Below are 60,948 nucleotides of genomic sequence, written 5' to 3'. Positions count from 1 at the left end.
AACAAGACTAACAGAAGAAATTGTCTAAAATTTACACACTAAGTACATCATATTTTTCTAATGATCACATTGATAGAGCAACTTAGAATCCATGGTTTTGACAAACCAAGAGGGGTGTGTGTGTGTGTGTGTGTGTGTGTGTGTGTGTATTATATGGAATAGCCCCATGGGCACGGGCAGCCCTGGGCCACAGGGTGGCACTGCACTAGCAGCCCGCCAGCACCCCACCTCACCCGCCTACCCTGAGCTGACTTGTCTGCTAAATAAACCTGTCAACCTGTCTGGTTTAACTTAGAAGGGCCTGGACACAACAAGCCTGAGGGCTGTGACTGGGGGAAGAGAGAGCACAGACAGAGCTCCTCCTCCTTCCACCACTGCCCACCAACTGAAAACCACCAACTGAAGTTTGCTTAGATTCTCAGCCTACACATTGTTCTCAGGAAAACTCATGCAATACTTTGGCCCCCACTCCAATCTCTTAAATAAAATATTCTACGAGTCTGCTTTTTGACCTGCAACTTATCTTACTAAATTCCAGGAAGCTCATGTAAGAGAAAATCACCATGTAATACAAGATTTTCAGTGTGACCATCATTGGACTAGAAATTACCCAGTAAATGTACTGTGAACTGCTTTGTGACTATGCTGATTTATTTAGTCTTTCTGATCCTTGGTGTGATTGTCTCAAACATATGAGTATCACCAATTTTATAAAGTTGCTCTTAAAATTAAATGAGAGAAAAATAATCCTCCTTCTCCATATAGTGAACACTTACAAAATTATAGGCATTGTGTCCAGGTTTTTACATACTTACCTGATAGAAGTCTCCTAACAACCCTCTCTATTCAATTACAAGCATTTTGTCATGATTTTTACACATGTACCTTATGGAAGCCTCGTAACAATCACATCTTTTATAGATGAGTAAACTGAGGCTCAGACGAGTTAAAAACACATTCACCGTCAAATCATAATGAGTGATGGAACAGGGATTCAAATCCAGTTCTCTCTGATGCCAGAAATGGTACAATTTAACGAGGACCAAGTTACGCCCAGAATATGGAGGGATCAAAACACGTGGATTCCCTTTCCTACCCCATCATGTGTGAATTTCAATGGCTTTCACTGCCTCGGAGCAATCCTAAACTCCCTCCCAGTTTGCCTTGTAGTGGCCCCCTTATTCATGGGGATGATTAGGAATCTGCATTTTTGGACCACAAGCATCTAGAAAGAGTTGTGTTGATCAAGAAATAAAATTTTCTAGGCCATAAGTTGCTGTGAATTGTCTAGCTTCTCTGCAAAAAAATAAAGGGGCTATTCCATGTAAAAAAATCACAGGATCCACTGAATTTGTGCAGAAAGACTTAGAACTATACTGCAGGAGCATCTTATGACAGTTGCCCGGAAGACCAGCCGAAACACACAAAGCAGGAACACTTCCAGTGGCCAGGTGTGGTAGTTCTTGCCTGTCATCCCTGCAGTGTGGGAGGCCAAGGCAGGTGAGTCACTTGAGGCCAGGGATTTGAGACCAACCTGGGCAACACAGTGAGACTTTGTCTCTACAAAAAATCATTTTTTATTATTAAAATCAAGAAGAGTACCTCTAACTCCCTGCCGTTGCTTTAGGATAGAGAGCTCTGGTCTAGAATTCAAGATACGAAGTTGTGAGCCCCAGTGTGGCTACTTAAGTTTAAATACAAGAGCTGTCAGACATTTCCTCTACAGCAATGAAATCTGTAGCATCCGTTATGTATTTTGAAAACTTTGTTTTCAGTCAGCCTCTGGGAGGAAGAAGAGGGCCCAGAACCGGGCATTGGGGTAGGGAGGGGAAAGAAACCGGCTGGATGCAGCAGAGAAAGAAGAAGGGTGAGGACGTGAGACAGAGCCAATCCTCCTTGGGGAGCCTGGGCCTAGGAAAGCGAACTGGGGGAAGAAGGGAGGCGCCCCAGGCTGTGGATGCCCCTCGGGGAACCCTGGTTCAGCAACGGCCGGAGGAGCTCCTGAGGCCGAGCGGTATCTGTGGCCTCCTACCTTTGGGCTCTTCTGGTCGCCAGGGCGCTGCCAGTCACGGCTCCGGAATCGGACTGGGTGGGCACCAACGCAGTGGAGCCTGGCGCTACTCCCACCTGCACCTCATGGATCTCAGAGCTGCAGGAAGGCTCTGCCCACCGCACCCCAGCTGGCCCCGCTGGGGGCTGACATGGGACCAGCGTGTTCTGGGCGTCTCTGCTCCTCTCTGCTGGGGCCTGTGCCTTTGCTGGCCGCCCACTCACAGATGTCAGAGCCACAGGATGGCCCCGCAGAACCCCCCGCCGGTCCTGCCAGGGGCTGGCTTTGGTGCACATGCGACAGGTCAGCGTGGTCCCCATGGGGCACCTCCGCTCTTCTCGGGCAGCTCGGGCCTTCGCTTGCCCCCACGGCTGCAGAGCTAGCACCTGCCGCCTCTCCCCAGCAACGGCAACCAAATGCCACCACCTTGAGGCACCCACTGAAGGCACTAACTGAAGGCCACCCACTGAAGGCCGGTTGCCAACCAGCTCGCGTCCAGCTTAAGGAAGAACCAGTCAGGCTTTGAGTTCCCTCCGCGCGCTGCCGCTGCGTTTGTGATGTGGGAGTCCAGGCACCGACTCACAAAGCCGCGCCCCCAGCGACCCCGCCCCACCTTTCATTTATTGGTAGCTGGTAGCAACTTTCAGGTTTCCTCACTGAGAATTATGAATATGAATTATGATGAAATTGCTGTATCCTAATGTACCTCATGCACTATCTGACAGTCAAATACCTCCCTTCCCCCATGGCCTCTGAGCTTTTTGGAAACTAGAAAGAAGACACATTTCTGCAGGTGCTTTCAGAAAAAAATATTGCCATGACCTAAGGTTACTCTGTGATGTAAAGTCATATTTCATATGTCAGCACATACTCATATTTATATTCATAATTCAAAATGCACGTATTCGATCAGATTCACAGGACTAATAAAGGAAATTTTCTAAAATTTATACACTCAGTACATTATATTTTTCTAATGATCACTTTGATAGAGCAACTTAGAATCTATGGTTTCAACAAATGAAGAGGCTGATGTAAAAAAAAACCACCACCTAACACAAGATTTTCCATATGATCATCATTGCTACTTTTCACTAGCACTTATCCAGTCAATATATTGTGAACTGCTTTGTGACTATGGTGATTTATTTAAACTTACTGATCGTTTGTTTATCTCAAAAATATGAATAATACCAATTTTATAAACTTGTTCTAAAAATTAAATGAGAGAAAAATAATCTTCCTTCTCCATATATTGATCAATTACAAAATTAATGGCATTGTGTCTAGATTTTTACACACTTACCTTATTGAAGCCTCATCACAATCCCGTCTTTTAAATTACAGGCATTATTCCCAGATTTTTACACACTTACCTTATGCAAGCCTCATAACAACCCCATCTTTTATAGATGAGCAAACTGAGGCTCAGACGAGTTAAAAACACATTTACCATCACGTCATAATGAGTGATGGGACTGGATTCCAATCCAGTTCTCTCTGACACCAAAGGTGGTGCAACGTAATGAAGACCAAGTTATATCCAGCACATGCAGGGATCAAACCATGTGGACTCCCTTTCACTACCCTCTTACAAGTGAATTTCAGTGGTTTCCAGTGCCTCAGAACAATCCTAAACTCGCTCCCAGGTTACCTTGCAATGGATCACTTCTTGGGGATGATTAGGAATCTGCATTTTTGGACCACGAACATCATAAAGAGTTGTGTTCATCAAGAAATAAAATTTCCTAGGCCATAAGTTACTGTGAATTGTCTAGCTTCTCTGCAAAAAATAAAGGGGCTAGTCTCTTTATTTTTTATTATTCCACTATTCACAATAGCCTAGAATCAACCTAAGTGTCCTAGAAGACTGGGTTTAATCTGGGGATTACTGATGTTTTCACTGTGGTCAGTGTGGTAGATTATATTACCATTCTCCCATTATCTGGTCTTCCTGCTGCAGTGGCCCTATCTCCTAGAAGATTATACATTTCTGTCCTATTGAAGGAAGGGTCAGATTTAGACATGTGACCTGTTCGGCCAGTGAAATGTAAGTAGAAGTGGCATGTGTAACTTGTAAGCAGAAAATTTCCCTTTTCAAGGATCTGGGAGCCATCACTTTCCAATGTAATCCTCCAGAAAGATAACACTTTATTTCCCAGTCTCCATGAGAGAGTAAGAGCCTAATCTTGCTCCAAGTTGTAAAAATTACCTTATATCATAAAGATAAAAGGAAGTTTATTTTTCCTTTTAGAAAAGTCAGTTAGCAAAAACAGGTGGCCTATGATTGCCCCCTTACCCTCACTTTCAAAACTACCACTGCCCTTTGTATCAGGGGAGTTGAGTTCAGAATAGGTTCTGGCCTCTCTCCCCTGTTGCAATAGCTTGAGTAATATCTTCCTTACTTGTTTAACTTTTTCCAGTGCAATTTTTTCTTTGACTCTTTCCTCCCTCTCTAAAACTTACATTGAAATTTTAGTAGGATTTTCAAGGCAGCCAAACTTGACCTTGAATATATAAAAGAACCCTTTAGGATTAAAAAACCCATGTTCTCTTCCATAAGTTATTTCTTCAGATTATTGCCTTATTAAAAGTTTCTAGTTCTTATTTTTGCATTGAAAAGGAGAATGATGATTTTTAAATAAGTTCCTACTCACTTTCAATTTCTACTATCACAGTTTTATTGCTTTTCATGGCAATAGATTCCTCTGGTTCAACAAGAAGGCCAGAACAAGGAAATACAGAAACATCTCAATATATCTCAAAAAGTTATTTAACATGGACAGTGCCGTTTAATATTTTTAACATCCCTATCAAATGGATGCTATTATTATCCCCCTTTTACAGGATATTAAAACTTACATACTGTAAGTAACCAGTTGAAAGTCATATAGCATGGAAGATACAATAAGCATACAAAGAAGCAATGGCATTAGAAGTGGAGGAGAGTGAAGGATTAAAAGGCTAAACTTAGTCTGGTTAAGAAAAAAAGAAAACTGGGAGGTGGCAAACTTGTTGGAAAAGGGAAGGATTGGGGCAGAATAAGGTAGTGTAGATCTCTCCAGTTATTATGTCCCTATGAACACATCTGTATGAACAACTATCCACATATGAAATTACCTTTACAAGAGCTAATGAACCCTGAATACATGAGTGAGTCTATGAAGCCCCTTTGGACTGCAAAGATCAGTAAAACCATCCTTGGACAGTAAGGGAACCAATACTCTGTGATTGTGATACTCCTCCCCCAGGACATTATGGTATTATATGCAGAAAGTCCTCCTGAACTCACAGTTTTTACACTGAATAAAGTGCGCAGAAGTTGAATATTTTTTTTCCACCATACTGAGTCCCTTCATAGTAGACTCACTCCTGCAGCGGCCCACAAGCAGCACCATGAGTGTCAACAGAGTTGATCCACCTGAGGCATGCTAGGGACATAGAGAGGGGTTGGGTTAGCGATACCCATTATGTGAAACTTAGCAGTGGCTAGCCATTCCTACCAGAGGAAACATTACACCAGAGAGGTGGTTTATGGGCACCACGCTGTGGGAAACATGATACACACACTGTCCAGATTTGATGGCCTGACTTGTTCTCCCCCACAGCCAAGAGCCTTTCTGTGGCTCACCCATGGGCCCATCCAGTTACATTGAATCAGTGGTGAAGTTCCATTGCAAGACTTATGTCTAACGTTTGCTTTGGGCACCTCCTAATGATAAAATGGAATATAATGGAAATCCATACAGAATTTCTAAACAAACCCATGGAGAAACAGTCAAAAACAAACCCAGACTGAGAAGACTGAAATAAATATTTAATTCATCAATGTGTAGACAGATATACATCTACAAAAAATAAGAATAGCTTAGGAAAAACTACCTCACCAAATGGAGAAAACAAGGTGTCAGCAACTGAACCTAAAGACATGTAAATGAATGCTGTGGCAAGACAAAAAATTTCAAATAGCTGTTTTTAAAAAACATCTGTGGACTTCAACACAGTACAGAGAAACAATAGGGAAATTTATAAGAAATTCAACAAAGAATTTAAAGGGAAAAAATCAAATGGATGCCAGCCTTAGTGAAAGAGTGAGACTCTGTCTCAATAAAAAAGAAGAAGAAAGAAAAGTTCATGACCTGATGGTTTTCACTGACAAATTCTACAAAACATTTTTAAAACATGCACAAATTATTTACAAAAAAATGAAAAAGACCCCAAATAGCCAAATAAATCTTAAGCAACAAGAGCAATGCTAGAAGTATTACACTATCTAATTTCAAAATATATTACAAAGCTATCCTAACTAAAACAGCATGGTATTGGCATAAAAACAGGCATATAGACCAGTGGAACAGAAATAGAGAGCCCAGGCATAAATCCACACATTTACAGGCAACTTATTTTTGACAAAGGTACAAACATACAATAGGGAAAAGACAGTCTTTTCAATAAATGGTGCTGGGAAAAGTGAATAGCCACATACAAAAGAATGAAAGTAGACCCCTATCTCTCATCATATACAAAAATCAACTCAAAATAAATTAAACATTTAAATGTAAGACCCCAAACTATGAAACTAGTAGAAGAAAACATAGGTGAAATGTTATATGTCATTTGTCTGGACAAGGACTTTTTAGAAAAGATATCAAAAGACATGCACAAAAAAAAAGCAAAAATAAACAAATGGGATTACACCAAATAAAAACTTCTGCACTGCACAGGAAACAATCACCAAAGTGAAGAGACAACCTACAAAATGGGAGAAAATATCTGCAAACTATTCACTTGATAAGGGGTTAATATCCCAAATTTATAGAAAACTCAAACAACTCAATAGCAAAAATACAAATAATTGGATTAGAAAATAGTCAAGAGAGCTGAATAGACATTTCTCCAAATAAGACATAAAAATCACCAACAAGTATATGAAAAAATGCTCATCATCACTAATAATCAGAGAAATGCGAGTCAAACCCACAGTGCGATATCATCTCACCCTGCTTAGAATGCCTTTTACGAAAAAGTCAAAAAATAACAAATGCTGGCAAGGATGTGAAAAAAGGGGAATGTTCATACACTGTTGGTGGAAATGTAAATTAGAGCGATTGTTATGGAAAACAATATAACTTTTAAAAACAGTAAAAATAGACTGACCACATAATCCAGCAATCCCACTACTGGGTATATATTCAAAGAAAATTAAATCAGTATGTCAAAGAGATTTCTGCACTCTCATGTTTATTACAGCACTATTCACAATAGCCTAGAATCAACCTAAGTGTCCATCAATGAATGAATGAATACAGAAAATGTGACATATTTGCTGTATTTGGCCATTCTTGCATTGCTATAAAGAAATAACTGAGATTGGGTGATTTATAAGAAAAGAGACTTAATTGGCTCCTGGTTCTGTGGGCTGTACAGGAAGCATAGTGCCAACATCTGCTTCTGGGGAGGCCTCTGGAAGCTTGAGAACTCGTTCACTATCATGAGGACAGCACCAAGCCATAAGGGATCCACCTCCATGACCCAAACACCTCCTGCCAGGCCCCATCTCTAACAGTGGGGATTACAATATAACATGAGATATTGGTGAGGACAAATATCCAAACTATATCATGTGCACATTTGACCATAAAAAAAGGATAAAATTGTGTCACTTGTGACAACATGAATGAGCATAGAGGACATTGTGGTAAGTGAAATAAGCTAACCACAGAAAGACAAATAGCACATGATCTCATTAATATGTGAAATCTAAAAACACTGATCTAATAGAAATAGAGAGCAGAAGAGTGGTTTCCGGACTGGGAAAGATAGGGAGGAGAGGTTTTAACAATGTGCCATGCATCAAAATACCACATTGTACCCCATCAACATGTGAAATTACCATGTGTCTACTTGAAAAAAAAAATAGAAAAAAGAAAATGGAAGAATCAAGATACTGGGGCACTCGAAGAGACAGAAGAGAAAGTGAATTGGCAGTAAGGAAGAGAGTCTGAAAGAGCAGGTCACAGAGTGGAACATTAGAGTTTATAACATTAGAAATCAATTTTTAAGTTATTGAAAAGTTAAGTTTACAGCCATGAAAGTGAGTAGCTCAACTGAAGTGGAAGTAAAAGTCAATGAAAGATTAAATTAGAAAATATATTACTTGGCATTTAGTAGTTACTTCAGAAATATTAATAAATCTTAAGAAAAGTAAGAACACCAAAGCATTCATAGTGGGCCATTATCATTATACAAATTTATGTGGTAATATTTTATTCTTTCTAGTGAAGGAAGTAATTCAACAGTCTTGATTACAGGTTGGAAAATGATTTCTCCAGCTGTTACCCACTGACCACATTCATTGTATTTGAATTGCTTGAGCAACTTGTTTCAGGAGAAAATGGAAATCTCAGCCTTGTCTAGAATAACCTGGGTTATCTGTTTCTATAGGATCTCTGTGACTTTTGTTTTCTTTGTTATTTGTAATTCTGTTAGTTGTAGATTACTGATAGTAATGCAAATACTCTCTATAGATATGCAAATGATTGATTTTGGTGGAAGTATAATTAATTTTCCTTTTTCCACCTTCCATCAAGAAGTCAGTTTTGAACCTATCAAGCAAATTTATTTCAGTGTTCCTTAGTACCTAGGTATGTGTGGCTCTTTTAATTTTCCATAAAACTCATTATAACATCTTACTGACTCCCTCATTAAATAAATGAGTTAAACAAAAATCTTAGACAAGTGTTCATTTTATATTTGTAAGTCATAATTTACCCTATTTTAAGCAATTTTCCTTTAACATTCTTAAAAATACAGATTCCTATGTCCCATGCTAGACGTACTGAATCAAAATCTCAGGCGTAAGGCACAAGAATTTGCATTGTTAGTAAGCTTTTCAAGTGATTTTTAGGTATACTAAATTGTATTAATCATTACCATTCTATTACTCATTCATTTTTTTATTTTTATGTATTTATTTTTTTATTTTTTTGAGACAGAGTCTCGCTTTGTCGCCCAGGCTGGAGTTTAGTGGCCGGATCTCAGCTCACTGCAAGCTCCGCCTCCCGGGTTCCCACCATTCTCCTGCCTCAGTCTCCCGAGTAGCTGGGACTACAAGCACTGCCACCACGCCCGGCTAATTTTTTGTATTTTTAGTAGAGACCGGGTTTCACCGTGTTAGTCAGGGTGGTCTCGATCTCCTGACCTCGTGATCCGCCCACCTTGGCCTCCCAACATAATATTTAATTAAATTGCATAACTACAAGAACAAGAACAAACGGTGTAAATATATTTAGGAATGAACACAGGTTCCTCTTAGAAAATATACAATTTCTGTAACGGAAAGAGAAATGTACAGGCATTAAAAGTAACTCAAAGGCTTTCAGTTTGCAGTGGACATCAGTCAGTAAGTTGTACAGGGGTACCAGAAAGTGCTGACTGCAAATCAATTAAATGGAGGTCAGTTAAGGCAGCATCCCCTGTATCTTAATTTGTAAAGTGAATGTTCTCAAACTGGGTTCACCTTTGCTGTAAAGGACTAGATGATAAATATTTTAGGCTTTGCAAACCATACGGTCTCTACAGTAACCATTCAGCTCTACCATTGTAGCAGGAAAGCACCATAGATCCATGGATGTGCTCCAATAAAACTTTATTTATTAAAACAGGCAGCTGGTCTGAGGGCCATGTATATATCTTGCTGTTTTCATACAGTTTTCTAGGTTGGTAGTTCCCTGCCTTTTTAACCATCAAGGATTACTTTTAATCCTCTCTTCTGATTTTATATTTCAAAAGCCTTAAGAAAAACCCACAAAATATATTTATTTTGTAAATTGGGGGGAATTCTTATTTTGTTAATAATTAATCAATGATATATAAAGGTTACCCATTAGATCAGTATGAAATAATCAACATTACTAACTCTAATGACTTAGTTCTGGATAGAAATAAAAACTGTTCAACTATATATATAACTTAAAACCTGTATAGCTTTTTCTGGTGTAAATATATAACTTTTCGAGATTTTTCAAGTATTAAATACAACTTTTGGGAATCCCCACACCTGGCTCCCCATGATGACATTCAAAAATTCCTCAGGATTCTGGGAATCTTAGAATGAAAGTCACTGCTCTGTAGGAATGAATGAACAAATGAATGAATGAATGAATAAGTGAGAAAGGGAAAGAAGAAGAAACAGTGTGTCTACTAATTGTAAATTAATCATCAATGAAAGTTTATTTTATTAATAAATTTGTCAACTTCGGGTTGCCACATCTAACAAGATCACACCTCTAGTCAAATTTTATTTTAGTTCTTTGACTATACTATTAATATCATCCTGAAATACTCAAAACTTCTGCCTTAATTCTGTGAATAATTCACATATTAATCACCCTATACACTACTTAATGAACAGAATGGTGCTTGGAATAAAGATAATTACAGGGCTAAAAGGTTTTTCTCTGGAGGCAGGGCATAGAATTTTGTTGTTTGACTGGAATAAAACAAAATTAATCAATATTTTCTGCAACCAGTGGCTTTTGACTTAGTTGTCTATTAATATCTCTCAATCACTATAACCTCAGTCCTATTTCCTCCATTCTTCTTTTTGCTATCATAAAAATTTGTCCATTCTTTTCCTGTTAGATCTGTATGTTTCTCCTCTTTTCTTTTCATCCAAACAACCAGGCATCAACTTAGTACAGATAGTGCAATTGATCCGAATCCTACAGAACTCACTGTTTCCATTTACATAACTTACATAACTGTCAAGAGGAAATCACTCTCAAATTTTTTAATTCAAATTTTTAATTTTAATTTAATCATATTTTATTCATTTATTAATTTATTTTGAAAATAATTTTAACTTATGTTTTACATTCAGGGGTACATGTGCCAGTTTCTTACATCTCATAATGCTGAGTTTTGGGGTATGAATGATCCCATCATACAGATGCTGATTTGATACGGTTTGACTCTGTGTCCCCACCTAAATCTCATGTTGAATTGCAATTCCCAATGTAGGGGGAATGACCCGGTGGGAGGTGATTAGCGCATGAGGGCAGATTTCCCCCTTGCTGTTCTCATGATAGTATGTGAGTTCTCGTGAGATATGATGGTTTAAACATATGGCACATCCCCCTGGCTCACTTGCTCTTCTGCCACCGTGGTAGAACGTGCCTTGCTTTCCCCTTCACCTTCTGCCATGATTGTAAGTTTCCTGAAGCCTCCCAGCCATGCTTCCTGTACAGCCTGTGGAACTGTGAGTCAGTTAAACCTCTTTTCTTTATAAATTACCCAATCTCAGGTAGTTCTATATAGCAGTGTGAGCACAGATTAATACATGAGCATAGTACCCAATAGTTTGTCAAACCTTGCCTTCCTCCTTCTCCCCACTAGTAGTCCCAGTGTCTATTCTTTCCATCTTTATGTCCATGAGTACCCAGTGTTTAGCTCCCACTTATAAGTGAGATCATGTGGTATTTCGTTTTATGTTCCTGCATTAATTCACTTAGAATAATAGCCTTTGTCCGCATCCATGTTGCTTCAAAGGACATGATTTTGTTATTTTTATGGCTGCATAGTATTCCATGGTGTATGAAATGGTTTGGAAGGTGGCCCCTATAAATCTCATGGTGAAATGTAATCCTCATTGTTGGAGGTGGAGCCTGGTAGGAGGTGTTTGGGTCATGGGGGTGGATCTCTCATGGCCTGATGCCATCCTTGTGATGGTGAATTCTTTCAAGCTCTGGTTGTGTAAGGGTGTGTGGTACTTACCCCCCCTCCCATTCTCTCTTGCTCCTGCTCTGGCCATGTGATGTGCCTACTCCCTCTTTGCCTTCCATCATGAGTAAAAGCTCCCTGGGGCCTCCACAGGTGCCATGCAGATGCCATCACCATGCTTCCTGTACAGCCTGCAAAGCTGTGAGCCGATTAAATCTCTTTTCCTTATAAATTACCCAGCCTCAGTTATTTCTTCATAGCAATGCAAGAATGGCCTAATAATACAGTGTAGATGTACCACATTTTATTGATCCAATCCACTGTTGATGGGCACCTAGGCTGACTCCATGTCTTTGCTATTGTGAATAGTGCTGTGATGAACATGAAAGTGCATATGTCTTTTTGGTAGAATAACTGATTTTCTTTGGGTTATACACCAGTAATGGAATTGTTGGCTTGAATGGTAATTCTATTTTAAATTCTTTGAGAAATTTCCAAACTGCTTTCGACAGTGGCTGAGCTAATTTACATTCGCACATACTATGTGTAAATGTTCCCTTTTCTCCACAGCCTCCCAAGATCTGTTGTTGTTTGATTTTTTAATAGTAGCTATTCTGACTGGTGTAAGACGGTATGTCGTTTTGGTTTTGATTTGCATTTCTCTGATGATTAGTGATGTTAAGCCTAATCTTTGCTGCCATAAAACTGGAAAAATACAGTGTCACTTGTCAAAATAAATTGTTTTACTTTGCTTTAAAAATAATCAATTGAGTAGTATATTTCTTCCAGCAAAATTAAGAAGTAAACATTTAGAAATGTATAGTACCTTGCTGTTAAGTCTTTGCACAAGTATACCAATCGAACATAAAGGCCACCTTAAACTTTCATTTGAAATGAAAGACAATTTTTAAGAGGTTAAGGGCTAGTAATTTGTTAAAGTCCTGAAGTTAAATTAGCTCAAGTAAATGCAAAGAATTTCCTTTAATTAAAGCCTTTTAAACGAACACTTTAAAGCATAGTTGGTTTCTCCCTCAAATCTTGTCCGAAGCCACTGTTTACAACTCAGTGTATCAAAGGTTTCAGACATGATTATGAAGCTTCCTCAACTTACAATGTGCTATTTGTGACCTTAGATGGCTATCATTCTGGCTTTTCTGCCTTTTGGCAACAATAAGCACATGCCTCCCATTTCTCCCCCACCCTGACTTACCCCTCTTTTCATTTAATACATACTTTTTCTGAGTGTTCTTACACATCTTTAACTGTAAATATGACAAAAGCACACAGTATAGTACATGTGCCACATGTACAAATGTTGTATCTAGTCATACAATTTTCCTTTTAAAAAAGAAATATTTTATTTTCAAAAAGCAAAGACTCTAGGAACCTTTTCTAGGTGCCAGTCATAAAAACATAAATTCCTGGTTAGCTTCCCAAATTTGCCTGACAATAAGAACCACTTGTGATATATGTCAAACACATGTATTCTGAGTCTCATCCATGATCTCCTGAATCAGAATCTCCAGGTGAGAGGCCTGGGACTACACATTTTAAACAAACGTCCACAGTGATTATTATGATTAGTAAAGCCTGAAAAAAATTTCACTAAGATCTTTATGACTGAATAACCTCACAAACATAGGAAAGTTACTGGAAAAAAATATGAGCAGAATTTCAGAATTCTGCCTTTGCCGAAAGTTGTCTGTTCCCTCCTCCTCTACTTATCAAGACCTGACTGCTTATGTAACTCCCCAAAACCACCAACACCTGGGAAGGGTTGAATATGATTTTAATGAAGAAGAAAAGCTGATGTTTAATTTCAAAACTGACAGAATAGAACGGAGAGGCATGAATTTATCTTGATTCTAACACAAAGCATTGTATGAGTCTACACACGAAATTGGTTTCATTTTTATTTTTTGTAAGTTTTCACCAAACTCTGTGCATATACAGAGGCTGAGCAAGAAAGAAAGAAACCCAGAAATATGGCATATTCCATCCCTTATTTATTTCCCCATGCGAGCAGCCAGGGCTTCTTCACCTAGTCGCTGCATCAAGCTTTCTGTCTACTTCTCTATCAGAAATGGAGCTTCCCCAAAGACTGCCTCAATGTCAGTTACCCAAAGGCCTTTTTTTCCATCTTGTGCTCCTAAACTTCTACGATATTAAATATTACCCTTTCTGGAAATTCTCCTGAGCTTTGATTTTTAAAATTTTACTCTAACTCTGTTTCACTTCTTCTTTTATAGACTCTCTTTTCTCTATCCCTTTACTGTAGACATGTTGTATGGCTTTGTTCTTGACTTTCTGATCTCTCCACATTCATTCCCCCAGAGCATGTATCCATTTTCTTGGTGTCGGCCTTCCTGTCTGATTATAACCATCAAGTAACGATGTTGGTGATGAGGATAGCTAACATCTCCTAGGCATTTTCCATGTAGGTTATAATAAACACCCTATATAATTCGTACCATCTAATTCTTCAACCCTAAATGATACTATTACTAACCACAATGTAAGAGATGAGGAAGTTGATATTTTCATCAAAACCCTGGAAAGCCAACGTGAAGAGCCCCTGTGTGTCTCCTTGCTAATGCCTCCGGGCATCACGGCATGTGGATTGCCGTGGAGTGGGGATTAGGAAGCGCAGCACTGTGAAAACACCGGAAAATACGTTATGATAGCGGGTAAGGACGCTCATCTCTGCACACTGTGACGGTTTTGTTTCTGAGTCAGGTTTGAGATGGGCCAGTCCTGAGTCGATGGTGCCACCAGGGATCACGAGTTTAATAAGATCTTCGTGGATGCTTGGAACCCAACTGGTCTCTGTTTTCTACTTTAGGGCAAGAGCCACAGCTTGAGTGGGGTGGTTCTGGCGTCACATACGCGATTAATAATACCCACCGCTGCAAAGGAATCACCGTGGACGACGCCTCGTTTCACCCCATGCTCTTGCGATTGATCCCTCTCACCTGTTTACTGATTTCAAATTCTTCAGCGACCACAGGACCCCGACTTGCCCTCTCCATCCAGGTTCCCATCACTCTGCTTTACAGGCCTGGCCTGCTCGCTGCTCCTCACACCAGCGCTGCACGGCTCCCTCCACGCCTCCGCCCTGTTTCCTCCATCAGACAGCACTTGCTTCCTCCATCTCCGTCAGGCAAAAGCCTGCCCAGCGTTCAAGACCCTCCTCAGATGCCGCCTCCACGATTAGGCTTCTCCTGACCCCTGGGCCTGTAACACGCGCCACCATAACTCTCCACCTCAGCCCACATTCCCACAGCACTCGCGACGTCCGCGGCCCGCAACGTGGCGCTTAATTCTATTTTAGGGTATTTCCTGCTTGTTTCCTGCACACACCGTCGCGCTACGCACAGCCCCGAGTGACGCGCGCACGAGTGGCGCGTGCTTTCAGCCGCGCCGCCGCAGGACAGCTAGGGTAGCCGGAGCCGCTTCCCGCCCCCGCGGAGACCGTTGCCGGCGCGCCAGCCCGCAGCGCCTCAGGCGGGCTTTCCTCCCCTCGGGAGGCGCGAATCCTCAGGGGCTCCTCGAGAGGGCGCCAAGGAGCAGCTGCGCGCGGACAGCTTTTGGCCCTCTGCGGCCGCCGTAGTTTCCCCGGCAGAAACCGGAAGTGGAGTTCTCAGCCATTCACCGTTCGGGTGAAGACGGAGGCGGGCTCTGGAGAAACGTACGCTGTCAGGTAGCGTTTACTTCGCCTCCACTTCTGTTCTTCCCCGCCCGGGTGCTGCTCGGGGTCGCATACTCGTCCTCAGCCGGCTTCAGCCTCTCCGCGCAGAAGTCTCCCGGAGCCATGGCCGAGTACTCCTACGTGAAGTCTACCAAACTCGTGCTCAAGGGAACCAAGGCGAAGAGGTGGGTCCGGCAGCTCGGGCGGGGGCCTCCTGCGTTCTTTTCGGACGCACTCCAGTCCCGCGAGTCCGGTGGAAGCCGTGGCGCGGAGGGCCGGTTTTGTGGCCTCCCAGGCTTCGCCCTGGCCCCTGTCCGAGCTGGACGGAGGCCGGGCCGCGGTTCCCGGCGCCTGTGCAGAGAGGGGCAGCCTCCCGCGCGGACGGCCCTGGAAACAGGGCAGACGGCGGGTGACCCGTGGCCCCTACCCACGAGTCTGGGTCTCCAGGCCTCTGCCTCGTGGGTCTGCATTAGTCTGATGTCGTAGTTCGTGATAATAACTTCCTTTATTAGAGATTATTATTTTTCTCCATTGTCTCTTTTCTTCCCAGAAAAGTTCTTGGTTAGTTTTTTCTAACCTAATATGTAGAGTGAAACGAGGATGAATCACACAGTGGTTGAGGTGTATATGGGCTTTGATAGGGATATGGGCTCGAACCTGCACTCTGTCATTTACTAATTTTGTGATTTGTTGGCAAATTGGTTAATATGTCTAAACTTCCATTTACTCATTAAAAGATCAAATATCTTTGAACCTCCGTTTACACATTTATACTTTCAGACGATTGTTTATACTTTTAGAAGACTGTGAGGATTAAATGAGAGAACATACATACAGTAAACAAATTGAGCCAAATGTGAGGAGGTGGTCGTAGTGGTAATTTATTAGCTTTTTAGGGAAAAATACCTGTGCACTCATATCCCCGCATCTTTTTTAACTGGCAAATTTGCCCGAGGTTGACTGTACATACAAATGTTGAGCATTTCTCTCTGGTCTCTGTGATAAACAGAGGTTTTGACATTTTTAAGCGAAATGGAAAGAAGGTATCAAGGAGTGAGTTGAAGCCACTGCCCTTGAGAACCCTGTCTGGGAGTCTGGCCTCATGAAGATGCCAGAATAAATGGCAGGTTTATCCGGAATGAATGTGAGATTTTTACTCTGTGAATTTCCTGGGAGGAGAGGAGAGGTATTTTCTGAAAACTTTATGATGAAAATACAGACAAAAGTGTCTTAAGATTGTCGTAATAATCATAATTAATGCTTATGTAGCACTTCCAATGCGCCAAGAAATTGTAGGCACATTTTTTTTCAAATCGCCCTTGTTTTTTTCTTTTTTTATTGAGATGTAATTCATAATTATAAAATTCACCCTTTTGTACAGTCAGTGGTTTTTAGTATATATTCAAGAGGTTCACCACTGTCTAGTTGCTCAGCATTTTCGTCATCCCAGAAGGAAACCTCCTCCCCATTAAAGCAGTCACATCCCATCCTCCCCTTCTCCTAGTCCTTGGCAACCTCTAATCTGCTGACTATGTGAAATTGCCTATTCTGAATATTTCCTAAGAAAGAAATCATGCAACATGTGGCCTTTTGTATCTGGCTCCTTTCACTTACGACATTCTTGAGGTTCATCATTGTTGTAGCACTTGTTCCTTTTTATGGCTGTGTAGTATTCCATTGTGTGGATGTAACACAGTTTGTTCATCCATTCATCAGTTGATGAACATTTGGGTTGTTTCTAGTTTTTGGCTGTTGTGACTAATGTTAGTGTGAATATTCTTATGTAAGTATTTTTGGGGGTGTATGTTTTCATTTCCCTTGGGTATACATACTTAGGAGTCAAATTGCTGGGTTGTATGTTAACTCTAACTTTTTGAGGAACCCTAAACTGTTTTCTGCGGATGCTGCACCATTTTACATTTGCACCAGCAATGTATGAAGGTACATATTACCTCCTAATCCTCACAGTAACCTTAAGAGTTAGTTTAAGTTATTATCCTAATTTTGTAAGTGGGGAAACAGTCTCAGAGAGATTCAGTACCTTTTCCAAAAATCACCGAGCTAAGAAGTTACAGAATCAGGATTTAAAATCTGGCCGTGTGGCTCTGCAATCTGCTTTGAACTCTGAAGTAATATGTATAAAGCCTGAAGCAACCTCTCAGTACTGTATTTAAGAGGGCATAGCAATGTAAGTCATCCTAAATCAGTAATTTATAAATGAAACAGCTTAGAAGACTTCCAGGTTTCAATCTTATATTTATTTATCATACAAATCAATATACCTAAACTCATCTGTATAAATTATGTCCGGTAGTAAGAAGAAAAAGAGCAAAGATAAGAAGAGAAAAAGAGAAGAAGATGAAGAAACCCAGCTTGATATTGTTGGTGAGTCAGTTTTCAGTACTCTATTCTGAAAAAAGTTAACATTTCTTGAGATCTCATTGAAAATATTTTCCTAGTTAGAAATTTATGACGTATTCATATTTGTCTTAAAGTGCTTAAATATTACCTACAGTTGTAAATTCCATTTATTCTTTAGCACAGTAGATGGTACTGATGCCTTTACTTCATTATCAGAATAAAGCACAGGAGAGAATTATAACTCTCTGACTTAGCAGGCATCATTAGACTGCTTAATAGCCGGAGATTCTGATGCATAATTTTAAAGGCCTAATGTAAATGTTTTTCAACCAAATAATATTTTACAAGTTATTTTCTTTGAACATGTATACATTTTAATTGTAGAAGTCAGTTGTCTCTTAAAGGAAGTATCTTAACAGGAAAAAAATCGTTATTTTGTGAATTCTGAAGTTAATGAAAATTTTAAATACAACAGCAGGGTAGCCTGTAAATGATGCTAGAAATAAACTGACCCAACCACACTTAACCAGCCTGTTTTCCGTTTAGTTCTTTGTATACTTTTTTTTTCTCTTTTAAACCTTGGCAAGTTGCATTTTGAATCTTCATAAATTATGGTAACTTAAAAAATTTATAAAAATATGGAATGATATAAAGCCAATGTTCTGGAAGAATCATTGCTTTTTAAATGGCAAATCAATTCTAAAATTAGGGTAAATGTCTAGGGTAGATATGTAGATGTGGAATTGCTGTGTCAAAGGACAGGTGAATGTTTAACTATATAAGAAACTGCCCCAAATTTTCTAAAGTGGTTATGCCATTTTACCCTCCCACCAAGAATGAATTAGTGCTCCAGTTACATCCTTGCCAAGAGTTGATGGTGTTATCAGTCTTTTCTCTCAGTCTGAGTTTTACCTTTTCGGTTTCTTAATGGTGGTTTTTGGATGAGCAGAAGCTTTTATTTTTTTTTATTTATTTATTTTTTTTTTTGAGACGGGGTCTCACTCTGTCACCCAGGCTGGAGTGCGGTGGCTCAATCTCGGTTTACTGCAAGCTCCACCTCCCAGGTTCACGCCATTATCCTGCCTCAGCCTCCCGAGTAGCTGGGACTACAGGCACCCGCCACCACACCTGGGTAATTTTTTGTATTTTTAGTAGAGACTAGGTTTCACCATGTTAGCCAGAATGGTCAGAAGCTTTTTTTTTTTTTTTTTTTTTTTGAGACGGAGTCTCACGCTGTTGCCCAGGCTGGAGTGCAGTGGCGCGATCTCGGCTCACTGCAAGCTCCGCCTCCCGGGTTCCCGCCATTCTCCTGCCTCAGCCTCCTGAGTAGCTGGGACTACAGGCACCCGCCACCGCGCCCGGCTAATTTTTTTTTGTATTTTTAGTAGAGACGGGGTTTCACTGTGGTCTCGATCTCCTGACCTTGTGATCCGCCCGCCTCGGCCTCCCAAAGTGCTGGGATTACAGGCTTGAGCCACCGCGCCCGGCCAGAAGCTTTTAATTTTTATAAAGTTCAGTTTATTTTTTTTCCTTTCATGGTTACTGCCTTATCTCTTTGATATAAGAGATCTTTGCTTACCCAAAGTCAGGAAAATATTCTGCATTTTCTTTTAGAAGCATCATAGTTTTAGTTTTTACATTAAATCTGTTATTTATCTCAAATTAATTTTTGGCATGGTGTGAGTTCGGTTTCAAGATTTACTTTTTTTTTTTTTTTTTTTTTTTAACATCTTGATAGCCAGTTGTTCCAGTACCACTGTTGTTTCCTTTTTCCGTTAATCCACTTTGGTATCTTCATAAAAAAATCAATTAACTTTCTATGTATTGGTCTATTTCTGGACTCTGTTCTGTTGATACGTTTGTCTGTTTTTCTGTTGATATATTTCTCTTTATTGCTATAATTTCATGAAGTCTTGAGATCTGGTAGTGTGAGTCCTGCAACTTTGTACTTATTAACTATTAATTTCTACAGTGAAACCTGTTGGATTTTCTCGGAGAATTGTATTGAGTCCAGATCATTTGGGGGAGAAGCAACATCTTAATATTGGGCCTCAATATTTCATAATTTTCAATGTAGCAGTCTTGCATGCCTATTTAAAAATTTATTCTTAAGTATTTTATAATTTTACACTACTGTCAATAGAACTTTTGAATTTGATTTTCCAATTGTTTGCTGTCAGTATGTAGATATACAATTGATTTTTGTATGGTGACTTTGTAGTCTGATAAGTCTGTTTCACTTATTACTTCTAGAGGTTTGTTTATATAGAAAACTAAGAAATTTGCAATGTTTCCTGTGACTATCGTTTTACCTCTTTCTTTCTAATCCTTATGTCTTGTCTTTCTTTTTTCTGGTTTATTATACTGTCCAGGACTTCCATAGTGTTGAACAGAAGTCATGAGATTGGGCATAATTGCGTTGTTCCCAAGCTTAGGCAGAAAGCTTTCAGTAGTCCACCATATGGTATGATGTCTGTAGGATCTGCAGAGAAAACCTTTATCAAAATGAGGACATTCTTTTTAAACTTTGATTCTTGGGAGTTTTTATCATAATGGTGTTTAATGCTGTCAGATGCCTCTTTCTGTATCTGTTGAGATGATTATACAGCTTTCTTCTTTCTGCCAATGAATTACATTGGTTTCATTTTCAACTTTTAAAGTAACTTTACATCCCTGGGGTAGACCCCACGTGGTTGTGGTGCCTTGTCCTTCGGGATTTTGCTAGATATGATTTTTTTTTTTAAGCTTTCTTCATTGGTGTTGATGGGAGATATTGACTTCTGTTTCCTTTTCTTGTAATGTCTTTATTTGATTTTGGTGTCAAGGTGATATTGGGTGTCATAAAATGAGATGGGAAGTGCTCTCTCCTTCCCTGTTTTTGGAAATACCTATGTAAGATGGGTATGATTTCTTCTTTACATGTTTGATAGAATTCACTAGTGAAGTCATCTGAACCTAGAGGGTTTTATTTGGTTTGGTTTTAGTTTTTTGTGGGAAAATTAAAAATTTTTAAGAGAGATTTTCAGATTTTTCTGTTGTGTCAGTTTTGGTAATTTGTGTCTTAAGAAAATTTCATTTCATCTAAGTTGTTGGATTTATTGGCAGAAAATTGTTCAGAATACTCCTTTAATATCCTTTTAATGTCTGTAGAATCTAATCTATATTGCAGTCTCTTCATATTGGTAATTTATGTTTTTGCCATTTTTTCCTGGATCAGTCAGTCTAGCTGCAGGTTTATCAATTTATCTTTATAAGATCATTTATCATTAATGATCTTTCAGTACAGGGGTATTCAGTCTTTTGACTTCCCGGGGCCACAATGGAGGAAGAAGAATTGTCTTGGACCACACATAAAATACACTAACGATAAGCTGATGAGCCAAAAAAAAAAAAAAGGCAAAAACATCTCATAATGTTTCAAGAAAGTTTATGAATTTGTGTTGGGCTGCATTCAGAGCTGGCCTGGGCCACATGCAGCCCTCAGGTTGGACAAGCTTGTTTCTGTATTACTTATTTTCCCTTTTTTTCATTTTCTATTTAATTTTCAATCTTTTTTTTTCCTCCATTTAACCTATTTTCAGTTTACTTTGCTCTTGTTTTATAGCTTCTTAAGAAGGGAGTTAGAGCTCTTCATTCCACTTTAGTTTTAGTTATAGTCAACACATTTTGTTTTCATTTTCATTCCATTCAAAATATTATCTAGTTTCCCTTGTGATTTTTCTTTTCATGGACCCATGAGTTATTTAAAAGTGTATTGTTTTTAATTTCTACTACATGGAGGTATTATAGATACGTTACTATTGCTGATTTCTAATTCATTCGTAGTATGGTTGGAGAACATACTTTCTTAGTAAATTTCCATGTGCACTTGAAAAGAATGTGTATTCTGCAGATGTTGGTTCAGGGTTTTTTTTTTTTTTTGGAGATGGAGTCTCGCTCTGTTGCCCAGCAGGCTGGAGTGCCGTGGCGCAATCTCAGCCCACTGCATCCTCCGCCTCCCAGGTTCAAGTGATTCTACCTCAGCCTCTAGAGTAGCTGGAATTATAGGCACCTGCCACCAGGCCTGGCTAATTCTTTTTATATTTTTAATAGAGACGGGGTTTCATCACATTGGCCAAGCTAGTCTCAAGCTCCTGATCTCAGGTGATCCGCCTGCCTCGGCCTCCCAAAGTTGTAGGATTACAGGCGTGAGCCACGGTGCCTGGCCGGTTCAGTGTTCTTTAGATGTCAGTTATCCCGTGATTAGCCACATCTTCTGTGTCCTTACTGACTTTACTAATCCTACAATGTATTGAAAGTTATGTTAAAATCTCCAACTGTAATTCTAGATCTGTCTACTTGAGCAGTTTTTGCTTAAAGTATTTTGAAGCTCTCATGTGTACACATTTAGAATTAAGTCTTCCTTATAAATTCAGTCTTTCATTTTCGTAATATTTTAACCTTTATTTCTGTTAAATGTCTTGATGCCTAGTTAAATTATTTGACCACCCTTTTGCTTCTGTCAAGCCTGGGGCTTTGTTTGTTTGTACTTATTTATTAGGGTTTTGCCTGTAGACTTAGACTGTGACTCTTACTCTGGGAAAGGTCCATCCTCATGGGCCTCAACAACATGTGCTTCGTGTACTTGGTGAGTTCTCTCCACTCTGCTGTGTCCCAAATTTGTGTGATCTCTGGTGTCTCCAGTCAGCCCTCAGCAGAGCCAGCCGCTCTGCAGAGGCCTTGTGGAGCCTGCCTTCTGCATGCGCTCCCCCCAGCCCTTGGCCACAGACGTGCAGAGAACTTTTGCATACTCTTTTGAGGCCTCACCTCTGTGTAGTTCCCTCTTCTCCAGTACCTTATTCTATAAACTCCCAACATTTTAGCACTGCGAGATTCTCAGCTCAGTGACATTGCCTCATTCTTGGAGGTCTCTGCCTCTCTGTGGTCAAGAAACTGCCATTGGGCAGAAAACAGAAGTGTGTGTGAGATTTGCCTCCTGTGTTTTCCTGTTCTCAGATGTCACAGTCCTGTTCTGCCTGTGTTCCAATCCCTGAAAACAGTTTTCTCAAATGTTCTATCCAGTTTCAGTTTTCTCGTTGGTCATGGTGGGAGGGCAAGTCCATCTTGGCTGGAAGAGGAAGTCTTTCTGCGTCTTTTTCTCTTTGTCCTTCCACCTTCTTTTGCATCGTGGATTTTTCTAAACTTAACATGTAAGTAAGCATGTGCCTATTTGTGAAGGGAAAGAAAACCTTTTAATTTTTTAAAGTTGTTCTGTTGGTTCCTCACAAGGATCTGAAGGGATTAGTAAATAGGATGAAAGAAATTATGTCTTCCACATGGAGAAAACCAAGTGTGACATAATAAAAACGAGCATGTCTGTAAGCAAAGAGTTTCACTGAGCTCTGCTAGATTAAGAAGCAACTGGACTTATAACATCGTAGTTTGCAAAACACATATATTTTATTTACCCAGGAACTAAAGCTAAGTAAACTAAGGGTTAATAGAAGGTCTGTGAAGGGTACTTAGACTACAGTGAGGTTGGGGAAGAAAATTCCGTTTCCAAATCTAAGATACATCATTCGTTTGTGCCGAGCACATAATGAAGGTAGAGATTTAAGGGGGCTCTCAGCACAGAAGCCCTGGATTAGTCAGAAGGTGAGGGGAGCTGTCACATGGCCTTGATGCTGGAGTGAGGGTGCCCTGGTCATGTCTCATCAGCCATGACACTGGTGCATCAAGCCTTTGTTTTTTTTTCTTTTTTTTTTTTTTTTTTTTTTTTTTTTTTTTTGAGACAGGCTCTTGCTTTGTTGCTCAGGCTGGAGTGCAGTGACGTGATCATGGCTCAGTGCACCCTCGACCTCACGGGCTCACGCAGTCCTCTCACCTCAGACTCCTGAGTAGCTGGGACCACAGGCTTGTACCACCACAGTCGCTAATTTCTTAATTTTTTTGTAGAGATGGGGATGTCCTTTTGTTGCCTAGGCTGATATTGAACTCCTGGGCTTAAGTGATTCTTCTGCTTCCACCTCTCAAAGCGCTGGGATTACAGGCATGCCAGACATGTAAACATCCTAAACTATGTGAAAACATGCGAAAAGCTTTGTTATGCATTGTGAGACAACACAGCAGGGGTATTTGACCATCTGCCTAAGGTTTAAAAGGAAATAACTTCAAGCCTGTGTCTAAATACCACGTAATGTTTTAGAGCGGATTCTCAAATTCAGCTTAGGCGTCTGCAGCATATACACAGCTTGAGCTGTAACCTGACTTAGAGACAGGAGCTTGAGCTGTGACCTGACGTAGAGACAGGCAACTTCCAGGCCCACTGTTCTGAGGGTCCACTGCTCTTTCACAGCTGAAACCCCCAGAGTGGCACTGATGAGTATTATGTTATGTTACTTTAGTCGTTAAACATACAAGCATACTTCCGAGAGTTGAATGTAGGCCACTTGCAGAAAATAAGCAGAACAGCTCACATTTAATTCTTGATGATACTATGTTTAGCTTTCTTATTCTTTGAAATCCCATTGAGAAAAAATACTGGCATCTGCTCAAAGTAATTTCTTTTTCAGTTCACAATATTATAAGTAATGTTACTGTATCATTTCCCTACTTGAACAGAGTGTGAAAATTTTGAGGAGCTTGTCTGCCAGAAATTTCTTCTTCATTTGCAAAACATTAATGAGATACTATATTTAAATGATTTTATTTAATATTAAGTGTATTTGATCAACGTGGCATAGAACATACAAAATAAATAAAATGAACTTAAAATCATTAACTATTACATTTATAAGAAAGACTTGCTAATCATAACACTGTTCATAATGATTCTGAATAAAGCATTATTTCTTTTATTGAAAACAATTGTAGCTATAAGACAACTCAGGCATCTAAATTGCTGGTTAGTTTTACTGCTTTCTAATCATCTTTGGCTGAAATTTTAATTTTGATTTTCTTTTTCTCCATTGGTTTTGTGTGTGTGTGGAGGTAAAATATACAGAATATAAGATTTGCCAGTTTTTCTATTTTTAAGTGTACACTTCAGTGGCATTTAAATACATGCACCGTTTTACCTTCCCACCAGCATTGCATCGGGTTTCAGTTTCTCCACATCCTGCCCAACATTTGTTTTTCTGGTTTTCTTGGTTTTTGTTTTTGTTTTTTTTGTTTTTGTTTTGACACTAGCGATTCTCATAGGTGTGAAGTGGTATTTCATTGTGGTTTTGATTTACATTTCCCTGGTGACTAGTGATGCTGATCATCTTTTCAAGTGCTCATTGGCCATTTGTACATCACGTTTGGAACAATGTCTGTGTACATCCTTTGCCCAGTTTTGAATTGTGATGTTTGTCTTTTTGGAAGTTCTCCATATACTCTGGATATTAATTCCTTATAACGTATGCAGTTTACAAATATTTTCTCCATTCTCTGGGATGCCTTTTACTCTGTTGACAGTGGTTCTTGATGCACGAAAGGTTTTAATTCTGATGAAGTCCAGTTTGTCTATGTTTTCTTTTGTTCCTGTGCCTTTGATGTTCTATGCAAGAAATAATTGCCAAATTCATGGTCATGAAGCTTTTCCCATTTTCTTCTAAAAGGTTTCTAACTTCAGCTCTTACATTTAGGTCTTTGGTCTATTTTAAGTTACTTTTTGTATTTGGTATTAGGTAAGGGTCCAACTTCATTTTAGCTAAAATTTTATGTATTTTAAAATTTGTTATGAAAAGCATGAAATGTTTAGTTGAATAGAAAATTTTGTGCAGTGGAATTAACTGAATCTTTAAAACCTTTTTATTATGGAAATATCCAAACTAATCCATACATAGAAGAGTATAATTGTCAGTATTTTGCCAATCTCATTTCATTTACACACACACCCACACACACAGTTTTTCCTAGAAATTTTAAGTAAAATCACAGATGATATGTCATTTTACCCATAAGTATGTAAATGTGCATTTCTTAACGTGGTATGTTTTCTCTCATCATCTGTTTTGTTCTTTTATACATTATACTGTGTCATTATCAGACCTTGTAAAATGAACAAGAATTCCTTAATATGTCATATCCAGTTAATGATTGACTTATTTCTGCTGTAGCTAAAGTACAATTTAGGAGGGGGTTTGAGGATATTTTTTAACATTAAGATACAAACTTTTATAACAACTGCTTAACTAATTGTTCCTAGGGTCTAACATTTCTGTTGGCAAATTGGAAATTAGTATACATAGACATAGATTCCGCTCATTTTGCTTTCAATCTAAAATCATAGTTAAGATAACTGGCCAGGTGCGGTGGCTGACACCTGTAATTCTAGCACTTGGGAGGCCGAGGCAGGTGGATCACGAGGTCAGGAGTTCAAGACCAGCCTGGCCGAGATGGGGAAACCCCGTCTCTACTAAAAATACAGAAAAATTATCCAGGCATGGTGGCGGGTACCTGTAGCCCCAGCTACTCGGGAAGCTGAGGCAGAGAATTGTTTGAACCTGGGAGGTGGAGGTCGCAGTGAGCCGAGATTGTGCCACTGCACTCCAGCCTGGGCAACAGAGCGACACTCTGTCTCAAAAAAAAAAAAAAAAAAAAAGATTACTATGCTAGAAAATCTTCCTGTAGGGGCATTTCTAAGAAATGTTATGATGGGCATTGCCTCTGGAAAGCAGGCATGAATAGATGGCTGGGGTCTATCATGAGAGAGACCGTTCTCTGTGTATCACTTTGTACCTTCACATGTTGCCTTTTGTTTTGTTTTGGTCTTTTTTTGAGACAGGACCTTGCTCTGTCACTCAGGCTAGAGTGCAGTGGCGAGATCATAGCTCACTATAACCTTGAACTGCTGGGCTCAAGTCATCCTCTTTCCCCAGCTCCCCGAGTAGCTGGGATTACAGGCATGCACCCCCATGCCTGGCTGTATGTTGCTATTTTGTATTTTAAAAACCTATTCCTGACTGTACTGGTAGTCTCATGAATCTGTGCACATACATGCAAACAAGTACATGTAAAACTGGTGAAATCTGAATAAGGTTCATGGATTATACCAATGTCAATTTCCTGATTCTGACAGTGTGATACTTACGTGAGATGTCATCATTGAGACAAAGTGAGTAAGGGATATGTGAGATCTTTGTATTATTTCTTACAACTGCAAAACAAAAAGTTTTTAAAACTAAGTTATAATAACACAAAAAGAACTCTGTGTCAAAACTAAGATACAAAGTTTAAATATTGATTTTATTTTTTAGGAATCTGGTGGACAGTAACAAACTTTGGTGAAATTTCAGGAACCATAGCCATTGAAATGGATAAGGGAACCTATATACACGCACTCGACAATGGCCTTTTTACCCTGGGAGCTCCACACAAAGAAGGTTTGTGTCTGGAAGGGAAGAGGCTGCCACAAATGTAGGTTTTAGGACATTCATTCGCTTAGGCCAAACTCTTAACTAGTTTCAGACATTTTCCAAAGGAAATTTTTCCAAAATTTTCCAAATTTTCCATTGCATTTGACTCTTCCGTTTTTTTTCTTCCTTAATATTTACCAGCCATTGGCAAGTCCCTCTTTCTAATACAAGCATTTGAAAACATTCTGTATAGTTCCAGAAGAGTATCTTTGGAAATCAAAACAACATGAATAATTAAAATAGTAAGTGAAAAGAAAAAAGAAAACCTACTTGAGTCAAAATGTTTGAATTTCTTTTTTAGTCAGACCTATTGTCAAAACTAACCTGGGTGTGGGTAACAATTTGAAGTTTCCTCATTTTCTTTAGCCCATTGGAGGAAGCACTAATGAGATACGAAGTAATTAGAAGATAAAAAACAGTATCATTTGGTCAGCAAGGCCATCCCTTGAATAAATGAAAGCGTTTAGTTTTTTAAATAAGTGCTTATTTATGGCTGTATTTTAAAACATAATGAGAAGATATCTCAGAAGTTATTAAATAAGCATTATGTTAGCCTGTCCTACTCAATATGTAAAATTAGCGCTGTAGTTAAAAGAAGGTAAAATAGATCTTGATTCCAAAGATGCAATATTACAGTGACATCAGCATATCTGAATATTCTTACATTTAATTGCAGAAGAAAATAGCCATATTTTTTAAAGCAAAATGATATCTTTTATAGCAAATGTCAAATTTATTTTCAAATGTTTTTTCTCCAATAGTTGATGAGGGCCCTAGTCCCCCAGAGCAGTTGACGGCTGTCAAATTATCTGATTCCAGGTGAGCTTATGTTGTAATATAATTAGTAACCAGTTATTTTAAAAATTTAATTGTATTCATTAAAAATTTTAGTGTCTGTCTTAAGCCCACAGAGTAATTTTGTTATAAAAAACAAAATAGCTTTTTTGAAAAGTAGATTTTGTGATCTACTTTTAGTGGATTTCCTGTCAATATATAATGCTAGGCTGGAAAAAAAATATGTAAAAAAAAAAATGAAGATTAATAATTTCACACACCAAATAAGATAGATTAAAAAAGAAATCAAACAGTACAAAACCTGGTTCACTGTTGCTATGATATTTAAACTCACTGTAGGGAAGTACAAACAGGAAGACTAAAAAAAGGAGTATTGTTGAAACCAGCAGAGAATGTTACAGAATCATAGTGACCAGAAGAATATTTTTACTCACTATTTTTATAGTCATTTTATAAAGTAACCTTTGTTATTCTCACCTTGTGCAGAAGTATAGAATGATTCTTTGGGTAGAAGATACTGAAAGTGAATTTGCATATTTTAGTAATTGGTTACATCAATATGATAATAATTTCTGTTATATAATCATTAATGTATAAAGGAGTAAAAGTCAGTTCTGGCATCCCAGGAGAGTCTCGGTAAGGTAAAAGAAAAATCAGAATTTTAAAAAATCACATTAAGATGATTATTTTTATACTTTCTTTGAAAGTCTGGTAAGTGTGGTGAAAGATAAAGAATAAAAGCAGAGGAAGAAAAAATTCAATAGTTTTAAACTGCTTTACAATTATAAACTAAAAAGGATTGTAAAGAAAATTAACTGACAAATGAGGAAAATATTTGCAACAATCTTAATAGACAGTGGGTCCTTACTCTTCATATGTATCTTGTACAGAATTCATAGCCCTGATGACCCCAGTAGAAAAACTGCAAACAATCAGATCTCAATGGAAAAATGGACAAGGGACATAACCAGATAATCTAAAAACTAAAAAGGAAAGGAAAAGAAAAACAATTGTTATGCTAGTTAAATACTAAAATGCAAATTAATAGGATACTGTTTTTTCCATATCAGGTTTTCAAGTATTTTTTTAAAGTCATAATGTTTAAAAAAAAATTCCATGATACAAAACATACTCTTTTAATTTGAAGTAAGAATATAAATTGAAACAGCATTTTCTGGTAAACAGTTTGATGACATAAGAACTTTGTAGTTTATACTCTTCGATCCAGTTATTTCTAGGAATTTTTTCTGACGATAAATCAGTTTTATGTACAGAATAGATGTAAATAGAACTATTTGTAATAACAGAAAAAGTAAGTTTTAATAATTTATTATTGAACTTTATAACTAAAGAAGTATAATTGAAGAATGATGAATTTGGAAAATACTTGTTATGTAATATATAAGTACAATGTTTATATTAAAAAAGCAAAATACAAAACTGTAAATTTAAAACTGCGCTGTCCAATATGGCAGCAACTAGTCACATGTAGCTTTTTTTTTTTTTTTTAAGGCACAGAGTCTCACTCTGTCACCCAGATTAGAATGCAGTGGTGTGATCATAGCTCACTATAACCTCAAATTTCTGGACTCAAGCAACCCTCCTGTGTCAGCCTCTCCCCAGTAGCTGGTATCACATGTGCACGCCAGCATGCCCAGCTAATTTTTTAAATTTTTTGTAGAGATGGGGTCTCACTGTGTTGTTCAGGCTGATCTTGAACTTCTTGCCTCAGGCAGTTCTCCCATTGGCTTCCCAAAGCACAGAGATTACAGAGTGAGTCACCACTCAGCCACATGCAGCTTTTGAACACTTGGAATGTGTCCAGCCTGAAAGTTTAGATATGTACACACCCACACATATGCACATGTCCTGTTTTGATGTTCTATAATTAATTTCCTCTCAGTTTTTAACTTTTATCTATCTTATTAATGTACAGAATTGCCCTGAAATCTGGCTATGGAAAGTATCTTGGTATCAATTCAGATGGGCTTGTTGTTGGGCGTTTCAGATGCAATCGGACCAAGAGAACAATGGGAACCAGTCTTTCAAAATGTAAGTGCTGTTATTGTTTATAAAAACTTCCTGTCAGTATAACAGAAAGTCTGTAACAATCATATAATATATTTAAAAAGAAAAAGTAGGATGCAATAGTATAATACATTAAATTGGAATCAATCAATAACATAGAGCCTTAAAGAGATCTCAAAATATAGTGCAACAAAAACAGCATTAGTACTTTTGCCCACAATTATTTCTCTATACCCTACTGCCTAGATACGGATCTCATTTCCGTTAAAGAACCAGTCAATTTTAGGTCTCAGAGTAGGAAAACAGAATAGTTCCTAAGTATCTTCTTTGTAGCAGAAATCATGGATGCTTTCAGAAACATTAGAGACTGTAAGCGAACAGTGGAGCAAGCTAAGACCAAGTTGTGACAATTTGTGCATAAAATAAATAATAATAGTTCATTGAAGTAAATTATCTCTAAAGGACTTTCAGTTCATAAGCTTCAAATAGTGTACGAAAAGATAGTTTTAATATAAAAGGAGAAAAAAGATAATATACTAATTCTTAATTTTAAGAATCACACCACTGCACTCTAATCTAGACAGTTGTAGTATATGGATGTTTTGTTAAATCTTTGTTGGTACAGAATACATAATTTCCTTTCTCTGTTTGTGTGAGAAGTAAAGATTGAACAAAAGTATGTGAGTGCTAAACAGTCTTTAAAAAGTAGGTAACTATATGAAAAACAGTAAGGACCAGTGGGCACAAGCAAGTGGAAGATAAGCTCAGCCTTTGAGTAGCGCTTTGGTGGTGTACAATCAGGAACTGAAAATAGGAACTCAGCAGTGTTTTCTAAGATGACAAATTAAACAGACATCCCCCCAGAAAGAGGTAATCACTTAGACTAATTTCCTTATCCCCTGGGGTTAATTTCCTCATCCCCTGGGATAAAATCTTAAGTCAGTGACTTGAAAACTATTTTGACCCAACCCATTGAGAAATGCATTTTTACATTGCAGCCCAGCACGCACACATGTGTATAACTGAAGCAAGAGTTGTACTTAACAATACTTACTTGTTCATGTGTTACGCAGCTTGATATTTCTTACTCTCTTTTACCCCTTCCTCTGTGTGTCTGTGTGTATTCCCTTTTCTTTTTCCCCCCAATACCATTCAGGAACCACTACACTGATTTCATGACCCACTAATGTGTTGCAACCCCTTTGAGATGATCCTACTAGTTATGATGAGATACTTCTAATAAAAATTACACCAGTAGAAAAAGCCAATATATCGTGAGGCCAGGATGATGAGCCAGATAGTTCTAATAATACAACACTTTAGGAAAGTTCATTTCATTTTATTTTTAGGAAGGACACTAAGTTTCAAAAATTTAAATGAAAGAGGGTCTTAAAATTCTATTGCAAAAAGACTCAGGTGAATAATCTGCGGCACAGGTTTAAATCGCCTTGGACCACAGCAGCATGTTCCAGGACTCAGCAGGCGCCATCCAGATGAGAGACCACCAGCCCTTGCAACCTTGACCAAGAAATTAAATCCATGTTATCAGCACTTTTTAACTGGATGTGATATAAGTTATATCACATATTTTATATATTTTTATATATATATTTATATTAAATATATACATATTTTTATAATCATTGTATTTCTAAATATTTTGTCTAAATATTATGGTATTCCAAGTTTTCCAAAAGAATCAACCAAATACAAGTTATAAATAAACATTATATTTGTTAAGGGAATCAAGCTAACCAAATTTATAACCCAGATTTGGATACACAAGAAGATCAGTTTTTAAAGTTTTGTTTAATAGAAAGCAGTATAATACATCAAACATTAAACAACTAAAAAAGCATATAAATATTTATTTTCACACACAAAAGTCCCTCAGACAGTGATTCTTAAATTCAAAACACCAAAGGCATTGTATATGCCTTTTCGTGTTTTCTAATTGTGAGGAAAATAAATTTTACTTAAAATGCTAGTATTTGAATAAAGTGTGCATTCATAATTATGTTCTTTAAAGTTAATTTTTGAAACTGAACTAAATCAGTTATATCACACCGTAGATGTTTTAGAAAGGAAGCAATCCTACTTCATCTAATTAGAATTTAGTCCTACTAGGAAGATACACTAAGAATGTTTATTGTGGTAATATTTGAATAGTAAAATAATAGGTGATTTTGGTTTCCTTTTCTGCATGTTCTTGTATTATATTTTTCAGGTTTTCTCTAAGTTCTTTTCTGTGATTTTTAAATCAGGGAGGAAAAATTAATTCAATCTAAACACAACGTTTCTTCTACAAGAAGTATCCTCATGACTCTTATTTTGTTATTTTGTTTCACTTAGGGGAAAATGGCTTTATTGGCTTCAAATAGCTGCTTTATTAGATGCAATGAAGCTGGGGACATAGAAGCAAAAAGTAAGACAGCAGCAGAAGAAGAAATGATCAAGGTAATTATGACATTTTATACAAATGACCACATTCACACATGCAATGTGACTGTCTCTTTAAAATGTTAAATCATCATTTACTGTCACTTTAAAGATTTAGTTAATAGCTTTTTATAATGTGGTGTTTCAAATGGACTCATTTTTTATTATAAATCCCATAATTGGTGGCTTGTTTGTACAATGTGATAGAGAAATCAGTGCATCTAGGAGCTACCTTGCCGTTATCTCCATGGATTAGTATCTTTTTTTTGAGTAGTTCTGCATGATCTTTTTAGGCTTTCGTTTTCTTGTTTTCTTGCTTGTATTTTAAAATCTAATTTTTAAAAGAGATAATGTGTACACGTGGTTCAACATTTTTAAATAAAAGCCTATGAAGACATCTGCCTGCCATTCTTCTTACTCGCCTGTGTCCCAGCTCCGGTTCCTATCTCTTTCCCTTTGTTTTGTTTTTTTATAGCCTCCTAAAATTTCTTTATAAACACATGAATATGTTTATAATTTTCAACTGTTTTACACTAAAGTTTGCCTCCTCTATAGTCTTCTAGACTTTAATTTTTTTTTCCTTAAAATTGTATTTTGGAGAGTTTTCTACTATTTTTGAATGTAGAAAGTTTTCTCTTTTTCTTGCTTTTCTTTCCTTTCTCTCTCTTTTTTAACAGCCACATAATATTCATTTTAGGGATGTACCTTAATTTGTTTAGTCTCTTATAGATGGAAATGTAGGCTGTTTCCAGTCTTTTGCTCATATACACAGTGCTGCAGTACAAAACATTGAATATGCATCCACTTGTAGATGTGCGGGGGGACCTGAAGATAAATTTCCAGACGCAGAATTACCAGGTCAGGGGTATATGCATTTGTATTTACGTAATGCTTGAGCTTCCATGATGAAAATCATTCTATGAAACATAAAAAATCATAGCAGAACCTCTGGGGCTTTAGCCCTCACATTTTAAAAATATTTTTATTAATAGTACCAGTCTTCTTTGCATTAGGAAAAACATGAATCACATAAAACATGATTTTTATTTTATTTTTACAATTTGTATGTGTCACTAAGCTGGAAATAAAAGTTCCTTATTCCAGGCTAAATTCCCTCATCTGTAGTCAGATACGTTATCCATTGCACCAGGCACTGGCCTGTTTCCTCCCTAATCCTACTCTTTGTTTTATATCATTGTAAAAGTTACACAGACATCTTCATATCAAGGTGAAATTCTAAGTAATACTGTTAGTATAACCTAGATAAATCAGGTAGTTAGCTGGAATTTGATGAAAACATTTAAGGCTTAATTTTTTAGACTCAGCAAAAGCCAGTGATCTTTAATGATATATATGTATCTAAAGAATAACTCCCTCCTTCTTGACACATGGTTTTTCTGTTCCTTGGCATTCCTTCCCGGTAGTGAGCATCCTGAACCTTGCTTTGTTTGTCTCTGTCGGGAATCACAGGTTGCATCCAGTCTGACCCAGATTTGCTCTGTGATGCATTGTAGGGGCCGGAGTGGAAGGCTCTAAGAGATGGGGGAAATGCCTTTTCTAAGATGCCCTTCTTTCTTATAATTAGAGCATAAAAATTTATGTTACATTTTTCTCTACTACCAGTGTAATTTAAAAGCATCTGTCAAATGTCTGTACGTGCTTCATGTTAGATTTCCGGTCATATGTTTGATTTCTTTTTACAATAGTCTTGATTTCAAATAATTTCAAATCTAAAGCTCAAACAATTTCAATCTAAAATGTAGGTATTATTGTTAGAGAAGTGAAATGTTAGTTATGTTTTTTCATTGCATGTACCCGGCACATGTGTTGTAGTCTCGAATCTCCATCAGGCTCCTGTGAGGTGGATGTGAGCTCAGCCTTACAGATAGGAAGACAGCCTCAGACCCTCCTTACATCCTCGTAGTTTTTCTCAGTCAGTTCATGGAAATCACATAGTGATTTCAGGGTATGGTAAAGACAGGATGTGTAGCCAGGCCCAGCTGACTCCTAAGCCACTCAATATTTCATAGCGCATTGCTTCTCAGGGAACAGGTCATTGGGGAAATGCAGATGGGTTTGTGAATTACCTTTAATTTTATTTATTTATATTTTATTGTATCATATTTATTTTTCATCTGGATATCATCACAAAAGTGTTATTGAAGGCAACAATTGCAAATATATGTGCAGTGCTTTGCACTTATACAAAGAGACAAAGATACTTATACAAAGATTGTGTGTTTCACTATTTAAAGCAGTTTTCAGATGAAATGCAAAGTTGTCTGGGTCTCTGGTTAGTCAAGTACCTGGAAGCTCTGAACAGTGATTATTTAGGACTCTTTTCCTTTACCATTTAATTGCAGGCTCTCCTAATCTCTGTCAGCCATTCACCTTTATGACCTTGCCTTATCTACCAGAACACAGATCCCTCTTACTAAAGGTAGCATTGTGTTGCAGGCCCTAGCAGGGAATGTTTTCAGGTCTTCTGGGACCCTCTAATCAAAACTGTCACAAAGATGTCATTGGCACAAACACGTTGTTTGTCATCACTTTCTAAGCAGTCCTGGAATTGGACGCTGGCCACAGAGATCCTTAGGAGACATGAGTCCTTACCTCTGCCAATTGCCTGTTCTGTGGGCGATCCTAATTGTTGAATGCAGATCAGTTAACTTATGACATGTGATAGTAAATATCTATCCAAACTTTGGAGGATATAAGAAGTTAGTAAAAGAGGTGGGTTCCAATTAGTTAAAAACAAGTTGTGTAGTGTTAAAAGTTTTAATACATTTGGTAATAGTCTGTGCGACGTAAAATAGTAATCTTAAGCTTTCAATCTGATCAAATGAACGCTTGTCTACTAGGGATAATTTGATCCTAGTGTATTCACTTGGAGGACAAAATTAAATTAGTTAATGATTGCTTTATTGCCTAGCAGGATCTGATGTGTAAAATGTTTTTGAAATAATTTTGTCTGTAGTGTTTCTGACCCAAGGGCTGCGGAGGAAGCACGTGGTAGCAGTTACTCATATAGATTTTATATATATATATATGAAGTAAAAACACATAGCCAAAACCTGCCTTTTTCTGAATATAGCTGATCAGTTAATTTTTCCTTCTGCATAAGAAATCATCTCGAATGTTCTTACGTGATACGTAAAGGGGGGAGGGTGGGAGATAAACATATAACCCATTGGATTCTCTTTTCCAATATCTAGATTAGATCCTGTGCTGAAAGAGAAACCAAGAAAAAAGATGACATTCCAGAAGAAGACAAAGGAAATGTAAAACAGTGTGAAATCAATTATGTGTATGTATTCTTTTCCTTTTAGACCTACAGATTTGACAGTGAAGTGCTTCTCAAAGTGCTTTCAAAATAAATTACCTAATTAGTTGGGGATGGTGGTGCATGCCTGTAGGCCAAGCTACTCGGGAGGCTGAGACAGGAGGATTGTTTGAGCCCAGGAGTCCGAGGCTGCAGTGAGCTCTGATGACCACTGCATTCCAGCCTGGGTGACGGAGCAAGACCCTCTCTGACAAAATTAAATTAAAACTGATGGACGGCCGGGCGCGGTGGCTCAAGCCTGTAATCCCTGCACTTTGGGAGGCCGAGACGGGCGGATCACGAGGTCAGGAGATCGAGACCATCCTGGCTAACATGGTGAAACCCCGTCTCTACTAAAAAATACAAAAAATTAGCCGGGCGTGGTGGCGGACGCCTGTAGTCCCAGCTACTCAGGAGGCTGAGACAGGAGAATGGCATAAACCCGGGAGGCGGAGCTTGCAGTGAGCTGAGATCTGGCCACTGCACTCCAGCCTGGGCGACAGAGCGAGACTCCATCTCAAAAAAAAAAAAAAAAAAAGAAAAAAAAAAAAACTGGTGGACAAGAAGAGGCAACACAATGTAGCCTCTGGGACAGAGCCCTGAGCTCAATGCTGTTCTCAAGGCTTCAGTTTTCCTAATCATCATACCAGCTCTCAAAGCTAACGTCATGCGGGTTAGTCTGTCTCCCTGTTCATTCACAGAACGGGTGTGATGCCAGTCAAAGGCTGTGCTATGGCCAGGACACGGAGGACTCCAGCCGGCATGCCCTAATAGAAGTGGGGCCTTGTGGTTCTTCCCAGTCAATGAGTGGCCCTCCTTTTGAGGGGTCATGGAGGTCATCTTTGTGGTTGAGAAGCTCCAGCTTATTAAAAAAATACAATTAGACTTTTTTTTTTCCCCTTCCGCAAGATGGAGTCTCACTCTGTTGCCCAGACTGGAGTGCAGTGGCATGATCTCGGCTCATCGCAGCCTTCACCTCCCAGGTTCATGTGATTCTCCTGCCTCAGCCTCCTAACTGGGACTACAGGCACGTGCCACTATGCTCAGCTAATTTTTATATTTTTAGTAGAAACAGGGTTTCACCATGTTGAACAGGCTGTTATCAAACTCCTGACCTCAAGTGATCTGCCTGCCTTGGCCTCCCAAAGTGCTGGGATTGCAGGCATGAGCCACTGCCCCTGGCCTACAGTTAGACTTTTTTAATAAGTGAAAAATAAATTAACAGTATTTATAAATTTAATAGTAAATATGTATAATCAGAGTTTGAGGTATTTTTCAATGAAGACATTTTCTTTGCAGAAAGAAATTTCAGAGCTTCCAAGACCACAAACTTAAAATAAGTAAAGAAGACAGTAAAATTCTTAAAAAGGCTCGGAAAGATGGATTTTTGCATGAGACGCTTCTGGACAGGTAGCTGTTTACTTATTTCCACTATTTTCAGTATCCAATAGAAATGGCGTGTAGAAAACCTATGTTCTCTTAAATTACTATAGTTTTCACATTTTTGTCTTTATTTCTAATTTATGAATGTGGCAATATTACTTAGAGAGGACATCATAAGTTTGGGAAAAGACTGTCAAGAAAGAATCTAAAAATTATAACCGATTCTAAGTATATACTTTAAGAAATTCAGGTTTGACTGTATCTACTTCATAAATTTATCATTATCTTTTTATACCTGTTGGAACCAGAGTTAGAAGCAGTTTGACTAATGTAAAAATTATGTGGATTGTTAGAGTAGTTCAGGTTCCTTAAAATAAGAATAGATCAGCTAAAAATCTAAAAGCTAAACAAGTGAAATTGAAGCAGTTTTATTGTAAGATTTGGAAGAGTGCAGGATGTTTGTCATAGCACACTATTAATATTTATTACTCTTCCTATGTGGGTAAGTAATGTCCTAGATTTACAACACAGGAAAACAGGCAGAGACGTTTAGCCGTGAGTGTCCAAGTATAAGTCAATTAAGTGCCAGATTTTGATAATCACCAGCCGCTCATTGAAGTCCTATGTTGCAAAGTTACTCTTACCCTTTTTTTTCACATTTCTTGATAAGGCAATCTTTAATTACATATTTCCTGTTAACTAGCTGGTAGACTTCACACCTAAAGTCGTACATAATGTTAAGAATTTTTTCCAGCTGAGCAAATGAATACGTATCCAGATGGAAGAAATCAAGAAGAAGATATAAAATACAATCAGGATGTGGACTCTAAAACGAAATAAGCTCTGTGTCCTGTAACTTTTATCACTTCTAATAAGACAGCATTCTCACCCTGTTGAATGGAAATTTAGAGCACCCTTAAATTCCAGAATAATTAAAATTGCTATTGTGGATTGAAAAAGCCCTTAGGCAACGTTTATTGACTGTTAGGAAATAACTGTTACAAGGTTAGAATCCATTTTTTATAGAAACCAAATTTAAAAGTATACATATTTTAATATAAGTGTTGTGGTAATATAATAACCAAAATTGACCACACAGTTTTAAAGCTTTTTACATTTAGTAGCAGTTGAATATATATGGCATGCTTTACACAGATTAATTTTATTACTTTTCTTTGCTTAAACAGGAGAGCCAAATTGAAAGCCGACAGATACTGCAAATGACTGGGATTTTTGTTTCTGCTTTATCTTTTTGTGTTTTTTTCTGAATAAAATATTCAGAGGAAATGCTTTTAAAGAGTTCTTGAATTGTTGTGAAATTATTGTTTAACTAGTAACTAGTTTAACTAGGATTAAACAAGCTTAATCAAGATTCTTCATGGATGTACTGTTTTTTTTTTTTTAAATATTATACTTTAAGTTCTAGGGTACATGTGCATAACGTGCAGGTTTGTTACATATGTATACTTGTGCCATGTTGGTGTGCTGCATCCATCAACTCGTCAGCACCCATCAACTCGTCATTTACATCAGGTATAACTCTCAATGCAATCCCTCCCCCCTCCCCCCTCCCCATGATAGGCCCCGGTGTGTGATGTTCCCCTTCCCGAGTCCAAGTGATCTCATTGTTCAGTTCCCACCTATGAGTGAGAACATGCGGTGTTTGGTTTTCTGTTCTTGTGATAGTTTGCTAAGAATGATGGTTTCCAGCTGCATCCATGTCCCTATAAAAGACACAAATTCATCCTTTTTTATGGCTGCATAGTATTCCATGGTGTATATGTGCCACATTTTCTTAATCCAGTCTGTCACTGATGAACATTTGGGTTGATTCTAAGTCTTTGCTATTGTGAATAGTGCCACGAGAAACATACGTGTGCATGTGTCTTTATAGCAGCATGATTTATAATCCTTTGGGTATATACCCAGTAATGGGATGGCTGGGTCATATGGTACATCTAGTTCTAGATCCTTGAGGAATCACCATACTGTTTTCCAAATGGTCGAATTAGTTTACAATCCCACCAACAGTGTAAAAGTGTTCCTATTTCTCCACATCCTCTCCAGCACCTGTTGTTTCCTGACTTTTTAATGATCGCCATTCTAACTGGTGTGAGATGGTATCTCATTGTGGTTTTGATTTGCATTTCTCTGATGGCCAGTGATGATGAGCATTTTTTCATATGTCTGTTGGCTGTATAAATGTCTTCTTTTGAGAAATGTCTGTTCATATCCTTTGCCCACTTTTTGATGGGGTTGTTTTTTTCTTGTAAATTTGTTTGAGTTCTTTGTAGGTTCTGGATATTAGCCCTTTGTCAGATGAGTAGATTGCAAAAATTTTCTCCCATTCTGTAGGTTGCCTATTCACTCTGATGGTAGTTTCTTTTGCTGTGCAGAAGCTCTTTAGTTTAATGAGATCCCATTTGTCAATTTTGGCTTTTGCTGCCGTTGCTTTTGGTGTTTTAGACATGAAGTCTTTGCCCATGCCTATGTCCTGAATGGTACTACCTAGGTTTTCCTCTAGGGTTTTTATGGTATTAGGTCTAACATTTAAGTCTCTAATCCATCTTGAATTAATTTTCGTATAAGGAGTAAGGAAAGGATCCAGTTTCAGCTTTCTACTTATGGCTAGCCAATTTTCCCAGCACCATTTATTAAATAGGGAATCCTTTCCCCATTTCTTGTTTCTCTCAGGTTTGTCAAAGATCAGATGGCTGTAGATGTGTGGTATTATTTCTGAGGACTCTGTTCTGTTCCATTGGTCTATATCTCTCTTTTGGTACCAGTACCATGCTGTTTTGGTTACTGTAGCCTTGTAGTATAGTTTGAAGTCAGGTAGCGTGATGCCTCCAGCTTTGTTCTTTTGACTTAGGATTGTCTTGGCAATGCGGGCTCTTTTTTGGTTCCATATGAACTTTAAAGCAGTTTTTTTCCAATTCTGTGAAGAAACTCATTGGTAGCTTGATGGGGATGGCATTGAATCTATAAATAACCTTGGGCAGTATGGCCATTTTCACGATATTGATTCTTCCTATCCATGAGCATGGTATGTTCTTCCATTTGTTTGTGTCCTCTTTTATTTCACTGAGCAGTGGTTTGTAGTTCTCCTTGAAGAGGTCCTTTACATCCCTTGTAAGTTGGCTTCCTAGGTATTTTATTCTCTTTGAAGCAATTGTGAATGGAAGTTCATTCATGATTTGGCTCTCTGTTTGTCTGTTATTGGTGTATAAGAATGCTTGTGATTTTTGCACATTAATTTTGTATCCTGAGACTTTGCTGAAGTTGCTTATCAGCTTAAGGAGATTTGGGGCTGAGACAATGGGGTTTTCTAAATATACGATCATGTCATCTGCAAACAGGGACAATTTGACTTCTTCTTTTCCTAACTGAATACCCTTTATTTCTTTCCCTTGCCTGATTGCCCTAGCCAGAACTTCCAACACTATGTTGAATAGGAGTGGCGAGAGAGGGCATCCCTGTCTTGTGCCAATTTTCAAAGAGAATTTTTCCAGTTTTTGCCCATTCAGTATGATATTGGCTGTGGGTTTGTCATAAATAGCTCTTATTATTTTGAGGTACATTCCATCAATACCGAATTCATTGAGCGTTTTTAGCATGAAGGGCTGTTGAATTTTGTCAAAAGCCTTTTCTGCATCTATTGAGATAATCATGTGGTTCTTGTCTTTGGTTCTGTTTATATGCTGGATTATGTTTATTGATTTGCAAATGTTGAACCAGCCTTGCATCCCAGGGATGAAGCCCACTTGATCATGGTGGATAAGCTTTTTGATGTGTTGCTGAATCCGGTTTGCCAGTATTTTATTGAGGATTTTTGCATCGATGTTCATCAGGGATATTGGTCTAAAATTCTCTTTTTTTGTTGTGTCTCTGCCAGGCTTTGGTATCAGGATGATGTTGGCCTCATAAAATGAGTTAGGGAGGATTCCCTCTTTTTCTGTTGATTGGAATAGTTTCAGAAGGAATGGTACCAGCTCCTCCTTGTACCTCTGGTAGAATTCAGCTGTGAATCCATCTGGTCCTGGACTTGTTTTGGTTGGTAGGCTATCAATTATTGCCTCAATTTCAGAGCCTGCTATTGGTCTATTCAGGGATTCAACTTCTTCCTGGTTTAGTCTTGGAAGAGTGTAAGTGTCCAGGAAATTATCCATTTCTTCTAGATTTTCCAGTTTTTTTGTGTAGAGGTGTTTATAGTATTCTCTGATGGTAGTTTGTATTTCTGTGGGGTCGGTGGTGATATCCCCTTTATCCTTTTTTATTGCGTCTATTTGATTCTTCTCTCTTTTCTTCTTTGTTAGTCTTGCTAGCGGTCTGTCAATTTTGTTGATCTTTTCAAAAAACCAACTCCTGGATTCATTGATTTTTTTTTTGGAGGGTTTTTTGTGTCTCTATCTCCTTCAGTTCTGCTCTGATCTTAGTTATTTCTTGCCTTCTGCTAGCTTTTGAATGTGTTTGCTCTTGCTTCTCTAGTTCTTTCAATTTTGATGTTAGAGTGTCAATTTTAGATCTTTCCAGCTTTCTCTTGTGGGCATTTAGTGCTATAAATTTCCCTCTACACACTGCTTTAACTGTGTCCCAGAGATTCTGGTATGTCGTATCTTTGTTCTCACTGGTTTCAAAGAACATCTTTATTTCTGCCTTCATTTCGTTATGTACCCAGTAGTCATTCAGGAGCAGGTTGTTCAGTTTCCATGTAGTTGAGCGGTTTTGATTGAGTTTCTTAGTCCTGAGTTCTAGTTTGATTGCACTGTGGTCTGAGAGACAGTTGGTTTCTTCGGCTGGAACGAGGGATGGGGAGATTCGATGGTGTCCTGTACAGGTTGGTTTCTTCGGTTGGAACGAGGGATGGGGAGATTCGATGGTGTCCTGTACAGGTTGGTTTCTTCGGTTGGAACGAGGGATGGGGAGATTCGATGGTGTCCTGTACAGGTTGGTTTCTTCGGTTGGAACGAGGGATGGGGAGATTCGATGGTGTCCTGTACAGGTTGGTTTCTTCGGTTGGAAGGAGGGATGGGGAGATTCGATGGTGTCCTGTACAGGTTGGTTTCTTCGGTTGGAAGGAGGGATGGGGAGATTCGATGGTGTCCTGTACAGGTTGGATGCTAATCTTGGAGAAGCTTGCCTGAGTTCCGCGCTTTCTCAGCACGTGGTGTGTGCTGCCTCTTTGAGCTTCAGAAGTCCTAGAAGGAAAGTGCTTCTGCGACCCCCCTTTACTGGTGAACAGAGGTCAGGTGGTTTGCAGCCGGCCGAGCAGCTGCTAAGTGGCCAACAGGCTGGATCTGCGTCTCACTTGCAGAGGCCCTGCCTGGCTGCTGGGGCTGCCCTGAGACTCCCGCCTCCTCCTCTTCCCTTCACAGCTCTCCCAGCTTCTATCCACAGCTGTGCTCCAGGTGGGAAACACCTGGGGGTGCACCAGGGTGCAACTACTCAGACTCCAGCGTGCAGAAGAGCCCCGGCTCCCTACTGTTTCCATATCCAAGCCCAAGCTCATCTACAGCTTCAGCAAATCCAGGCCTCCCTGAATTTCCTGCAAGACCAAACTGAGCCCTACAACCCCCACTACACTGGTTAGCTGCCAGTCCCAGCCCCTGCTCCCTCCTGGGCCCCTGCCTGTACAGTTCTGAAGTCCTACAAGAATGTCAAGAATCTAAGCCGACTCTCACCCAAAAAGGTAAACAACCAGGGGCCTCCAGGGGTAGAGAACATACCCAGACAGGTTCTGCTGCCTGTCAGCTTGATGTCCTTCCCCTACAACACACCATGCTTGCCAGGCTGGAAGAGGGGCTCCAGAAACTTGGGAAACCTGGGCCTATAGCTGACATGTGGAAAAGAGGCCTGGAAAAGCACCACTCCTGTCCATGAAGCCCCCAGATGGAACCAGGTAATTGGGAAATACATGGGCACCAAGCCTGACCGCCACTCAGATCCAGGTGGGAACTGCAGCAGTGACTTGCACCCTCTGCCACTCTGGCTGCACCACTACAGGAGGGAGGAACATCTAGCCCCACACGTGAGTGGAGACACTAGATGTAGGCAGGTTCCAGTGGTTGCTGCAGCTGAACCTTCCCAACTAGGTCCATGCAAGGCCATCTCAGATGTGTGTGCACCTGGGTTGGGCAAGGACACCCCTCAGAGTGAGAGCCACTGAGCAGGGCTGTCACAGACGCCCCTTTTCCTGCTCCAAGAGCAGGTTGGGGGAGTATGAGGGACCTCTCCCCCCTCCCAGCTGCTTCTAGGAGCCACTTCTTTCGAGATGAGGCACTCTCCTGCCTGCCCATTCCCATTTGGCTGCAATAGACCATTGCCAACATACAGAGAACAAAAAGGGGCCTCACCTGTTTCCCCGACACGTCGGAGGCAGGTGGGTATGTCCAGGGGACCTGGGGTAGAACCTGAACATCTGTTCACCCCCAGGCCATGCTGGCTTCATCTTATCTGTGTGATGGGGGTGGGGTGGGAATTACCAAGAGGTCATCACACAGGCCATGGACAAGTTCTACAAGAGCCAGGTAGAGGAGCACCGTCCGTGCATGCTGCCCGGCACCCAGATCACACACACATCTCTTATTTGACAGCTTCTCCAAAGCAGGCTTTGAAGTCCGGGCTCCCCAAGAAGCCTGGGGAGGAGACTCTGCCAGGCTAAAGGGCCTGTCCCCAAAGGTGCCACCCTCACCAGTCTCATCCTGACAATCTTGGGTTATTTTTGCCCTGAAGTTTTGGAGAGGGGGACAGGGAGACACAGACAGTACGCATTAGCCACCTTTCCAGAGAGCATCAGCCCTCCAGACTGGGGCAGGTCCGACCTCCACTTGGGCGTTTTTCTCACTGGCTGCCAGTTGGGGGAAGCAGCATTGTGAGCACCTGCCCGTCTCCCCAGGTCCTGTTCAGAAACCCCATCTGTGCCTCTGGAGAGACTGCCCCGAGCACACAGGCCCAGCAACTGCCATCTATGGCCCCCAGGACCTAATCCCCTTCTACATAGGGGTCAGTGCATGTGAGTATACGCTGGGTTTGATTTCTGCCCACTAGTCCCTGCCAGATATCCCATGCCCACCTCAAGAGAATGAGGCCACACAAACACACCCAGGCCATCATGGTGATGGAGTGGCTGGGGTCCTACTTGCCCACCCTCCATTGCTGGTTCAGAGCCAGCTGCCTGACCACATTCCTACCCTGAGATGGGACTTTGGGGACATTGTCCACCAGGGTCACTGACCACTTTTAGGGTTCCAGAAACAGAGGGCCAGCTGGTCCCCTAGAAGTCTGGAACATGGGATAAGCCAAGGCTTGCCTTCAGAACAGGTTTTCCACCACGTGGCCGCCCAAGGCCCAGGGCATCCCCAGGTTCATGTGAAGCCTGCCTGCCATGTCCACAGCCCCTGCCAACCCCTCCTGGAGCCACGGGAATGCTTGTTCCTGGGCACAGGACAAACCCAGACAGCTTCAGCCTTGCAGGACAACCATGCAAATCTGGCAGCCGCAGCTGGAGGGGGGCCCATAGATAGAAGTTGGAGGTGAAGCCAGATGCTATGAGAATACTTTATTAGGCAAAATCGTATACTATAAAAATGCTTTACAATGCAGCAGGAGGAGAGGTGAAGACACAAACGAACAAGTGTGTAGTGACACATGGCAGTCAGAACACAGTAAAGAATCCACACTGCTTCCCCCCTTTACCTAGAAAAGGAAAGTTCTAGGCCTCCTCCTCCTCCTCCTCCTCCTCCTCCTCGGCATCCTGATGCTGTTGGTACTCAGACACCAGGTCTTTTATGTTGCTCTCCGCCTGAGTAAATTCCATCTCATCCATCCCCTGGCCCTTATACCAATGGAGGAAGGCCTTCCGCCGGAACATTACTGTACACTGCTCTGAGACACGCTTGAAGAGTTCCTCGATGGCCGTGTTGTTCCCAATGAAGGTGGCTGACCTGTCTAGCCCCCCGGGGGGGATGTCACAGACGGTTGTTTTGACGTTGTGGGGGAGCCAGTCAGCAAAGTCCCTGCTTTTTTTATTTCGGAGGCAGAACATGTGTTCATCCACCTCCCTCGTGGTTATGCAACCCCTGAAAATGGCAGCCGCCCTTAGGTAGCGGCCATGACGGGGGTTGCAAGCGGCCATCATATTCCTAGCATCGAACATCTGCTGGGTAAGCTCTGTCACAGTCAGGCCCGGTAGGGCTGGCTGCCCTGGCTGGTCAGTGGGGCAAAACTAGACAGGAAGAAATGCAGCCGGGGAGATGGGATCATGTTCATGGCCAGCTTCCGCAGGTCAGCATTCAGCTGGCCTGGGAAGCGCAGGGACGTGGTGACCCCACTCATGGTGGCAGACACCAGGTGGTTCAGGTCACCATAGGTGGGTGTGGGCAGTTTTAGGGTCCTGGAACAGATGTTGAATAACGCTTGGTTGTCTATGCAGAAGGTCTCATCTGCATTTCCTATGAGCTGGTGGACCGAGAGGGTGGCGTTGTAGGGCTCCACCACCGTGGTGGACACCTTGGGCGAGGGCAGGACGCTGAATGTGTTTATGATCCTGTCTGGGTACTCCTCCCGGATCTTACTGAGCAGAAGGGTACCCATCCCAGACCCCGTCCCCCCACCCAGGGAGTGGGTCAGCTGGAAACCCTGCAGCCAGTCACAGCTCTCAGCCTCCTTTCTGACAACTTCCATCACTGACTCCATCAGCTCCGCGCCTTCTGTGTAGTGCCCCTTGGCCCAGTTGTTTCCAGCCCCACACTGACCTGTAAGACAGTACAGCCAGTCACTCGATGGCCATGTAGATGGTCATCAGTGGTCACCGGAATGCAAAAGAGGCCAAGTGTCACGTGTGAGGTGAGAGCACCATTCGCCCTGGAAGTGGAGCAAATGAAACCCCCTCCCCTAGAGTTACAGGACAGTAACTTCCCCTGTTAAAAATTAAGTCAGGAGTCAAACCTGAGACAGGCTAACAGACCTCGCTGCGGGTGGCTCCTGCCCATTTTCAGGGAAGGCAGTAGCCATGGCCCCAGCTCAGCTCCCTGCAGGGAGTTTACATCAGTAGCTCTTCACCTTGAGGAGACACCTGGGCCTTCCTCCCAAAGCCCTTTTAGGAGGCAAGTGAAGCGACTTGACTCAGAGGATAGTAGGGTGTTCAGGGGCCCTGGCTTCACAATTCCCACCGCTTGGGGCACTCCTAGATTTTGAGCCGCTAAAGAACCTCACCCCAGTCCTCACCCACAACTCACCAAAGATGAAGTTGTCTGGCCTGAAGATCTGCCCGAAGGGCCCAGAGCGCACAGAGTCCATGGTGCCCGGCTCCAGATCCACCAGTACAGCGCGGGGCACGTACCTGCCATCTGAGAGGGGCAGGAGGGCATGAGCAAGGGGAGGGCTGCGTTCCCAGGAGGGTGGTGGGGGAAGGTCGGGGGTCTCACCGCAGGCCTCGTTGTAGTACACGTTGATGTGCTCCAGCTGCCCCTGGTTGTCCCCTTGATAGGTGCCAGTGGAGTCGATGGCATGTTCATCAGAGATCATCTCCCAGAACTGCGAGATGGGAGGGACCAGACACGCCAGGGCTGAGCCACGGGGGTGCCCCAGCTCCTCTCCCACCCCCACCCTCATCCGCACCCCCATCCCTAGGCCGCCGTGTCCCTGGGGTCCACCCCGGCCATCTCGCCAGCCGCCCAGTTGTCCCACCGCGCCCCCGGCAGGGAGCCCAGGGGCTGCAGGGCAGGGGCCCTGACCCCGCCACTGCCAACATCTTCCTAGGCCACCCACAGGCCTGAGCTGGGCCCTCAGAGACCCAGCTGCCAACCTTGACGCCGATCCGGTTCCCACACTGTCCGGCCTGCATGAACACTATCTCCCTCATGGCTAAGGCGGGATCAGGGCAGCAGGAGAAACGCGAGGAGGAGGAGCAAACAGGCAGTGACCCAGCCTGCCCTCCGCTGATGCTGAAATAGCCCCGCACCAACCTCCCTCAGCCTCGGATTGAGCTCCCAGAATAAGCAACATCTTTACTTCCACACAGGTGTATCCACCTGTGAATCCCTCTGTTGGAGAGCTCAGGTGTCCTTGCTGTAGTCCTTTCCACATTGGGGAAAGCTGGTCAGCTGGAGAACTTCCTCCCACGTCTTTAGTAAGACTAAATCCCTAGCTGAACTGAAACTGAATTTTCTCCCATGTGGGAGGGGAGGACTCCAGTTTCCATACTCACAGAGTGCCTTGCACCTGCCCTAGATTGATGACATATTTTTGTAATTGATGAGTGCTTTCCTCTGTTAGGAGATCCGTGGTTAGGAAAGGCCTTCCATATGTTAACTTGACAGGACTTCGTTATAAGTTTTACTTTGGAGCAGTTCAAACTCTCAGTAAGCTGTGAGTGCTAGAGACAGTCAGGCCTCTGATTTAGCTAGAGTCTTCTTCAGAGTAAGACTAGCCCTTTCACCTTTCCAGAGGACTGCAGTCTCCACACAGAGTGAAGGTAATATTGGATTCTTCAAGCTGAGGATAGGTGTTGGGATATGCCTGCTGCGAAAGATGGGCCATTGTCACTTTGCAGGCTTTTAGATGACCCAAACTGAGGAGTTATTTCTTCTGGTAAACATTTTTTCAGATGGGGTGGGGAATGCCTCGATCTGACCAGTGAAGGTATCAGTGAGCATTAGGAAATATTTGAATCTCCTGCAGAAAGGCATCTGAGTACATTAGAGTTGCCAGTTCTCACCTGGATGTTGGACAGGTTTAACTGGAGAAGGGGAAAATTGCTGACCGTTTGGGTCATGTCAGGCACAGAGCATGCAGGTGTCAGCTGATTGATTCTGTGTGGATTGTTTTCCTTGGAGTGGGGTCTTGTCTTGGTGTCCCTTCATGGTGTTGCTGAAAGATGTTGCTAGAAAAGAGGGTCCTGAACAGACCACAAAGTAGGATTCTTAGATCTTGTGCAGGAAAAAATTTGAGGTGAGTCTGTACAGTGAAAGAAGCAAGTTTATTAGAAATGACTTCATTACAGAGTTGGACATCCTCAGAAAACAAGAGCAGGAATGTACCGTCTTTTGTTAGTGTCTCTACTTGTAAGTAACTATAAAGAGAAAGAGTTATAATTATACTTGGAAGGTGCAGATGTACTCACTAAAGTCAGGGGCTATTTGTTTTAACAATAACCATTAACCCATTGACCTAAGCTAGCTCATTAATATTAATCCTTACAAAAAAAATACTGTACTCCAATGACATTTATACACTTTTCAGATCTGGTAGAAAGTGTCTTGTATGGCCACAAATACTCTGTAATTGTAATTTGTGGCCAGCTAAAAAATGTGGCTATTTTCAGACCATAAGTATTAACCTTATAGATGCCTTGTGAGTACCTATGTATTTATTTATTATTATTTTGAGACAGAGTCTTGCTCTGTTGCCCAGGCTGGAGTGCAGTTCACCACCTTGGCTCATTGAAACCTCCACCTCCTGGGTTCAAGCAATTCTCCTGCCTCAGATTCCCAGGTAGCTGCGATTACAGGCATGAATCACCACATGCAGCCAATTTGTGTGTCTTTAGTAGAGATGGGGTTTCACTCTGTTTGCTGGGCTGGTCTCAAACCCTGACAACAAGCGATCTGCCCACCTTGGCTTCCCAAATTGCTGGGATTATAGGCATGAGCCACCACTCCCAGCCACAACGAGGTTTTTAAATAATTCAAACTGATTTCCTGCTGTTGAGCAGGGAGCTGAGCAAATTTAACAGATCGTGGGCCTAAAGTAGGAGAAGACTAAGGACAAACTCTAGAACACATGTGATTAAATTAATTACAATTGAAACCAAATCAAATTTAATGAGGCTGTACCTCTTTGTTTCAAGATGTTTCCCCACATTTTGAAATGTGGTGTTATTCAGTGGAAAAGAAAAATAGTGTTTATCTCCAGAGCAAAGAACAGGGTTCCCTGGAGGGATCGATTGACTGAGAGTTATGGCTCAGGATTAAAAATCCTTTTTTCTGCTAATAAACTAAAAATTATTTTCTAAGCTCCTATTGACTAAATGGACCCCTCTTTTTGGATAAGGACATTCCAAAGTTCACCTGAAAAGCTAGTTCAAGCCACGGGTCACACATTCCTCATTATACCCTCCTCCCTTTGGTTTTAATTTTCAGTTTTTAATTTATTTTTGTGAGTACATAGTTGGTGTACATATTTATGGGGGTACATGACATACTTTGATATAGGCATGCAGTAATACATAATAAAAAATGGGGTGTCCATCCCCTCAAGCATTTATAGCTTGTGTTATCAACAATCCAATTATACCCTTTTAGGTTTTTTTTTGTTTGTTTGTTTTCTTTGAAATGGAGTCTCACTCTGTTGCCCAGGCTGGAGTGCAGTGGCCGGATCTCAGCTCACTGCAAGCTCTGCTTCCTGGGTTTACGCCATTCTCCTGTCTCAGCCTCCCGAGTAGCTGGGACTACAGGCACCCTCCACCTTGCCTGGCTAGTTTTTTGTATTTTTTAGTAGAGACGGGGTTTCACCGGATTAGTCAGGATGTTCTCAATCTCCTGACCTCGTGATCTGCCCATCTCGGCCTCCCAAAGTGCTGGGATTACAGGCTTGAGCCACCGTGCCCAGCCTCTTTTAGGTTTTTAAAATGTAAGTTAAATTATTTTTTACTATAATCACTCTGTTGTCCTATCAAATAATGTCTTATTCATTCTTTCTGACCATTTTATTTTACCCATTTAGCATCCCCACTATCCCCCTGTTCCCTCACTGCCCTTTCCAGCCTCTGGTGACCATCCTTATACTCTCTATCTCTATGACACCAATTGTTTTGAATTTTAGCACCCATGAATAAGTGAGAACATGTGACATTTGTCTTTCTGTGCCTGACTTATTTCACTTAACATAAAGACTTTCAGTTTCATTTATGTTATTGCAAGTGGCAGACTCTCATTCTTTCTTATAGCTGAATAGTACTACATTGTGTATATGTACCACATTTTCTCTATCAACAGTCATCTGTTGACGGACATTTAGGTTCCTTCCAAATCTTGGCTATTATAAACCCTGCTGTAGCAAGCATGAGAGTGCCAATATGTCTTTGATTTACAGTATGTCTTTGAATTTATTTCCTTTAGGAATATACTGAACAGTGGGATTGCTGGACCATATAGTGGCTCTATTTTTAGTTAAATCAGGAACATCCAAACTGTCCTTAATTGTGCTCCCAACAACAGTGTACAAGGGTTCCCTTCACTCCACATACTCACCAGCATTTGTTTTTGACTGACTTCTGGATAAAAACCACCTTAACTGGGGTGAAATGATATCTCATTTTGGGTTTGATTTGCATTTCTATAATGATCAGTGATGTGGAGCACCTTTTCCTTTGCCTGTTTAACATTTGTATGTCTTCTTTTCATAAATGTCTATTTAAATTTTTTGTCCACTCTTTAATTGGATTATTACATTTTTTTCTACAGAATTTTTTGAACTCAATATACTGTAGTGTATCAGTCTGTTTCTGCACTGCTATAAAAATTACCCGAGACTGGGTTATCTATTTACTGAGATGAAGTCTTGATCTGTTGCCCAGGCTGAAGTGCAATGGGGCAATCTTGGCTCACTGCAACCTCCGCCTCCTGGTTCAAGCAATTCTCTGCCTCAGCCTCCTGAGTAGCTGGGATTACAGGCACCTGCCACCATGCCTGGCTAATTTTTGTATTTTTAGTAGAGATGGGGTTTCGCCATCTTGGTCAGGCTGGTCTTGAACTCTTGACCTTGTGATCCACCTGCCTCGGCTTCCCAAAGTGGTGAGATTACAGGCATGCGTCACCGCACCTGGCAAGACTGGGTAATTTATAAAGGAAATGGATTTAATTGACTCACAGTTCCACATGGCTGGGGAGGCTTCAGGAAACTTACAATCATGGTAGATGGGGAAGCAGGCACATGTTCCATGACAGCAGGTGAGAGAGCATGTATGTGAAGCAAAGGGAGAAAAGCCCCTTATAAAACCATCTGATTTCATGAGAACTCACTCACTATCAGAAGAACAGCATGGGGGAAACCACCCCCATGATCCAATCACCTTCTACCAGGTCTCTCCCTCAAAACCTGGGGATTACAATTCAATATGAGATTTGGGTGGGGACACAAAGCTTAACCATATCATGTAGCTATTAATTGCTTTTCAAATGGATAATTTACAAATATTTTCTCCCGTTCTGAGGATTTTTTCCTCACTTTGTTTATTGTTCCCTTCACTTTAAAAAGGCTTTCTGACTTACTGTAATCCCAGTTGTCCATGTTTTTTTTGGTTGTCTGTGCTTATGGGGCATTATTTAAGAAATTTTTGCCCAAACCAGCGCCCTAAAGAGTTTCCCCAATGTTTTCTTGTAAAAGTTTGATAATTTGAGGTGTTAGGTTTAAGTCTTTAATTCATTTTAATTTCATTTTTGTATGTGGCAAGAAATAGGGTTCTAGTTTTATTCTTCTGCCTATGGCTTTCCAGTTTTCCCAGCCCATTTATTACAAAAACTCTTATTTTTTATTGTATGTTCTTGGCACTTTCGTTGAAAATAAGTTTAGTTTAGCTGTATGAGTTTGTTTCTAAAGTCTCTATTTTGTTCCATTTGTCGTTATGTCTGTTTTTATGCTAGTGTCATGCTGTTTTAATTAGTGTAACTTAGTAGTATAATTTAAAACCAGGGAATGGAATTCCTCCAGTTTTGTTTTATATACTCAGCATAGCTTTGACTATTAGGGTGTTTCTTCCATCTAAATTTTTTTTTTCTTTTTCTGTGAGGAATGTCTTTTTTTTTTTTTTTTTTTTTTTTTTTTGATGGAGTCTCACTCTGTCACCTAGACTGGAGTACAGTGATGCGATCTTGGCTCACTGCAACATCCACCTCCTGGGTTCAAGCAATTCACTGCCTCAGCCTCCTGAGTAGCTGGGATTACAGGCACCCGCCACAAAGCCTAGGTAACTTTTTTTGTATTTTTAGTAGAGATGGGGTTTCACCAGGTTGGCCAGGCTGGTCTTGAACTCTTGACCTCATGATCCACTGACCTCGGCCTCCCAAGTTTTAGGATTACAGGCATGAGCCACCGCCCCTGGCCTGTTATTTTGATAGAGATGGCATGAAATGTACAGATTGCTTTGGATTGTATGGACATTTTTAAAAAAATACTGATTCTTCCAATCTGTGAACATAAAAACATCTTTCCAATTTTTGGGTCCTCTTTCATTTCTTTTATCAGTGTTTTACAGTTTTAATTGTTGAGAACCTTTTATTTCTTTGGTAAATTCCCACATATTTTGTTTTATTTGTGGCTATTGCAAATAGTATTACATTTTTTAATTCTTTTTCAATTTGTAGACTGTTGGCATATAGAAATCCTACTGATTTATGTATGTTGATTTTGTATTCTGCAAATTTACTCAAGTTATTACTTATGTATAGTTTTTTGGTGATATATTAGGCCATCCTCACATTGCTATAAAAATAATTGGTGACTGGTTAATTTATAAAGGAAATTGGTTTAACTGGCTCATGGTTGTACAGGCTGTACAGAAAACATAGCACTGGTGATTGCTTCTGGTGAAGCCTCTGACAACTGACAATCAAGGTGGAAAATAAATCCAGTGCTTGCACATCCCATGGTAAGTGTGAGGGCAGGGGCGCAGTGCTACACACTTGTCAATAACCAGCTCTCATGAAAACTTACTATTGTGAGAATGGCAACAAAGGAAATGATGTCAAACTGTTCATGGAAATCCTGCCCCCATGATTCAATCACCTCCCCACTAGGCCCACTTCCAACATTGAGGATTACATTTCAATATAAGATTTTGGTGGGAACACACACCCAAACCATATCATTTTGCCCCTGGTCATTCCAAATCTTATATCCTTCTCATATTTCAAAATAAAATCATGACTTCCCAATAATCCCCAAAATCTTAACTCATTTCAGCCTTAACTCAAAAGTCAAAAGTCTCATCTAAAACAAAGCTAGATTCTTCCTCCTATAAGCCTGTAAAATAAAAGACAAGTTAGGTACTTCCAAGATACAAATGGGGCAGAGACATTGGGTAAATACTCCTATTCTCAAAGGAAGAAATCGGCAAAAAGAAAGGGGCCACAGGACCCATGAAAATCTGAAACCCAGAAGGGCAGTTATTGAATTGTAAGGCTCTAAAATAATTATTTTTGACTCTGTGTCCCATTTCCAGGGCACACTAATGCCTTGGGAAGTTCAACCTTGTGACTTTGCATGGTTCAGTCCCCACAGCTGCTCTCATGGGCTGATATTGTGTGCTTCTGGCTGGTATTGTGTGCCTCTGGCTTTTCCAGGTGCAAGGTGCAAGCTGTAGCTAGATCTACCATTCTGGGCTCTGGAGGACAGTGATCCTCTCCTCACAGATCTACTAGGCCATACCCCAGTGGGGAGCCTGCATGGGGACTGTCACCCCACATTTCTTTTCTCCATTGTTTTAGTAGAGGTTCTCCATGAGGGCTCCACCCCTACAGCATGCTTCTGCCTGCACACCATGGCTTTTTCATACATCCTTTGAAATAAAGGTGGAGGCTCCCAAGTCTCAACTGTTGCATTTTGTATTCTCCCAGGCCTAACACCTCATGGAAGCTACCAAGGCTTATGGCTTGCACCCTCTGAAGTAGTGACTGGAGTTGCCCTGGGTCAATTTGACCTATACCTGAAGCTGAAGCAGTGGCCAGGATGCAGGGAGCCATGTTCCAAGGTTACCCAAGACAGCAGGTCCTGGGTCTGATCACAGAAACTATTCTCTTCTTTTAGGCCTCAGGACCTGTGATGGAGGGCTGCCTTTTAAATTTCTAAAATGCCTTCAATTCCTCTTTCCCATTGTCTTGGCTATCAACACTTGCTTTTTTTAGGTTATACAAATATCTCTAACAAGTGGTTGCTCCACAGCCTTCTTGAGTTCCTCTTTTATATAAACTTTTTATTTTTCAGCCACATGACTAGGCTGCAAAGTTTTCAAGCTTTTACACTATGCTTCCCCTGTAAGTATAAGTTACAACTTTTTTTTTTTTTTGTTAGAACATGTGAGCATAGGTTTTTAGAAGCAGCCAGGCCACATCTCAAATGATTTGCTGCTTAGACATTTTTCCAACAGAAACCCTAAATCATCCATTTCAAATTCAAACTTTTATATATCCCTAGGGCATGACAGAAATTCAGCCAACTGCTTTGCTAAGATGACATGCATGACCTTTGCTTCATTCCTAATAAGTTTCTAATTTTCATCTGAGATCTCCTCAGCTCAACCTTCTCTGTCCAGATCAATATCAGCATTTTGGTCACAGCCATTCAACCAGTCTCTAAGAAAATCTCAACTTTCCCTCATTTTTCTGTCTTCTTCTGAGTCCTACAAACTCTTCCAACCTCTGCCTGTTTACCCAATTACAAAGCTAATGCCACATTTTCAGGTATTCTTATAAAAATTTTCCACTCCTTGGTACCAATTTTCTGTATTAAGCTATTTTTGCATAACTAGAAATAACTGAGACTGGGTAAGTTATTTTTTTAAAAGGAGGTTTAAGTGGTTTATGATTCTACAGGCTGTAGAGAAGACATAGCACTTGCATGCACTTCTGTGGAGGCCTCTGCAAGTGTACAGTCATGGCAGAAGTTGAAGCAGAATCTTACACATCACAGGGCAAAAAACAGGAGCAAAAAACAGAGGGGCAAGTTGTTACACACTTTTAAGTAACCAGATCTTATAGGAACTCACTCACTCTCATGAGGATAGTACCAAATGGGATGGCGCTAAGCCATTTATGAGTAATCCAGCCTGATAGTTAAATCACCTTTCACCAGACCCACCTCCAACATTGAGAATTACATTTAAATATGAAATTTGGGAGGGAACACACATTCAAACCCTATCAGAGGAGTCTTTATGCTTTTTCAAATGTAAGATTATATATTGGCAAAAAAAGATAATTTCACTACTTCTTTTCCAATTGAGATGCCTTTTATTGCTTTCTCTTGTCTGATTGCTCCAGACAGACTTTCAGAATTATTTTGAATAACAGTGGTAAAAGTGGACATTCTTGTCATCTTCCAGATTTTAGAGGAAAGGCTTTTAGTTTTTCCCCACTTAGTCTGATATAGCTGTGGGTCTGTCGTATATGACTTTTATTACATTGAGGTATATTCCTTCCATACCCAGTTTTCAAAGGGTTTTTTATTATTAAAGATATAAAATTTTATCAAATAATTTTTTAGCATAAGTGAAATGATTATATGGATTTTATCCCCTTTTTTTTTTTTTTTTTTTGAGATGAAGTCTCCCTCTGTCACCCAGGCTGGAGTGCAATGGCATGATCTCAACTCACTGCAACCTCTGCCTCCCAGGTTTGAGTGATTCTACTGCTTCAGCCTCCTGAGTAGCTGGGATTACAGGCACCCACCACCATGCCTGGTTAATTTTTGTATTTTTAGTAGAGACAGGGTTTCACCATGTTGGCCAGACTGGTTTTAAACTCCTGACCTCAGGTGATACAACCACCTCGGCTTCCCAAAGTGCTGGGATTACAGGCATGAGCCACTGTGCCTGGCCCCTTCATTCTGTTTATGTGATGTGTCACATTGATTGATTTGTATATTGAACCATCCTTGCATTCTTGGGATAAATCACACTTGGTCATTATGAATTACCTATTTATGTATTGTTTAATTAAGTTTGCTAGATTTTTTTGCAAATTTTTGCACCAATGTTCTCAGATATGGGCCTGTAGTTTGCTTTTTTAATGTGTCTTTGTCTGGTTTTGATATCAGGGTAATACTAGCCTCAAAGAATGAGTTTGGAAATGTACTTTCCTTCTCTATTTTTCAGTCTGGTCCTACAGACTTTTTTATTAAGGCTTTAATTTTGTTAATTGTTATTCGGCTGTTTAGGTTTTAGATTTTTTCCTAGTTCAATTTTGGTAAGTTGTGTGTGTCTAAGAATTAATTTCCTATAGGTTTTCTATTTTGTTGGCATACAATTGCTGATAGTAGCCACTAATGATCCTTTGATTTTCTGAAGCATTACTTGTAATGTCTCCTTTTTCACCTCTGATTTTACTAATTTGTATCATCTCTGTTTTTCAGTTAGCCTGTTTAAATATTTGTCAATTGTTTTGATTTTCAAAAAAATCAACTTTTTGTTTCATTAATCTTTTGCATTGTTGTCGTCATTTTAACTTTATTTACTTCATCTCTAAACTTTATTATTTCTTTTTTTCTAATTTTGGGTTTGTTTGGGCTTTTTATTCTAATTAATTAAGATGTATTGTTAGGTTATTTATTTGAAGCTTTTCTGTTTTTTATGTAGGTACTTACAGTTATAAATTTTCCTTTTATAATAGTACCTCTTTTACTATATTCCATAGGTTTTGCTATGCTATGTTTCCATTATTATTTGTTTCAAGAAACTTTTCTATTTTCTTCTTTTTTATCAACCTACTAATCATTCAGGAGCATATTGTTTAATGTCCATGTGTTTGTATAGTTTCTGAAATTCCTTTTTTAATTAATTGATTTCTAGTTTTATTCCCTGTAGTCAGAGAAAATGCTTGATATTACTTCAATTTTTTGGAATGTTTTTATTTTTTATTTATTTCTTTTTTTTTTTTTTGAGACGGAGTCTTTGCTCTGTCACCCAGGCTGGGGTGCAGTGCGAGAACTTGGCTCACTACAAGCTCCGCCTCCTGGGTTTACGCCATTCTCCAACCTCAGCCTCCCGAGTAGCTGGGACTACAGACGCCCGCCACCTCGCCCGGCTAGTTTTTTTTTTTTTTTTGTACTTTTTAGTAGAGACGGGGTTTCACCGTGTTAGCCAGGATGGTCTCGATCTCCTGACCTTGTGATCCGCCCATCTCGGCCTCCCAAAGTGCTGGGATTACAGGCGTGAGCCACCGCACCCGGCCCTGGAATGTTTTTAGACTTGTTACTTAACATTTGGTCTATCCTTGAGGATAACTTGCGTGCTGAGGAGAAGAATATGTATTCTTCAGCTGCTGCATGAAATTTTCTGTAAATATCTATTAGGTTCATTTGTTATATACTGCAGATTAAGTCTGATGTTTCTTTATTAATTTTCTGTCTGGAAGGTCTATCCAATGACTAAAGTAGGGTGTTGAGGTGTCCAGCCATTATTGTATTGAGGTCTCTTTCTTTAGCTCTTACAATATTTGCTTCATTTATCTAGGTGCTTTAGTATTGGGTTTATATATATTTTTAATTATTATATCGTCTTGATGAATTGATCTCTTTACTATTACATAATGACCTTTTTAATCTCTTCCTACAGTCTTTTGTTGAAATCTATTTTTGTCTGGTATAAATATAGTTATTTCTGCTCTTTTTTGGTTTCTATTGGCATGGAATAACTTTTTCCATCCTTTTATTTTCAGTCTAAATGTATCTTTATAGGTAAAGTATTTTTTTTTGTAGGTCAGAGATTATTGTCCTGCTTCTCCATCCATTCATCCACTATTTTTCTTTTGACTGGAGTATTTAGTTCATTTACATTCAAAGTTATTATTGATAAGCTCTTTTTTTTATACTTTAAGTTCTAGGGTACATGTGTACAATGTGCATATGTATGTATATATGTGTATACCTGTGCCATGTTGTTACATATGTATACGTGTGCCATGTTGGTGTGCTGCACCCATTAGCTCGTCATTTACATTAAGTATATCTCCTAAAGCTATCCCTCCCTCCTCCCTCCTCCCCACAATAGGCCCTGGTGTGTGATGTTCCCCTTCCTGTGTCCAAGTCTCATACTCCTGCCATTTTGTTATTTGTTTTCTGATTGATTTTTGTCGTCCCTTCCTTCTTTCCTTTCTTTCTATCTTCCTTTTAGTGAAGGTGATTTCTCTTGTATTATAATCTAATTTCTTGCTTTTTACTTTTTATACATCTGTGGTACACTTTTTGATTTCAAATTACCATGAGGCTTGAAAATAATTTAATACATTATTTTAGACTGTGGACAATTTAACACTGATTGCATAAACAAAGAAACAAGCAAATCAACTAATAAAAACTCTATACTTTATGGCCATTCTTTTAAACTTTTTGTCATTTCTCTTCATTCCCTATTTTACTGTCTATGTCTTGGAAATATGTTGTAGTTATTATTTTTTATTGGTTTATTGTTTACTCTTTCTATGTGAGATTTTTGCACCCCATAATTACCAAGTTATAATATTCTGTGTTTTTCCATGTGCTATTGCTAGTGAGTTCTGTACCTTCAGATGATTTCTTATTGCTCAGTAACTTTTTTTCTTTTAGGTTAAGAAATGCCTTTAGCATTTCTTGTAGGACAGGTCTGGTGTTAATGAAATCCCTCAGTTTTTGTTTGTCGGGAAAAGTTCTTATTTCTCCGTCAAGTTTAAAGGACGTTTTTGCCAGATACATTATTCTAAAGTAAAAGTCTTTTTTTTTTTTTTCCTTCGGCTTTTGTAGTATGTCAACCTGTAAATTTTCCCTGAAAAGTCTGCTGTCAGATGTATTGGAGTTCCATTGAATGTTATTTGTGTCTCTTCTCTCGCTGCTTTTAGAACCATTTCTTTATCCTTAACCTTTGAGAGTTCAGTTAAGTGCCTTGAGGTGGTCTTCTTTGGGTTAAATCTGCTTGATGTTCTGTAACTTTCTTTTACTTGAATGTTGATATCAAATGTTGAGGAATTATTTAATAAATATTATTTATTTAAATATATGTTCAACTCTTATCTCTTTTTCTACCTCCTCGTTAAGGTCAATAACTCTTAGATTTGCTATTTTAAGGCTGTTTTTTAGATTTCCATAGGCATGCTTTATTTTTTATTCTTTTTTTGTCTCCTCTGACTTTGTATTTTTAAATAGTCTGGCTTCAAGTTCACTAAATCTATCTTCTCTTTGATCAATTCTTTTAAGTAATTCTGATCCATTCTTCACTATGACAATAGCATTTTAACTTCAGAATTTCAGCTTTTTTTTTTTTTTTTTCAATCTCATTGTTAAATTCATCTGATAGAATTTTGAATTCCTTCTCTGTGTTATATTGCATTTCTTTGAATTACCTCAACCAGCTATTTTGGATTTCCTGTATGAAAGGTCACATATCTTTGTTTTTCTAGGATTGGTCCCTGGTGCCTTATTCAGCTTGTTTGGTGAGGTCATGTTTTCCTGGTTGGTCTTGATGCTTGTAGATATTCATCTATGTCTGGGCATTGAAGAGTTCAGTCTTTATTGTAGTCTTCACAGCTTGGGCTTATGTGTGCCCATTATTTTTGGGAACACTTTCCAGGTATTCAAAGAGACTTGGGTCTCAAGCCCAATAACACAGTAGTTTATGCAAACACATAGAGGTACTGCCTTGGTGGCCTTGGATTAGCATCAAGAAAAATTCTCTTGGCCGGGTGTGGTGGCCCATGCCTGTAATTCCAGCACTTTGGGAGGCCAAGGCGGGTGGATCATCTGGGGCCGGCAGTTCGAGACCAGCCTGACCAACATGGAGAATCCCCATCTCTACCAAAGATACAAAATTCGTCAGGCGTTGTGGTGCATACCTGTAATCCCAGCTACTAGGGAGGCTGAGGCAGGAGAGTTGCTTGAACCTGGGAGGTGGAGGTTGCGGTGAGCCTAGATTGCACCATTGCACTGCAGCCTGGGCAACAAAAGTGAAATTCCATTTAAAAAACAAAAAAAAAAACAAGAAAACAAGAAAAATTCTCTTGATTCACCAAGTAGAGACTCTTGTTGTCTTCCCTTACTTTCTCTCAAACCAGCAGAGTCTCTCTTTCTGTGCTGAGGCATGGGGAGCTGGGGTTGGGGTAACATAAGCACCCCTGTGGCCACCACCACTGAGACTGTGCTGGTTCACACCTGAAGTAGGCACAGAACTTGGTCTCACCCAAGGCCCACTGTAACCACTACTTGGCTACCATATCAGTTTACTCAAAGCCCTAGGACTCTGTGATAAGTAGATGGCAAAACCAGCCAGGTTTGTGTCTCTGCCTATAGGGCGGCAAGTTCCCCTAGCCATGAGTGGGTCCGTAGATGCTATCTGGGAGCCAGAGATTAAAGCATAGAATCTTCACAATTTACCTGCTCTTCTATCTTACTGTAGCTAACCTGGCACTTAGGGCATAAGACAAAGTACTTTCTACTCTTCCTTCCCCTGTCTGCAGGTAGAGGAGCCTCCTCCATGACTGCCAACATCACTGGCTCATGGTGGGGGTTCTGCCAAATCATCATCAGTTTCTCACTTAAAGCCCAAGGACTCTTTGGTTAGCTTGGGATAAATTCTGCAATGCCTGGGACTCGACCTTTGGCCCAGGGTGAGTGCAGAAATGCTGACCAAGCCCCTAGGCCTGGACTCAGGGACTCTAAGAATCTGCTTGGTGCTCTACCCCAATGTAGCTGAGCTGGTATATCAGGTGCAGCACAGAGTTCCCTTTACTTTTCTCGCTGCTTTTCTCAAACAGAAGAAGTCTTTCACTGTAGCTACCACAGCTGGAAATGTGCTGGGTCACACCTGAAGTTGGCAGTTCTCAGAGCCCAGTGCCCACAGTGTATTGCCTAGGTATCACTGTTTTTATTCTGGGTACAGGGGTTCTTTAATTAGCAGGTGAGGAATTCTGCCAAGTCTTTAGTGACATGGTAGCACTGACTTTAATGTTAAGTCCCCCAGTCGCTGTGCTCTCCCTCTCCCAAATTCACAGGTTTCTCTGTGTTGTGTGGTTGCTGCTGGGTGGGGGGTGGGGGAGTGGTATTG

At 40.0% G+C, this 60,948-nt stretch overlaps 1 protein-coding gene and 1 pseudogene across 1 annotated transcript; one reads left to right on the top strand and one right to left on the bottom strand.

Moving 5' to 3' along the window:
* Nucleotides 1-15,416: 15,416 nt before the first annotated feature.
* FRG1 (FSHD region gene 1) lies at nucleotides 15,417-38,465 on the top strand. Its single transcript, XM_050792068.1, is given in 10 exon segments — nucleotides 15,417-15,643; nucleotides 17,773-17,843; nucleotides 27,041-27,166; nucleotides 27,961-28,018; nucleotides 29,931-29,997; nucleotides 29,999-30,046; nucleotides 32,375-32,479; nucleotides 35,677-35,768; nucleotides 37,083-37,193; nucleotides 38,354-38,465. Coding segments are annotated over 10 exon segments (777 nt in total). The 5' UTR covers nucleotides 15,417-15,581; the 3' UTR covers nucleotides 38,391-38,465.
* A 6,336-nt stretch (nucleotides 38,466-44,801) lies between these two features.
* On the bottom strand, nucleotides 44,802-47,059 carry LOC126955459 (tubulin beta-8 chain-like; annotated as a pseudogene).
* Nucleotides 47,060-60,948: the final 13,889 nt, after the last annotated feature.

Source organism: Macaca thibetana, chromosome 5, assembly GCF_024542745.1.
Source record: "Macaca thibetana thibetana isolate TM-01 chromosome 5, ASM2454274v1, whole genome shotgun sequence".
Lineage (NCBI taxonomy): Eukaryota > Metazoa > Chordata > Mammalia > Primates > Cercopithecidae > Macaca > Macaca thibetana.
This window is presented reverse-complemented; position numbering and strand designations above follow the sequence as displayed.